This window comes from Strongylocentrotus purpuratus, unplaced genomic scaffold (genome assembly GCF_000002235.5).
Source record: "Strongylocentrotus purpuratus isolate Spur 01 unplaced genomic scaffold, Spur_5.0 spur5_scaffold_10, whole genome shotgun sequence".
Lineage (NCBI taxonomy): Eukaryota > Metazoa > Echinodermata > Echinoidea > Camarodonta > Strongylocentrotidae > Strongylocentrotus > Strongylocentrotus purpuratus.
The window spans coordinates 5159323-5221792 of NW_022145595.1; the positions used below are offsets into that span (position 1 = coordinate 5159323).

Here is a 62470-nt window from a genome sequence, read left to right on the forward strand (position 1 = left end):
TTTGATCGTAAAATGTTGTTCTGATATAAAAACACAATTTTCACCGAATGTTGTGATGTATGCAGATATTTAGGGGTGGCTCTTAAAAAGTAGTTTTAAAGGAAGTTTATGAAGTGTGCCAACCATCACAGAAAACTTATGGCCATTGTGTGTTGTGAATGGGTGTTGCAATGCACATTATGAATAGTGTCTGTTCAGAAATGTGTGAAGGCAATGGGGAACACCAGATCACCGTATTCTAATTTGAATGCATTTTATTTTAAGAAGTTGTTTCTAGGCTGTGAGTTTGATCAATGTAAAAGTCACATTGCTAGAACATTATTCTGAAAGTATTTACACATAATTTAAAGCTTATCTGCCGTAGTTTATAGGAGGGATTAGACTGCCCTGCAAGGTCACTGGATTGGTGGTTATCTCATCAACTCAGCTCTCAGTTAACATAAGAAAAAGAGGATCGTGGGGGGGGGCAATGGTCACCGATTAGGCATCGTTTGTTATATAGAGGGCGCAAGTAGCTGCAAGTAGTGCAGTGGGCCTTTAAAGCACCTTCATTGCTGTAAACAAAAAGCTATAAAAATATTTTTGGCCACATTGTTTAAAATCGTTTCAAAATTACGGTAAAAAAAGTGTTTCATCTAACTATGACAAACCCATTTTCATTCACATTGTATTTAAAATGTATTTATGTGTAACTGTCCCTTATTACCTACACATGTAGTTAATGAGAGACCTTTGGTGATGAAGTCATTAATCATTGTTATCTTTTTAATCAGTTACATAATGACCACAATGTTGTTACCAAATAAAGAGAAGAAGTTACTGAAGAGAATACAAAACTTTCTGTAAGTGTAACATTTTTCATGTTTATGTAAATAATGCAAATGTGCTTAAGGGTCTCCAATTCCCCCACACCTACCCTATATCCGATCTACGCTGAATCAGGACCTGGATCACTATGACTCAACACCAAGTCATAATTACCCATTATACGGTCAAAGCCACTGGCAATGCCACGTCTGGAAAAAGGGACACAGGTTGTAAAAATCTACAAGGACTAACTTCAAATTCCTCATTGAAATTCCACGATGATCTTCCTAAATCATTCATTTGTTTTCTTTTTAATTAGAATGTACGATATACACAGCAATGTTCAAGGTACAGGATTTAATCATAAATATTTCTCTTCCGTGTCTGTCTTTAGATTGTCCTAAGAATAACCATGGGATACGACTGGAATAAGATGTTCACTTTACTTCTGATTTTATTGTTGGGACTAACGGCATATTACATTTCCAGCATCAGCGAAGATGGTGTTCGAAGTAGAGTCCGACACTTGGGAGACAGGCCGACTCCGTTTAGAATTGAACCCGACCAGATTATAACACGAAACACAACAACAAACGCAATGGAGACAGGTAATTCAATCAGATATTCGAATAGATCATAAAATAGGTTTGTTAGTACTATTAATCAATTGTTTTTCCAGACCAGACCAGACAAACGAATAGACAAAAGTTATAACCATACAAACATTGAGATTTATAATGGGAAAAGACACAAAAGTTGAAATGTGTAAATGCTACAAGCACCCACCTAACCCACTATCATAGATACTACAGACTTGTAATAAATTCTTCTAAATAGTAAAAGAGACGCTCTTTCGTCTGTCTTGTAGAAACATGGGCGTCAATGCATGCATATCTTTCTAATACGATTGCAGTTCTAGTTTTTATCTTGATATCATTCAATATAAAAACAATACAAATATTTCTTCAAATTACATTTCTTTTTCATCATAACGTTATTCAAAATCCTTAATGCATGAATAATCCAGAAATTGCGAGCGAAATTTGATTTTGAATGAAAATCATTAAAAAAAATTAAATAAATTACAATCCCCTCCCTAATATTATCCAAACCCAAACAAAACCCATTACCATTTGCAACTCGCTCATCCTTATACGAACACATGCACACTCACATACGTGTAGCCCTCCTCACACGCGCGCGCACACACACACACACACCCACACGCACGCAAACACACACGCACACACACGCACACAAACACACAGCATGGTTACCTGCTCATATTCAAATTGATACTCACTTCTAGTTGTGTTCAATAATTCAATTTTCAATTCAATTCAAGGTTTTATTTCGAAAAAAACATAAAGTATACAATGATACACATGCTGCAGCTAAAAAGCTGAAATGTATGTGTTTACAATGATCAAGGATACATATAAATAGGAAAGAATATCCATTCACAAAATATATCTACATTATAGTACAATGAAACCATGACAGATAAAATATACTGGTCTGGTTAAAAAGACAACTGTTCATATATACAAATTAAAAAAATTGGGTTTGAAAAGAAAAACTTAAAACAATCAGCGATAATTAAGAAGATCAATAAAATATGGTATTGCACTTTGTTTAAAACGAGAGGTTCTGCATTTATATTGCCTATACTTGTGTTTATTTCGTAATAACCTGTCGCCATTATTGTTTGCCCTTCAAACAATTTAAATTCAACTGTAACTAGGTCTCTGACTCTTTTTACCTTAAACATACGACAGAAAAAGAAAAAGGCTCTTTCTCATACTTTGCAATACAACTGTACAACTTACTATCAATTTTCATTCAAACATCTCCTTCCCTACTAAGTTTTAAAACCAGTATAAATCACCACACATCTTTGGTTTGTGTTGGCCAGGAGGGATTTGACATTCCTGCCTAGTCGCTGACAGGTGGTTATCTCATCGAATCAGCTCTCAATTAACATAAGAAAAGGGGTACCATGGGGGACCGACGGGTACCGCTTAGGCATTGTGTACTATACAGAGGGTGCGAGTAGCTACAAATAGTGTAGTCCCGCTTTAAAGCTGTATTATCTTTACCATGTAGTTTTTATATTTAATATTTTATAATGTATTATTTTGTTCATAGCAGGGCTGCCTTGTTAACCAGGCCTTCTGTGGCACTGCTTTTGAAAGATAACCAAATAAATGAATAAATATATCAATATGCACATAATTGTTTTTTATGCAATGTATCGTTTCACACGGGCAGGTTTGGTTTTCTGCAATGACACACGACTGATGCCAAAAGGGACATTCCCACCTATATCGCTGGCTAGCTTTCCCGGGTCAGGTAATACGTGGGTTAGACATCTCATAGAGACTGCAACTGGTTATGCCACAGGAAGTGTGTATACGAGCCCAATACTTAGTAGCCGAGGTACGAATAACAACTACTTTTCCCTCTCCCGCCAATCAGCCCTTAGGTCTGTTGTCATCAGCTCGAGTTTGCCAAACAACCTGCCATTTTCAGACTCGGGATATTATCCCGAAGCTCGAAATTGCGTCTTTACCAGACCAATACGCTTATCACAATTAGCTCAGACGGGCGCAAATTACTAGCCCGCTATTTCCTAAATACCGGGATATTTTGGAAACAACACCAAGATTTCTCGGGATATTTTCTCTACCAAATATCCCGCTAATTGCAAGTGCGGACTGATGATGACGCAAATTAACTGGCTAATTTGCGATCGGAATAGTTCAAATGGTTATTTGGCAAACTAGAGCTGAAGAAGGCAGGCCTCATGAACTTTTCAGTCTCGTAGGCCTCTTTATTGTTTCAGAGAGTTTACGAGACCGTCGGCCCATAAGAAGAGTGGTGTGATGATCCCAAAAATTGTGAGAAATGAACTATTTAAAAACGCAATCCAATGTAAGACAGGGAGACCCATATTCAAGGCCTGATATTTTATATACAAACCAATATTGTCTTCTTTAATTTATGAGGTTTCTCAACAAATAATGGCTGACCATTTTTTTAAAAATAAAGAACGGTTCAGAATAGCGCGTTTGCCCACATTGAGATGAATTGTGATTAGGAGTTACTCTTTTTTTTTGAACGAATACATGTCAATTCGGAAGGAGACCAGGGGGTGTTTCACAAAGACTAAGATCGACTTTAAGTTTGACTTAACTATGTCAGGCCTTTCATGCCACTAGTTCCTCTAACCATGCCTGGCATTGGTTTCTCAAGGGACGTACAAATCGTGGTCACAAATCTACAGAATTTACCTGATTTGATAATTCATTATAGAAGGAAAAAATATCATCTAAATATTATAATTAAGAAACCAATGGTGTGAGCAACCAGTGGTATGAATGTCCTGCCATAGTTTAGTCCAACTTAATCAAAGGAGTCAAACCTTATGTTGATGATCCATTTTAACTAAAACTTTGGCAGAGGCAAATTTAACATGAATGTGGGAAATTACTGTTAAAAGTTTAGCTGCTCGAGCGTGGCGAGATTTCAATAACCATGGTGTCCTGCAAGCAAACATCATGTGAGGTTATAATGATAATAATTTGGTCTTATTTAATTAGCCGTTGCCACATTTGCTCTTCCTGCGGGCCCAGCAACCATTATTACCACATCAATTATCATGTACCCATCTACATCTGTGAAGAGAGCGTCAAATGTGGACTCTGTCTTGCCAAAGGACTTTTCATTAGGCGGTGTCACACAGAGCCCAAAATTCCGGATTTTAGTTATCCTCTTATTTGGCTGTCTGTCATCAATTATCCCTTAAAAATTCCCCTAAAAAATCCCTTAAAAAATCCTCTAACGAAGCAAGATAATTCTCCCTTGAAAGAATTTTTCAAGGGATTTTTAAGGGATTTTCTGTCTGACACCAATGTTGAAATAATCCCCTTTAAGGTCAGTGTAAGGTCAATGTTTGGCTTGATGATTGGCTCGCATATGGTTTTTAACGCGCTATCATAACCTGCCAAAACATGGGTCGGTTGGAAAAAAAATTCTCTCCCTCTTTGGGCTGATATTTCTCAGCCTGGAATGCTATATTTTTTTCTCTAAAAAACGGTAAAAAAAGATTTCAAGATTTTGGGGTGGGCAGGGAGGGGGTGTGATGGTAAACACATTATCGATGTCACCGACTAATTTTATTAGGGTCAAGCTCCCAACAAAAATGTCCCATCATAAAAATAATCTAACTTTACTGCAAAAAAAATCAATGAAGACCGCAGATTAATTTTTTTCTTTCTTAACCGAATCAACTAAATGTGGATGTTCAAGTCTATAAAAGTATGGCATCGGCCAAATTATTTTCAGGTAGAAAAGTGTAGTCAGCAAAGAATAATTGAGACACCTTGTCTCATTGAGGCAATAGAAGATCGAGTTCAGTATTTCAATAAATATGACTTTCAATTCCTGCAGGTCCACGCTATATTTGCCTGCCAAAAAAGCCTTCTACTGGAGGAATTTTGTAAAAGCCTAGTTCTCTTGAAATGCGATTCCGTTACTAGCTAGACTACTACTTAATGGTTTATTAAAAAATAAATGCTTTCCATTAATTTCGCACATTTTTAACCAATTCACGACAGGTTTTATAGGCGAAATGCAACCAGCCCTTTCAGGCAGGGCTCTGACAATCAAGACACACATGTTCAATGAGAATACGGTCGGTGCTATTTTACTTGTACGCAATCCATATCGAGCGATGATATCTGAGTATAACAGGCAGAAAGCTGGCAAGACGGGACATGCCCGTGAAAAAACATTCAAAACAGCAGGTAATCATATACTACTACTATAACTACTACCACTACTACTTCTTCTTACTACTGATACTACTACTATTTCTACTATACGACAAAAGTAACAACTACTTTTATACAACTCACTCCCAGATCCTTATCAAATGATTGGTCATGCGCGGTCACATGTGATTCATTTACTTAGACTATTGCACGTTTTTTCATGAAAAGGCGTGCAATAGTTTCCAGTACTATTGCACGCCTTTTTTTTTTAGTGCGTGTACATGATGCGCAGTAGTGCGCGTTTAGGTTAGGGCGCATATACTGCGTATGGGCCTATTCTTGCGCAGCACTATGCGTAAATGCGTATAGAGCTAGAGGTAAGTGCACTTATCTATGTGTGCGCACTAAATTAAGCCTATTTAACTTGAGATTTCAGAATTGAGATTTGAGATTTTATTTGTTAGCCACGAAACAATCTTGAATGAAATATTTTTACATCAAATAAAAAGGATCTAGGAGTTTCGTTGTATGAAACAAATGATGCATGTTTTCGTTCGTTCGTTCATTATACGATCTAACCGCCCTCGTTGATGATGTGTGTATACCTAACGGCTTCGTGCGATAGTAAGCAAATAATTACCGTTGGTAAAGGTGATGGGACAAACTATATCACTTCCGAGGCGATCTGGATGTAGCTATCTTTCCGAAGCGAGGCTGAGGAAAGGTAGCGTATACATTCAGATCGCCGAGGAAGTGATAGTTTGGCATCGCCTGAAACCGAAAGGTGATTTTTTGCTTTATATTCCACATCGGAAACATTGCACTTCCTCCGTCATGTTAGACGAACAAATCGTCCATTAACAAGCCAGCAAACGGTGTACGACACGTACAGTGCATGCAGTACTTACGTATAGGCCCACGAACGGATATGCAACGTATACAAAAAAGTGCGTTGCACTGTGTAGATAGTACTATTATCTACACAGTGCAACGAACTTCTGTTCTCCCATTAATGATGGGCGAACTATCTTTCATCACGTGATTTACTTTTGACCAACCGTAGCGCAAGATTCTTTGTATGTGGAATATAAATACACACAGCCTCAACTCGAGTGCGGATAGATAGTATAATGAACTCATGCGCATGTATCATTTGTATACTATTAACTGAGACATGAATGAAAGAGCTAGTGATAACGTACGTCGGGGGGTGGATGTGCTTTTCGTTTAAACAAAAAAATGAATTTTTAACGATTTTGGGGGTAAAAGTCCATAGGCTAACATGTTAGGCTGCTGACTCTGACGATAGGGGGCGTTGTCAAATGAGACTAAACGGAGCTATATGATATACGATTACATTTACTACGACTACTACTACTACTACTACTTTACTACATCGACCACCATTACTACTCCTAATATCACTTCTACTACTGCACTATACAGGGGGTTAGGTAATTCCATTCTTACCACTAATACTACTTCTAATATATACTACTTCTACTACTACTACTACTACTACTACTGTACAACTACCACTTTTCTTTCAACTACGACTGTAATGCTACTACTACTACTACGACTACTACTACTATTGCTGATACTACTAATACTAATACTACTACTACTACGTCTACTATTGTACTACTAATACTACTCTTACTGCTCCTAAAACTACTACTACTACTACTACTACTACTACTACAAACTACTACTACTGTACTACTACTCCTCAAACTACTACTTAATTACTACTACTACTGATATTGTACTACTACTACTACTGCTCCTAAAACTACTACTACTACTTCTGTAAGTTGTAATACTACTACTACGACTGCTCCTAAAACTCCTAAATTTACTACAACAGGAAGTAACACTATAATAATGCTCCTACAACAACAACAACTACTACTACTACGTACGACAACAACAACGACAGCCACAACACCAACTTCTACTCCTATGTCTACTACCACTTAAATAACGACTACGACGACTACTACTGCTACTTTTTGCTAGTTAAATTTTTGTTTGTTTATTACGGTTAATTAATAATTCCATACAAAATTACAATAATAGTTATGACTTTTCAATTCTCTTCTACTTTCTTATAGAGTGGCGTAAATATGTCAGGGGAAACTCTCGTCGTTGGCTCGGGCTATATAGAGCTTTCATCTCCAAATGTCACCATTCGGGCAACACCTGCAAGTCGACGTTGATCGTGTATTACGAGCAACTCCAACTGCATCTCAAGGACGAACTGCGACGAATCCTTGAATACTTGAATATAACCATAGATGAAGAAAGGCTTGCATGTGCAGTTACGAATGCAGAGGGTCAGTTTCATAGACCAAAGAGAAATACAACCTTTGATCCATTCTCAAAGGAAGACAGAAGTTTGGTGGACATATCTTTGAATTTGTATCGCGATTTGATTGACCTGGAAGGATTAGAGGAACCACCGTCATCGCTTAGTTCATATCCGAGTGATTTATAGAGTAACTCCCACTAATTGACTTAATTGATTTATTTATTTGTGTTTCGATACTGTAAGTATTCCTGTATAATCATTCATCATTCATCTTTTGACACGAGAAATCATGATTATCCTTTTATTCAAATTTTCTCATTTTGGTATTAGAGGAAGGGCTAAGGAGTGGTACATTGTGGAACCAGGGCATGTGAGTTCCCTGGTGGAACTATGTAACAGGTATTTAATACCTATTAGGTATTAGCATATTAGTAATATGCTTTTGTTATAGCAGCGAATCTCACATGGAAGAGATCACATGTGGCGTAACACAAGGATCACTACTAGTTCCCCTATTTTTCACTTAGTATATAAACAATGTTAAAGTATCTTCTAACATGTTATCATTCATTGCCATAATTATGAATGAGTATTGATCCTAACGAAGATAGTTTTGTTTTATTACTGATGCGTGACTAGCATCAAGGGACCGTCTATGAGACATGAAGGCTGGCCAGTGAACCAAGGGGATATTTGTATAATTGTGCATTATTTCAGCTAGATACTTGCTCTGTGCTACTGGTATCCCCTTGAGCCAGGGATGAATTTAGAAAATGCTGTAGAAACTGTTCGCCCTGTTGACCCTTGCTAGAAAGTGGTATTTTGGGCGGGAATGAAAGAATGAAGTTCTTTAGGATGATGCGCTTGTTAAGAAACTTATAATATTATCAGACTGTCTAGTAGTAGTATGGGATTGGTTGATGTAATATTGTAATTGAAGACCTGCATAATCACAGTGTGAAACTCATTATATCATTGTTTGTTAGAAATATAAAAATTAAGGCTAAATGTTATTGTGAATTATATTTTTTTTTTCTCTCTCTCTCTCCTTCTCTCTGTATTGTTTACCCCCTTCTCTTTCACTCTTAGATTACTTTGTATGTAAACATCAGATTATTAAATTTAGTAAACTATTGTCTGTTAATTCGATAGAATATGAAATCGATGTACATGTATGTTTAGATGAGATTATAGTAAGAGGAAATCATAACTGTTTGTGAGTTCACTAGTAATATACAGTAATTAGTGCAGACAAGGACTACTTGCTAGTCATGTGAATATCGTAAAAGTTTAGAAAATAAGTGTCTATATGTGTCTTTTCAAGCTCAGTAATCTCGCTGGAAAAGGAAGTATTGAATCAAAGTGATACAGATGACTATTGTATAATATATGAATAGTTTAGGAAGTGTTACGAGTTTATACAGTACAATTGTGAATACCTGAGACAAAAAAAGGCTTGTTAATTCATGGATTAGTGAAGCCTCAGTCTCGGAGCGTAAAGTATAGGAACCTCAAAAGACAATAGTATGGGGATGATTATGCTAACATTCTTGTATCATGTCTATATGATTCTTAATGGAGACGCTAAGTGGTGGGTTTTATAATTAGAAGCTATGGTAAATTGAATGATATATCAATGTTATAGACATTCCTTGGCTAAGTTATTTGTAGCCAAGTAATTATTATGAGATACAAGAAGAGTGATAATGCGCTTGTAAATAAAGCAAGGAAGTAAGGAAAGTTTCCCAGATGATGTTCGTAGTGATATATTTCAGAAAGAGAACCACAGAGAGCTAAAGCTTTGGCGTCAAAATATTGAGTTCGATTCGATTAGGGGATCATGGTCTAAAGTCCGATTTAATTTGAAGACTGCAAAAAGTTTCTACTTGTACGTGCTATCTATATATTTCTGTCATGGATAGACATTTATGAATGATATTTGATATGCATAAACTTGACGTCAAGGGTAAACTTCTGGTTACAGCCATGTTCGTGCGCGCGTCACAGGAGACTGAAATTTCTGATATGCGTGTAATATAAACGGAATGTGAGTATTTTGTATTTAAAGCCCCACTGTCCTACCTGTAGCTACTTGCTCCCTCTATATAGAAAACTTCCCCAATCGGTGCCTGTTGGTCCCCCATGATCCTCTTTTTCTTATGTTAAATGAGAGCTGAGTTAATGAGAGAGCCACCTGCCACATTGACCTCGCTGTGTGGTCTAATCCCTTCTGGCTGAAGTAGTAAAGTCTGCCTTTAAAGACCAAATCTCCCAATGCTTTTCTGCATGTGCTATGTCTCGATCAAAGCGGAAGATCACCTAATTCGCGTTTGTGATGAATTCAATGTTTAGTTTATATTGTTCCTTTTCTGTATTCATTCGAGCATATAAAAATGAATAAATTCAAATTTAAATTCAAATCTGTTTATTGTATATACATATATTTTTTGCTTCATTTGTTTTCTATGAAACAATGTACACGTACTTCTCTTAGTAATAAAACTGTACTTCTGACACGTCTGAGAGGCCCTATATGTACACATTACATATTTCAAAACAAGAAAACGTTGAAATACAAACGTAAAAGTGCACATATTTCTTTTAATAAACAAGAAAAATATTAATTGTATCATTTGTATGTCTCAACATCAGTTTTGAATTGATATGTTCTATCGTATACATGTAATCTATCATGCGCCTTTGGAGTGAGGAGTTTTGAAACGCCGGCCGAAACTCCACCGGTTTTCGCAGTGTAATTGCTCGCACTAATAAAAAAAAACAGGTGAACTATTCTTCGTCTCCGTGTAAACGAATGCAGAACAGCGACAGGTGGCGCATGCGCACAACCAGGCGCGTACGCAAGGGGGGGGGGGGGGGGGGGGGGGTTCGGGAGGTTAAACCCCCCCCTTTGGTATTTTTTATGTGTGTATTTTGGACGAAACCCCCCCCCCCCCAAGGGAGCAAAATGTCAAATTTTCTAATTACGAGACACCCCCCCCCCCCAAAAAAAGTGTCCTTTTTACCCCCCCCCCCCCCCCGCTTATTCAGCGGATGGCTGAGTCGTTGCGATTTTTTTGAGACCAAAAGAAAAATTGTTGACATTTTCATCAAGGGGGGGGGGGCTTAAGCAGGGGCGGATCCAGCCGGCGGCAAGAGGGGGGGGGCCAAATCTTGAGAAAATATTAAGCGGCGAATCAGCCAGCCGGCGAACGGCATGCGTCTTATTTTTTCGTACCACGGCGAGCCCGGAGTCCTGTTTTATCATGAATATTCATTAGGCAGGGCCGGGGAAAGTCTCGATTCTCTTGAATATTCATGTATGATCGAGGCATGCGCAGCATCAAATATCGTGTGTAACAAGTACGTTGGATTAATGGCAGGCCTATAATATGACATAGAAAAGCAATGTCATGGTCATTTAGATAATACAGTCATAAATGCTGTGTTTAATTACTAGTAAATGCCAAAATGTCAGTACCGGTAGACAAGATATATAGCATATATTTCAAGTAAGAGTCTTGATAGGCAATTTGTGAGTAGCCTAGGCCTACTTTTCTGAGATTAATGGGAGTCTAGTTCTTTTCATGAATTGGTAAATAATCAGTTCTAGGTTTGCTTTTTAAATATTACAAGCAGAGGTTGCATTATGGTATTGAATATGTGATACAGTATTATAAACTGTATAAAATAGATAACAAGAATAGGCCTACATACAGACATTTATCAAAAATAAAATACTTGTGTATTGCACTTAAATTATTTCTATGATCTATGCTCACTTAACTACATAAGGAAGAAAAGGAAGAAAGAAAAATGGGATTAGAAAGAAGAATAACAAAGTTAAAAAGTAAAATATATATAAATAATAAATGAATGGAAGAAAAAAAGAATACGGAATAGATACCAAGGAAGAAAGAAATAAATTGCAAGAAAATTGAAATGAAAAGAAGACAAAAGAAAAAGGGAAAGGAGCAAGATAATATTGATACCATATCTTCAATCTTGTTTTCTTTTATCTTGCCTCTTGTTTTTGTTTAGGCCTAGCTACCATTTTTTCCTTTCCTTTCTCTTTTTCTCTTAAAAGTTCTCTTTGGTTTCTTTCTAAAATAATGAGGGAAGGGGTAGGGGTGGGGGACTCGATGATAATTCATCATTTGAAGGTTTACAATGTGAAGTCCACGAGTTATATGCACCCACTGAAGAAAATACATGTACAGGGTTGCTGCAGGAACCCCAGCACCCACAGATCCCACGCATGATGAGACAAACTCGAGAGAAAACTACACATTCTTTCACATACATTGAAGAAAAAAAAGAAGAAAAAAAAATCCAAGATCGGTTGAACTCTTTTTGACCCCTCCCCAGGACGTCGATCAATTACATGTATGTGCCCCCCCCCCCCAAAACTCTGGCTACGGCCCTGGCGATAATTACCCACTATTCAAATCTGACAGGTGCCCCTTTTTCTTCAACAAATGCCCCTTTAACTTCATAATAAGTGCCACTGTTCCATTTTCATAAGTGCCCCTTGTGATATCTGATAAAAGCCCTTTCATTTTTTTTTACTTTGACACGCGTCCCCTTAAACTTTCTAACAAGTGCCCTTTTACCTTTTGATATGTGCCCCTTTCCCTGTTTAATAGGAGCCCCAACCCCAACCCTTTCTCATAAATGCCCCTTTGACACATGCCCCCTTTTCCTTTTTTTATAATTCCCCTTTTCTCTCTTTCTCTGTCTTTCGAAAACTATCTTCTGCAAGGTTTGTTCTCTTGACTGAGCAACCTGTTGCAATTCCTTTCTGTCTCACTTTCAGTCGTACTTGTTGCCACTCATTTGCATTCACTCGTTATCAACTACCATCAACCATTCCATATTCACTCCATTACTGTCCACATTTCAATTTCATTCTCTTCACTCTCCCTTTTTGCAGCCTTTCCAGGAGCTTTGCTAGAAGTAAAACATTTTTAATGTAAAGGCCAGAGAAACCGGAAAGTATGTTAATCATTTTATTCAAATATCTAACTTGAAAAAAAGGAAAGTGAAACATTGTTTAATTACAATATATTGACATAATTTTGTTAAAGAAAAAAATTGAATTTAACACGGGAAATTTGTAATTGGTTTGCCAGCCCCCCCCCCCCCAAAAAAAAAACACTCAAAACACAACAGTGGTACCAGGGTTTTTGTTAGGAGGCCCATGTACTGTATAATTTTTATTATTAAGAATAGTTTTCTCTTTTTTATTAATTTGACATTGGCATACCGTAAATTTCACCAGGAACCCCCCCCCCCCCCTCCCGACACTGCCATTACTTCTACCAACAGTAATGCTATAATTCAAAATTTCACTTTCTAAATCCTTCTAATATAAACATATAATCATATTTGTACAGAGGATAAGATAAGAGGATAGCAAGCCCCCCCCCCCCCCCCCCCCACTCCCTGTTTTCTTTAGTTGGGAAGCATCGAAACATGATTCTATGAAAGCTACCAGTTTGGATACGAAAGGCAATGAGGATTAGCAGTTTCCATATTTAATGCATTTAGAGTGTTGTCTTTCAAACCTTCTTACATACAATACTTGAAGTAGCAATAATTTCATAATCTACAAAACTTCCCATACAGAAGTCCATAGAGGTAAATGAATTTTAACATGTATAATTATAATCAAAATATCATTGATTAATTCAATCTTTGATATAGACTGATAGACCTTTATCAATCAAATTTGAAGGAGAATCTTTCTGCCCAGTCCTCAGTTTCATCCTATAAGATGGTAGTTGACATTGTTAGAATTTTAATGTTTATTCGTTGAGGATTAGTTATCTTTAATTATTTGAAAGTCGACAAGATGATAAACTTCATTAGCTTTATTGAATGTAGTATTCTACAAACATATAATACAAATAACAAATAAATATCATGTAAATATTCCAGTTTAAACCCATCTCTATTGTCCTCTTTCATTATATGAGGGTGGCATCTTTAAGACGTAGTCTCGTGTAGATATCTTCTGCATCCATCACTAAAGTTGTAGCCTAGTTTTCAGAAAAATATAACCCAAGTCTGTTGAATGGAAAAATGAAATAAGATATAAAAAAATCAACAATGACTAATAATATACACCCTGATACCTGCTCAGAAAAAGGAAGGACTGAAATTCACTTGGGGTTCTAGTGGGCAAACCTAAACTATTTTTTGTACAAGACTAGTTTAAATACTGACCGCATCTTAAATTATTACTGATGATCCCATTAAGACGATAGGCCTGCTGGAGCTCGGATCAGACAAGGTATGAAATAAGTAATACAATGTAATACAACTCGTGCTCATACCGGTAATTGAATAATACTCGGTTAAGTATGGGACATAAAATGACCAAACAACTTTGACCAGCGAATGTACTGGAAATAATGCTACTGAAACATACGTAATGTAGACTTATATTTCATCTATATTGACATTTAATTTTTAATCTAAATTACAATTGTGATATTAAGTCAATTATTCTTTTACAAGTCAACTGACAATGAAAAATATCTGTTTCAGATCTATAATTTTCTCCATGACATTTGTTCCACAAAAATGTATTGGGGGTACCTTCATGTATATTAGCACACTTGCTCGTATGAAGTGTAGTAGGCCCGCATCTCTAGATATGATCCCGTCAGCGTCTTATTTTTTCGTACCACGGCGAGCCCGGAGTCCTGTTTTATCATGAATATTCATTAGGCAGGGCCGGGGAAAGTCTCGATTCTCTTGAATATTCATGTATGATCGAGGCATGCGCAGCATCAAATATCGTGTGTAACAAGTACGTTGGATTAATGGCAGGCCTATAATATGACATAGAAAAGCAATGTCATGGTCATTTAGATAATACAGTCATAAATGCTGTGTTTAATTACTAGTAAATGCCAAAATGTCAGTACCGGTAGACAAGATATATAGCATATATTTCAAGTAAGAGTCTTGATAGGCAATTTGTGAGTAGCCTAGGCCTACTTTTCTGAGATTAATGGGAGTCTAGTTCTTTTCATGAATTGGTAAATAATCAGTTCTAGGTTTGCTTTTTAAATATTACAAGCAGAGGTTGCATTATGGTATTGAATATGTGATACAGTATTATAAACTGTATAAAATAGATAACAAGAATAGGCCTACATACAGACATTTATCAAAAATAAAATACTTGTGTATTGCACTTAAATTATTTCTATGATCTATGCTCACTTAACTACATAAGGAAGAAAAGGAAGAAAGAAAAATGGGATTAGAAAGAAGAATAACAAAGTTAAAAAGTAAAATATATATAAATAATAAATGAATGGAAGAAAAAAAGAATACGGAATAGATACCAAGGAAGAAAGAAATAAATTGCAAGAAAATTGAAATGAAAAGAAGACAAAAGAAAAAGGGAAAGGAGCAAGATAATATTGATACCATATCTTCAATCTTGTTTTCTTTTATCTTGCCTCTTGTTTTTGTTTAGGCCTAGCTACCATTTTTTCCTTTCCTTTCTCTTTTTCTCTTAAAAGTTCTCTTTGGTTTCTTTCTAAAATAATGAGGGAAGGGGTAGGGGTGGGGGACTCGATGATAATTCATCATTTGAAGGTTTACAATGTGAAGTCCACGAGTTATATGCACCCACTGAAGAAAATACATGTACAGGGTTGCTGCAGGAACCCCAGCACCCACAGATCCCACGCATGATGAGACAAACTCGAGAGAAAACTACACATTCTTTCACATACATTGAAGAAAAAAAAGAAGAAAAAAAAATCCAAGATCGGTTGAACTCTTTTTGACCCCTCCCCAGGACGTCGATCAATTACATGTATGTGCCCCCCCCCCCCCCAAAACTCTGGCTACGGCCCTGGCGATAATTACCCACTATTCAAATCTGACAGGTGCCCCTTTTTCTTCAACAAATGCCCCTTTAACTTCATAATAAGTGCCACTGTTCCATTTTCATAAGTGCCCCTTGTGATATCTGATAAAAGCCCTTTCATTTTTTTTTACTTTGACACGCGTCCCCTTAAACTTTCTAACAAGTGCCCTTTTACCTTTTGATATGTGCCCCTTTCCCTGTTTAATAGGAGCCCCAACCCCAACCCTTTCTCATAAATGCCCCTTTGACACATGCCCCCTTTTCCTTTTTTTATAATTCCCCTTTTCTCTCTTTCTCTGTCTTTCGAAAACTATCTTCTGCAAGGTTTGTTCTCTTGACTGAGCAACCTGTTGCAATTCCTTTCTGTCTCACTTTCAGTCGTACTTGTTGCCACTCATTTGCATTCACTCGTTATCAACTACCATCAACCATTCCATATTCACTCCATTACTGTCCACATTTCAATTTCATTCTCTTCACTCTCCCTTTTTGCAGCCTTTCCAGGAGCTTTGCTAGAAGTAAAACATTTTTAATGTAAAGGCCAGAGAAACCGGAAAGTATGTTAATCATTTTATTCAAATATCTAACTTGAAAAAAAGGAAAGTGAAACATTGTTTAATTACAATATATTGACATAATTTTGTTAAAGAAAAAAATTGAATTTAACACGGGAAATTTGTAATTGGTTTGCCAGCCCCCCCCCCCCCCCAAAAAAAAACACTCAAAACACAACAGTGGTACCAGGGTTTTTGTTAGGAGGCCCATGTACTGTATAATTTTTATTATTAAGAATAGTTTTCTCTTTTTTATTAATTTGACATTGGCATACCGTAAATTTCACCAGGAACCCCCCCCCCCCCCTCCCGACACTGCCATTACTTCTACCAACAGTAATGCTATAATTCAAAATTTCACTTTCTAAATCCTTCTAATATAAACATATAATCATATTTGTACAGAGGATAAGATAAGAGGATAGCAAGCCCCCCCCCCCCCCCCCCCCACTCCCTGTTTTCTTTAGTTGGGAAGCATCGAAACATGATTCTATGAAAGCTACCAGTTTGGATACGAAAGGCAATGAGGATTAGCAGTTTCCATATTTAATGCATTTAGAGTGTTGTCTTTCAAACCTTCTTACATACAATACTTGAAGTAGCAATAATTTCATAATCTACAAAACTTCCCATACAGAAGTCCATAGAGGTAAATGAATTTTAACATGTATAATTATAATCAAAATATCATTGATTAATTCAATCTTTGATATAGACTGATAGACCTTTATCAATCAAATTTGAAGGAGAATCTTTCTGCCCAGTCCTCAGTTTCATCCTATAAGATGGTAGTTGACATTGTTAGAATTTTAATGTTTATTCGTTGAGGATTAGTTATCTTTAATTATTTGAAAGTCGACAAGATGATAAACTTCATTAGCTTTATTGAATGTAGTATTCTACAAACATATAATACAAATAACAAATAAATATCATGTAAATATTCCAGTTTAAACCCATCTCTATTGTCCTCTTTCATTATATGAGGGTGGCATCTTTAAGACGTAGTCTCGTGTAGATATCTTCTGCATCCATCACTAAAGTTGTAGCCTAGTTTTCAGAAAAAATATAACCCAAGTCTGTTGAATGGAAAAATGAAATAAGATATAAAAAAATCAACAATGACTAATAATATACACCCTGATACCTGCTCAGAAAAAGGAAGGACTGAAATTCACTTGGGGTTCTAGTGGGCAAACCTAAACTATTTTTTGTACAAGACTAGTTTAAATACTGACCGCATCTTAAATTATTACTGATGATCCCATTAAGACGATAGGCCTGCTGGAGCTCGGATCAGACAAGGTATGAAATAAGTAATACAATGTAATACAACTCGTGCTCATACCGGTAATTGAATAATACTCGGTTAAGTATGGGACATAAAATGACCAAACAACTTTGACCAGCGAATGTACTGGAAATAATGCTACTGAAACATACGTAATGTAGACTTATATTTCATCTATATTGACATTTAATTTTTAATCTAAATTACAATTGTGATATTAAGTCAATTATTCTTTTACAAGTCAACTGACAATGAAAAATATCTGTTTCAGATCTATAATTTTCTCCATGACATTTGTTCCACAAAAATGTATTGGGGGTACCTTCATGTATATTAGCACACTTGCTCGTATGAAGTGTAGTAGGCCCGCATCTCTAGATATGATCCCGTCAACATCTGTTCTTTGTTCCTCTCCTGAGTTTGCAAACCAGAATGCCTTCATCATCCACTGTAGAGAGGCATCATCCTACATGAGAGAAAACAAAGTAGGTACATGTACTTCAATTAAAAACTGATACTGATGGATACATATCAACCATAATACATCCTATAAACAGACTTTTATCAATCTTATTTTGTGTTCTTCTTCATCTTCATTGCTCAAGAAGTGAAAGTACCCCTTACAAAAAAAAAATGAGGGGTCCTGTGTATACCCTACATGTAGTGCTTACAATGTGCTTTGATATGGCTCTTCTAAACACAGGACCTCCTGTAAATAAGGACAAATTTTCCTTTGTAAACATAGAAAGAAAAGACATCAATATTTGTATACTAGGTGCAGAACTAGAATAAAATATACCCTCCACTATATATGCTTGCAATGTCAACTTAGTTCCATTTCCTTTTGAGTGAATTAATAGGTGGTCGTTTAATATGTGTGTGCTAAATAACCTGATAACTGTACATGCATGGGACTTTCTGCTTTATCTTGCAAATATAAGAGATGTTGTAATGTCCTCCTTCCAGCTCTTCAGTTTCAATCTTTTGGAACAAAAAGAAGAAGAAAATCAATACGACAATCAAGGCATCCCTTTCTCCTTAACAAAATAAAATAGATCTAGCATAATTCAAATTAATAGATATTTTTATGTCATGGTTGGCCTTAATTTTAATATGGTGTGGAAATCAACATTCCTATTTAATGAACCACAGTACAAAGTAAAACTAAATAGAAGATTTAACTTGTGCATCAAACAGTGGTTTCTATGGCCTATGAACACGAAGCAGTACTAAGTAGAATTAGTTTATTATAACAAGAAGAGGTGGAGAGGCGGCGCTCCGAGAGGGGGGGGGCAGAGTGCCCTCCCATTTGGTCAAGTACCCTAAAAGTGCCCCTTTTTGCATACGAAAAGTGCCCCTTTTTACATAGGAAAGTGCCCCTTTTAAGTTTTTAAAGTGCCCCTTCCCCTTTTAATAACTACCCCTTTTAACTTGGATAAGCGCACCTTATATCTTCACATGTGCTCCCTTTCATTTTTAATAAGTGCCCCTTTTTCTTATAAGTGCCCCCATTTAAAAATAGGCCCTTTCCCTTCTCATAAATGCCCCTTTTCATCTATGAAAATAGTTCCTTTTCATTCTCTTAAGTGCCCCTTTTCATCTCTTGTAAATGACCCTATTCACTTCTGAGAGATACTTGTTTTACTTTGACAAGCACCCCTTCCCCTCCTAGTCAGTACTCTTTTCATCTCTTATAAATGCCCCTTTTATTTTGACACGTCCTCCTTTTCCTTCCTATATAATGCCTTTTTTCCTTATAAGCACCCTTACCCCTTATCATAATTACCGGTACCACTTTTCGTCTTTGATAAGTGCCCCGTTTATTTAAACATGTGCCACTTTTTCGTTTTAATAAGAGCCACTTCCCCTTCTCATTACCCTTTTAACAATGATATGTAACCTATTTCCTTTCTTATAAAGAACCTATCCCTTTTTCATAAATGCCCCTTTTCACTGCTTATAAATGCCCCCTATCAAAATCTGATGGGTGCCTCTTTTCCGTCGACAAATGCCCATGTTCTTATCATCCCTGGTGCATGCCTCTTTGTTTAGGTGGAAGAAGTGCCCCATTTTCACCTCTGATAATTAGCCTTTGTACTTTGACACATGCTTCTTTTCTTTTCTGATAAGTGTCTTAACCCTTTCGATAAGTGTCCCCTTTTCCTCTCATCATTAAACGTGTCCCTAATTTCAAGCGACTAAAAGCAATTTCCCACAAAGCTCGCTCGCTACGCTTGCCCATAGTTATAGACGTTATAATTATGTAACTTATCACAGATCTATTCAGTCTTCCGTTATGAGATTGTGCTTATATAACCCCATCAGGATTGGGTTTTCCTCTTTATAAGATGTAATTTTTCGCACTGCAAGCCAAAAACTGCAAAGTATGATACTTAAGCAATATCTTAAATGCTGTATTAAGAGAAACAAATATTGAAATCATCCCTGATAATGTAATCACAAAATAGGGGTATATACCAATGTCAAAAAATGGTATATTTTCCCTCTGAAGGTGCCCTTTTCTCAAGAAAGTGCCCTTTTTGTTGGTGCCCCCCCCCCCCACTTTGGAAGTTGCTCCGCCCAAAGGCTCCGCCGCCTCTGCGTATAAGTAAACATAATTGTCGACTACCCTAGGGGTCTTCTCTTATACAACGTCCAACAAAAAATAGATTTATCAAATGAACTGCACACTTTGGAGAAGAAAAAATCTTTAATATAGGTCTAGATCTAGAAAAGTTATGACAACTTGACAAGCACACTGGACACACACAACATCTGAACATTAAATAAATGAATCCTAGGTCTAATTTGTTTGTTTTTGAATATTTTTATTAATAAGTTCCAGGTTTACGTCTAAATGAAATATGGTTTGGAGCTGTTTGATTATCCATGGTCACAAACAATTTTGGTCTAAAAGTTGACACGCACCAATGATGTAACTGAGCGAACGGATAGCACTTAGTCATAGTAATAGTAGTATAGCCAACAGTCGACATCTACTAAAGATATAAACAAGAATTAACCCTCTTGGATTATTAAAGAAATCATACTTCATAGATTATTTTAAGGTGTAACGTTAAATCTAGATTTAAATTCAATGGATGATTGGTGAATTAGATTCACGATGAAGATCAAATTTGGAATAAAACCTGATCAGAAAGTTTTATCTTGATGCAGATGAGCACCGAAATTCCCCAACGTGGGCCTGCCGGAACCCCGGGGCTCTAAAAGGTGACATGAAGGCAAACCGCAGTCAAACTACTTCACGACGATGAAAATCAAAGTGTAATTTCAAGAGAAATATTTTCCTAGCCTTTTCCCCACAAATCTGTTGAGAACAGTCTCAAAATGTAAAGAAATTACAGTAGATCACGAATTACAGCTTTTTCAAATTAATGACTAAATTCTCTTAATCTACTGATATTTCAATCAATTACTCACCCATATGCATTCTCCGTGAACTAAATCTTCTCACTTTGTGCGAGTATAGCGCGCGTCGTGCATTCCCACCTCGATATGAATATTTAAGAGAATCGAGACTTTCCCCGGCCCTGCCTAATGAATATTCATGATAAAACAGGAATCCGGGCTCGCCGTGGTACGAAAAAATAAGACGCATCCCGTCAACATCTGTTCTTTGTTCCTCTCCTGAGTTTGCAAACCAGAATGCCTTCATCATCCACTGTAGAGAGGCATCATCCTACATGAGAGAAAACAAAGTAGGTACATGTACTTCAATTAAAAACTGATACTGATGGATACATATCAACCATAATACATCCTATAAACAGACTTTTATCAATCTTATTTTGTGTTCTTCTTCATCTTCATTGCTCAAGAAGTGAAAGTACCCCTTACAAAAAAAAAATGAGGGGTCCTGTGTATACCCTACATGTAGTGCTTACAATGTGCTTTGATATGGCTCTTCTAAACACAGGACCTCCTGTAAATAAGGACAAATTTTCCTTTGTAAACATAGAAAGAAAAGACATCAATATTTGTATACTAGGTGCAGAACTAGAATAAAATATACCCTCCACTATATATGCTTGCAATGTCAACTTAGTTCCATTTCCTTTTGAGTGAATTAATAGGTGGTCGTTTAATATGTGTGTGCTAAATAACCTGATAACTGTACATGCATGGGACTTTCTGCTTTATCTTGCAAATATAAGAGATGTTGTAATGTCCTCCTTCCAGCTCTTCAGTTTCAATCTTTTGGAACAAAAAGAAGAAGAAAATCAATACGACAATCAAGGCATCCCTTTCTCCTTAACAAAATAAAATAGATCTAGCATAATTCAAATTAATAGATATTTTTATGTCATGGTTGGCCTTAATTTTAATATGGTGTGGAAATCAACATTCCTATTTAATGAACCACAGTACAAAGTAAAACTAAATGGAAGATTTAACTTGTGCATCAAACAGTGGTTTCTATGGCCTATGAACACGAAGCAGTACTAAGTAGAATTAGTTTATTATAACAAGAAGAGGTGGAGAGGCGGCGCTCCGAGAGGGGGGGGGGCAGAGTGCCCTCCCATTTGGTCAAGTACCCTAAAAGTGCCCCTTTTTGCATACGAAAAGTGCCCCTTTTTACATAGGAAAGTGCCCCTTTTAAGTTTTTAAAGTGCCCCTTCCCCTTTTAATAACTACCCCTTTTAACTTGGATAAGCGCACCTTATATCTTCACATGTGCTCCCTTTCATTTTTAATAAGTGCCCCTTTTTCTTATAAGTGCCCCCATTTAAAAATAGGCCCTTTCCCTTCTCATAAATGCCCCTTTTCATCTATGAAAATAGTTCCTTTTCATTCTCTTAAGTGCCCCTTTTCATCTCTTGTAAATGACCCTATTCACTTCTGAGAGATACTTGTTTTACTTTGACAAGCACCCCTTCCCCTCCTAGTCAGTACTCTTTTCATCTCTTATAAATGCCCCTTTTATTTTGACACGTCCTCCTTTTCCTTCCTATATAATGCCTTTTTTCCTTATAAGCACCCTTACCCCTTATCATAATTACCGGTACCACTTTTCGTCTTTGATAAGTGCCCCGTTTATTTAAACATGTGCCACTTTTTCGTTTTAATAAGAGCCACTTCCCCTTCTCATTACCCTTTTAACAATGATATGTAACCTATTTCCTTTCTTATAAAGAACCTATCCCTTTTTCATAAATGCCCCTTTTCACTGCTTATAAATGCCCCCTATCAAAATCTGATGGGTGCCTCTTTTCCGTCGACAAATGCCCATGTTCTTATCATCCCTGGTGCATGCCTCTTTGTTTAGGTGGAAGAAGTGCCCCATTTTCACCTCTGATAATTAGCCTTTGTACTTTGACACATGCTTCTTTTCTTTTCTGATAAGTGTCTTAACCCTTTCGATAAGTGTCCCCTTTTCCTCTCATCATTAAACGTGTCCCTAATTTCAAGCGACTAAAAGCAATTTCCCACAAAGCTCGCTCGCTACGCTTGCCCATAGTTATAGACGTTATAATTATGTAACTTATCACAGATCTATTCAGTCTTCCGTTATGAGATTGTGCTTATATAACCCCATCAGGATTGGGTTTTCCTCTTTATAAGATGTAATTTTTCGCACTGCAAGCCAAAAACTGCAAAGTATGATACTTAAGCAATATCTTAAATGCTGTATTAAGAGAAACAAATATTGAAATCATCCCTGATAATGTAATCACAAAATAGGGGTATATACCAATGTCAAAAAATGGTATATTTTTCCCTCTGAAGGTGCCCTTTTCTCAAGAAAGTGCCCTTTTTGTTGGTGCCCCCCCCCCCCCCACTTTGGAAGTTGCTCCGCCCAAAGGCTCCGCCGCCTCTGCGTATAAGTAAACATAATTGTCGACTACCCTAGGGGTCTTCTCTTATACAACGTCCAACAAAAAATAGATTTATCAAATGAACTGCACACTTTGGAGAAGAAAAAATCTTTAATATAGGTCTAGATCTAGAAAAGTTATGACAACTTGACAAGCACACTGGACACACACAACATCTGAACATTAAATAAATGAATCCTAGGTCTAATTTGTTTGTTTTTGAATATTTTTATTAATAAGTTCCAGGTTTACGTCTAAATGAAATATGGTTTGGAGCTGTTTGATTATCCATGGTCACAAACAATTTTGGTCTAAAAGTTGACACGCACCAATGATGTAACTGAGCGAACGGATAGCACTTAGTCATAGTAATAGTAGTATAGCCAACAGTCGACATCTACTAAAGATATAAACAAGAATTAACCCTCTTGGATTATTAAAGAAATCATACTTCATAGATTATTTTAAGGTGTAACGTTAAATCTAGATTTAAATTCAATGGATGATTGGTGAATTAGATTCACGATGAAGATCAAATTTGGAATAAAACCTGATCAGAAAGTTTTATCTTGATGCAGATGAGCACCGAAATTCCCCAACGTGGGCCTGCCGGAACCCCGGGGCTCTAAAAGGTGACATGAAGGCAAACCGCAGTCAAACTACTTCACGACGATGAAAATCAAAGTGTAATTTCAAGAGAAATATTTTCCTAGCCTTTTCCCCACAAATCTGTTGAGAACAGTCTCAAAATGTAAAGAAATTACAGTAGATCACGAATTACAGCTTTTTCAAATTAATGACTAAATTCTCTTAATCTACTGATATTTCAATCAATTACTCACCCATATGCATTCTCCGTGAACTAAATCTTCTCACTTTGTGCGAGTATAGCGCGCGTCGTGCATTCCCACCTCGATATGAATATTTAAGAGAATCGAGACTTTCCCCGGCCCTGCCTAATGAATATTCATGATAAAACAGGAATCCGGGCTCGCCGTGGTACGAAAAAATAAGACGCGAACGGCATATGGGCGGGGGGGGGGGGGGGGGGAGGGTAAGAGCACATATATATATTTTGTTTTGTCCAGTTTTTGGGGGAAAATTTTGCGCCGACTCAGCCGGCCAGTGAATAAGCGGGGGGGGGGGGATGGGGGATGCTGGAGAGGAGGACCACTAATTTTTTGTTAAAGGGTGGGAGGAGGTAAAGCGCCATTTTTACATTACTTTCTTTTTAACTCTCACTTTCACCTATCCCAGATAACCATAAGTTTTTTTGTTGCTTTTTTCTATGGAGTGGATAATGCATGATTAAAATAAATAGAGAGAAAGAAAGAGAGAGAGAGAGAGAGAACCACCATCATTATGCAATTGTTCAGGGTTTGTGTAATGTACATTTGAAACCATTTCTTAGCGTCTCAACCCTAAAAAAATAGCGAAACTATTTTTGGGGAAAAGCATTATACTGAACTGAATAAAGATTAATAACTTTATATTGGCTCATACTAATACTGATACGAGCTACAAACAATGTGGTATCGGCAAAGTAAGATGGGGTACTTTTTATAAAGGTACTCCAAAATGGCATTCTGATAATCAACATTTTGTTCTGTATTCATATGTATATATATATACGCATAATACAACTGATCTTTATGATTCCTTAACGTGACATAGCTTCTTCTCCCCCTGTAAACGAAAAATAAAACAAGGTTATTTAATAAAAGGATCTTGCGACAAATAATCAGTGTGATTCAAGTTGATGAAAAGATTTTTTGAATAAGCAATGCTTTTCACCAGAATCTTCTTTGTAAAAACGACGTTTACAATTCTCAGCCATGCAATTCTGCCACTGTGCTGTAAGATCACTTTCAGATTAGGAGAAGTGTATTAATTTAATGAAACGTCTCAACTCAGTAAGCATGGCTGAGATTTGTAAAAGTTGTTTTACATAGAAGATTCTGGTGAATATAGCAGTGCTTATTCAACTAAATATTTGCATCAATTTAAATCACAATCATTATTTGTTTTCTTTCTCGTTTGCAAGGGGAGAAGAAGCTATGTCACGTTAGAGACATCATAACGATCGGTCTTTTATGGGTATACACAGCAGGCGCGGATCCAGGATTTCTTAGGGGAGTGGGCCCACTTTTTTTTTTTTTTGCTCCCGAAAATTTGAAAATCGCGCCGGCCGAAATGTCGCTCAGTGGGGGGGGGGGGGGGGGGGGGGGGTAGTGGTCCAATTTTTTTTTTTTGGTCCTCGAAAAATTTTCAATTTGCACCCCCCCCCCCCCCTTGAGCGCCAGGGGGGCCCAACCCCCTAAAAAGGTAAAAATCACGTGAATTTACATGATTTTTTTTCTCAAGGGGGGCCCGGGCCCCCCGGGCCCCCCCCCCCCTGGATCCGCCACTGATACACAGGCCCCGCGGAACGTCTATCAAAGTGGGGGGGGGCAAACAAATTTACGATCAGGTAGAGGGTAGCGAGCGAAGCGTAAATTGGTGTTGGGGGTTCAGGGTCGGGAAGCTCAGGAGTTTTAGGCATTTAATTAATTTAATTAAGCACAAATATTTTGATGCCGCATTTGTGTCACTGGCAGGTCACAATATTTTTGTTGAATGACGTAAATCATGGTCTGAAGCAATATTTAATTTAAATAAGACACTTGCTAAAGTACATTTTATAGGTGAAAATAAAATTTCTGTCTAAAATATAATACAAGCGAGTACCGTATCATCTCTTCCTCTCACATATTTCTAAAGTTTGTGGCAGATTTGCTTTTTAGAGCAATATATACATGTATAAGCAATTAGTGTCGCTGAAAGTTGCGCAGTGCGTCCTGGACTCACCAAATAACCAAATCTCACGCACGCAACAAAAATTCCCAGGTTGGTATCCGGAAGTTGGAGAAGAATCATTTTCGCATCGTATATAACTGGTTATAATTTCCATTATTTACACATTTTCCCAATCTGTCATACAGTGTAACAGTAATGAACCATCTGTGAGTAAGTATAAGGTAGGGAACAAGACGGGTGTCTGACGCCAATTCGCATCGTTAGAGGACGGGAACGCCGTCCTCGTCCACACTAACGAAAAGCCCCTAATGTGGCACATACTGTTCCTGACGGCAGGTTGTTCTAACTCCTCACAGTTCCGGGAATTAAGGACTGCTTATCTACATGCGCAGAAGATAATACAGCGCTTAAATCGTGGGAAATCGATGTGCAGTTCTGGTTTATAATCGGAAAGTGTTGTTCCGTGTACTTTATTTATTTTGAAAAAACATGTTGATATTACCAAATAAAGGTTATATTTGGATTGGTTGTGATTTAAAATCCCGTTTCCCCCAATTTCCTCATAATATTTCAAAGTTACAACGCATAGGGCTTATAAAGATCATGGCTTTCTAATTGTTTTATAAGGTCATGGGTGTGTGCGAAAGTGTGCGAATCAGTAATAATACATTTCATATCATCAAAACCGTCTGCTTTTCAACTTTGCTGCTCCCCATTGGGGATGTTTTTATTTAAGACACACTCTTACAGAGCACACCATCCAAACAAAACCCAAGAGAGGGAAACTGTTTTGTCAATGTTAGGGAAGAGCGGTAGTGAGCAAGCGAAGCGCGCTCGCTAGGGAGGGGAGGGTGAAAGGCCTCCCGCGCGAAGCGCGGAAGCTTAGACGATTCATTAAATTATTAGGAAAAGTAGACGATTCGTTGTACCGTTCGCGACTCTTAACCCTAATTGTCTGAATTTGTTTTCTACCCCTCCCTTTGCTTTGGCGTTTCATTAAATTATGAGAAAAATCAGACGATTCCTGTAACCGTTTTCGACTCTTAATAAGCCCTAATCGTCTGACTTCAGTTCAGTTCCCCCCCCCCCTCCCGCGAAAGCTTTGACGTTTCCTTAAATTATAAGGGAAAGCAGACGATTTGTTCTACTGTTCTCGACTCTTAATCCTTGTCTGAATTTTAGTTCCCCCTCCCACGCGAAATCTTAAAGTTTCCTCAAGTTATTAGAGAAAGAAGACGATTCGTTGTACCGTACTCGACTCTTAATCCTTGTCTGAATTCAGTTTCCCCCCTTTCCACGCGAGGCGCGAAAGCTGAGACGTTTCCTTAAATTATTGGAGAAAGAAGACGATTCGCTGTACCGTACTCGACTCTTAATCCTTGTCTGAATTCAGTTTCCCCCCTTTCGCCGCGCGAAGCACGAAAGCTGAGACGTTTCCTTAAATTATTGGAGAAAGAAGACGATTCGCTGTACCGTACTCGACTCTTAATCTTGTCTGAATTCAGTCCCCCCCCCCCCTCCCGCGCGATACGCGAAAGCTTAGACGTTTCCTTAAATTATTAGAGAAAGAAGACGATTCGTTGTACCGTTTTCGACTCTTAATCCTTGTCTGAATTCAGTTTTTCCCCTCCCGCGCGAAGCGCGGAAGCTTTGACGTTTCACATAATTATTATAGAAAGAAGACTATTCGTTGTACCATTCGCGACACTTAACCCTAATTGTCTGAATTCAGTTCCCCCTTCCCCCCCCCCCCTCCCTCCCGCGCAAAGCGCGGAAGCTTTGACGTTTCCTTAAATTATGAGAGAAAGCAGACGATTCGTTGTACTGTTCTCGACTTTTAATCCTTGTCTAAATGAAGTTTCCCCTACCGCGTGAAGCGCGGAAGCTGTCGCGTTTCATCCAAATATTAGAGAAAGGAAGACGATTCGTTGTACCGTTGTTGACTCTTTATCCTTGTTTAAATTTAGTTTCCCCGAAAATTTTTAAACCTCTGATTTTTTTAGCTGATATTATATGAAAGTGAAACTTCGATAAAATACAAATATTGTAGTTGTAGTAACTCTCGAATTTGTCACAGCGGAAAAAAGGTCACAGTTCGTAGGGAAAAAAAAACTTGTCGGCGAACCGACATTATACGTCTCACCGACTTCAAACTTCTGCATTGATACAGAACACGAGGATCGAGCAAGAATACCTACACAACTGACCCGACACAACAATATATTTATGCCTGTCTTTCTTGCTCCCTCGACGAGACGACTTCACCCGACTTCACCCCTCTATCTTTTACTCCCACTCCTCCTCTCTCTCTCTTAGATTCTTACTTCTCTCATCCCCGTTTCTCTTGTTTCCTTTTTCTCTTTTTTTCCTTTTCTTTCTTTCCTCTCCTCCCTCTTTTTTCACTTTCTTTCTTCTTTTCTTTTCTTCTTCCCTTTCCCTCGCTTTACCTTTTCTTTCCTTTCCCTTTCCCTCTCTTTTTCCCCTCCGTCTTTTCTCTTTTTTCCCGACGGCAGCGTAATTTTACCGACAATATCCTGACAGGTGGGGGGGTGTCGCACCTCCCCCCCCCCCCCCCAAGGTCTATGGTAATAGGTCCAGTACGGTTTAAAAGACGTTTTAAATCAATAACAAAACATTTACTTTTCAATGAGGAAAAATCATACCTGAGAAGATAGAAATTATAATTAGTGAAAAATATATAACAGGGGAACAATATTATTGTAACTAAAACATAAAAAATACTGAATTATAGCAGTTGCCGAATCTATTACATTTAAGAAAAACCTTCACCCCAGAAATGCACCAACTTATTTATGCAACTTGCGTTCTGGCAATTGTAGCACAAAAGAATAATATCAGTTGAATAAAATGCCTTATCAGTTATCACCACACACAACTGGGAAGGAAGCATCCATAAATTTGAATCATTTACTTTATATAGTACGTCACGTTATCAGGAAAATGACGATGACCATGCATTATGTGCTGATAAACTGTACATTATTCTTGCTCTTTGCACTCTGATGGGGAATATTGTAGATTAATGGGCAATAATATAATAAATCTCTTAGAATAAGTTAAGTTATTTTTTGAGGTGAGGTTTCTTTTAACACGAACATCAAGACACACACAAAGACAACCCGATATGAAATAACTACGGTTATTTTCATTTTTAATTTAAAGTACAAAATATCCCCATAAATCAAGGCATACCATCGTTTGATTTCCCCGAAACCCATAGTAGCATATATCTGGAATGAACCAGCTGGTGGGCGTTTCACAAAGCCTTTTTTTCAATGACAAATGACAAAAATCAGTGACAAATCTGACGATAACCAATCAGAAGCAATGATTTCAGTAGCTTATAACAAAAACTGTCATTAGTCACTGATGATAAGTTTTGTGAAACGCTCCCCTGGAATGAACATAGCTTACACATTTTGCCTTTCAAGAATCATTATAAGGCGAATCTCATCTGAACATGATGACAACAAGGGCCTACGGCTCCGTGACTAATCGTTTCGTTTCACAGAAATGCCTTTAAAAGGATGAAAGTAAAATAAAAATTCACCGCCATTATCTACAAAAAGTATCCCCTTTCGCCAAAATATACACATACATAATAAGCATATACACATAGTCACGTTGTAATGCAGGTAGTGCATATACACATCGGTAAAGTTTTGTGCGATTTTAAATATAAATCTATTTATCCAACTACAACATGCCTACTGCACAGGAGAACATGAATAGAGGATACATGTATTATAACACGTCATAAATTATTTGAAGTGTTGGAAGAGAGTTACATGACTTGTTTACCAAAACATAATTTTTTTAAATACATTTCAAGTGTTGACTCGTATACCCATAATCATGTTAGACGATATTTTTTTCTTATACCCATGTAATGCGCATCCCACCCCCTTCATTCAAATTCTTTTAGCCCACTATATTGCGATTATTATCTGAAACAGCCTGTAGTCCCAAAAGGGGGAAATGGAAAGTTCATTTTGAATAATGAGTTAAACAAGTACATGTAAACGGTTTGAGTTATGGTATGATGTTTGCTTGATAAAACAAAACATGCAGAAGGGGAGAGACGAAGAAAGATACACAGAGAAAAAGATTGACAAAGAGAGAAAGAGACAGATATACAGACAGAAACAGGAAGGGACGGACAGAGTGAGATAGAGGAAGGGTGGAAGGTAAGAAGGGGGAACCGATAAATTATAACACTACCAATATTACCCGGTATCTACTTTTCGTTTTACATACAATGGATCACACTTTCATTTAAATCAACTTTTACAATATGCTTGATCATCCATACCAATAAAAAAAGTGAAAGAACTGGAAGAGTATTACATAAATCATGAAATAGTTGTTTCAATATAACTATGAAAATGAGAATAAGTAAAATATCTAACAGTTTTTTAACAACAAAATGTATACGAGGTAGAGGTTATGCATATTCATGATGAACTTACAGAACATGGTTCTTTTATTGGACCTTCCTGTGTGCTTGTCCCAAAATCATTTACATAATACATTGTCTGTTCCTAAACCCTTATATACAATTTATTACCAGAAGCACACAGAATGTGATATCTTTAAGTTGTCATAAAACTTAATAAGTGCAATATCAACATGAAAAAGAAAACATGAATAAACATGCATGAATACATTCATTTCTCCATTTAGCAGCCTATGTTACATGATATTCGAGAAATGCTTTTCATAGAGTACCGAAGTGTTACATCATACTGGCCATGTTGAAAAGGTTGCTGGTTCCAATTTATTTGATGGCTAAACGATGGTGTGGGGATCACACCAGCCCAAAACACTAAATTTACCCGGCTCCAATCCGTTGCTTGAGCGATTTCGCGGGAAACATCATGCGCATGCTTAGTCGTTTGAACCAATGACCTGCATGGACGATGAGCGGTTATGATGTCAGCACTTCAATACTCTGTAGCTCGTTAGTTAATAGTACCACTCATGCATCTTTCAATGTCCCATATATTCCAAAATATATTAAACAATTAGAGTATAAGAAAACGCGTAAAGATAACAAATATTCAAATACTTTCAAAAGTACCGGTGCTTTCTTGTTCAGCCATCTAATCTAATTTTGGTTTATGTTAACGTAGCACCAAGTAATGATTTTCACTAAAAAACTAATAATAGAAACGTAAAAATGTGAAAACCTTTTGAATTTCATTGCCCTATATTCGACAGCAAAATGGATAAAGTGAATAGATTTGTCTGCCTATTGTTTACCATGGCATGGAAAGATCGTTTGATGAATAATGCAAAGCAAAATCAACAACTTATTGAGAAATCACGTAGAATTTTAGGGAGTAATGAAATTGTAATAAAATGCATGAACGAAAGGTAATAAAAGGTTTCTTTAGTAAGAAATGTTTATATCACGTGTGTTCTCTATTATTTATGCAAATATTTGTATTTTTTCGAAAAGTTTCCTTTACATGGTTGACCGTCATACTAAATGGAATGTTGATACTTTTTTGAAAGAAACGTTGACCACAAACCAGTACTGAAAGATATAGTTTGAATCTAAAGCTGCAAAGGATACAATGTATTGAACATACAAATATTTTGCCATTAAATGGTGAAAAGACATTTAAATATAATTACACATTCAACATACTTATTTTAAGGACTGCCATCTTTTCATAACATATTCCATGCATCAGTAAACAGAAATAAACACGTTTTTCTCAATAGGGTCTCACATGCCTCAAGGTCCATGTAAATCAATATATTATTACAACTGAAAGAATGTAGGAATAAAGTCACCCTCTTTTTCCTCACAATTATTATCAATTGACAAACAGAAATTCCACCTTGTGTTAATCTTACATTAATATTATAGAAGAGAAACAAACTAGTAACTTTGAATATTAGCTTGAAAGACAATCTTTAGAAGAGAGCTGCTTTAGAAAAGCACCGTTTGAACTCGTATGAATTGGGAAAGCCGTAAGAAGAAAAAAAGATCAACATTACTGAAATTAAAATTAAAGAAACTTTAAAAGATAAAGATTTGTTAAATGTTATCTCTCCTGATTCCAATCTCACCTTGGCATCCACTGATATAGTCATTGAATTTGGCCTATTAGTGTGCTGGCAATAACACGCTTCTGCTGCACTGGATTTCAATGGTGCACACGAGGTGTGATTTGCCTGACGTTAGGACTGCGTCAGCCACTGTTGCGTGATTTGCCTGACGTTAGGACTGCGTCAGCCACTGTTACGTGATTTGCCTGACGTTATGACTGCGTCAGCCGCTGTTGCGGTCTTTCCGCAACTTTAAAACGGCATCGTACCAAAACAAAATGAATGCGAAAGGAATAGTGGAAACGTTACGTTGAATTAATGGCTAATATTAGCGTATAGTAAATTAGGAAATTAGCGCGTTCGAATTAACGACTTGTGAGTAGTGGGCATTATTGTTTTCCTATATACACAATTCATCTTACATCGCATAACTCACAGTACTATTTCCACCTTCTTACTTTCCAGATTCAGTTTTACATCATTATAAATCCATCTTTGAATATATTCCATAAGGTCTTCTGTTAAAAAGAAACTCTCTCATATAAAACTAAATTGTTATCTTCAGATAATTGATATAAATGTATTCTGTTAAAAGCAGCAAAAGGTATAACACTCTGTTTAAGCCTTGTTTCACAATATATGGTAAGCCTCTACTATGGTAATGCAATAAATGAGAAAGACCGATGAATGCATATAAACTTTACTCTCTTACTTTCTAAACCTCGTAAAATGTGTGATGAAAGCACTAGTAGAAATAGTCACACCGCTTAACCAGGACATTGAACATAATACACTGATCACCCAATCGTTTTGAAACATTTAGAAAGGCGTTCTTGCATAAACCTGAAAGTAACACATTATAAAGAAATATATTTATATACTTTAATCCTCAACATTTGTCAAAAATACCTCTGGGGTGGTTTGAACCATCACATTAAATAAAAGGTCATGAATACATTATTATTTTGTGTCATCAGAAGAAAAACTGGAATTCGGACAAACCCAGAGGTTACATTCAAGGAATTAATAATATATAATCAAATACAAAATACAAAATAATTAAAATCAACAAATATTGTCTATACAGCAGCTGATCCTGCACCAAAAAACTATACAAAAGAAAATTAAAAAATGAAATAAAATGTATTACCAATAACTGAAATAAAAAATTAAAAAAGTTATAATATTTGATGCTCTATGCGATAAATGCAGACGAATTTAGAAAATAAAATCAAAAGCAAAATTATAGATAATATTGTATCACATTGGCAATACTAACAAATATATAACTATTTTCTTGCAAGAAGCAAGATGTGTTCGTTTGATGCATAGGTTTTGGAAGTGACCTTTTCAGTTTTGTCATCAGTTCTGTATTTAGTCGATGGGAGACGGGTATTATGATGACGCGGCTGTGAATTAAGGAGACAGAAGGGAGAAAGCAAGAAGAAAAAAATATTATTTTCATATTTATACTTTCCACAAGATAATCAAATGTAATGACAATGTTTGTTGTCCTTAAAAACGCGAGTGATCGAAATGGTTAAAAGATAAATTCGCCTTTTTTCAATTGATGTCATAGTAAAAATTAATGTCATAGTGAAATTAATGTCATAGTGAAATTAATGTCATAGTAAAAATTAATGTCATAGTGAAATAATGTCATAGTAAAAATTAATGTCATAGTAAAAATTAATGTCATAGTGAAATTAATGTCATAGTAAAAATTAATGTCATAGTGAAATTAATGTTAAGGAGTAACTCTTAATCAGATTGTGGTATTATTGAGTACGTTAACTAATTTGGGTTTGTAAGAGTAAATAAAGAGATGGAAGTGTGACAGAGAGGGGAGGAGAGAAGGAGAGTAAGAGGAAGAGGGGGAGGAGGAGGTGGAAGAAGAAGAGGAAAATGAGAAGAAGGAGGAGAAGAAGAAGAAAGAAGGACGATGAGATAAAAGGAAGGTTGGCCCTTTTCATAATACAAGAGAGAAAAAGAGAAACAGATGGAGCGCGAGGAAGAAATGTTGGGGGGGGGTGGAGCGAGAAAATGCTGAATGTGTGCTCCGATCACATAATTTAAGCCAGAAGCATGAACGAAGCAAAGATTGTGAAGCAATAAGCATTAGAAAAGGAGATATTAAAGGAAATTTAAAATGCAATTAATCATTAAACATGGTTAAAACTATAACTAAATGCAAGAACATCAAGCTGAAACAAAGATGCGAGTATAATAATAATAATAAAATAGTTATGCAAATGCAAGAAAGCAAGAAGTAGCACGTCAACAGATCTCTCATAGCAAGAAAAAAAAAGGGAATGGGATGGAATTTGCTGAATATTTGCTTGGCCGGCTGACAAGACACAAATAATTGTCGACAGCTTAGTGAATCATTTTGTCCATATATTTACACTTTTTTTGGCAAGGTAAAAATGTTCTAAACAAAAACTTTAAAACAAAAACGTGTATTGCACACATACGGTAAACACGTGAAATTGTCACCCATGGTACAATAATTATGGTTTTATGTTTATAATCATAATGATAAAAAGAAGAAACCGGGGCGAAGTTGAGTGAATTAAATGAAGAGGAGGATGGTGAAGAAAAAGAAAAGGAAGAAATAGAAGAAACTAAAAAAGGATATATGATAAGGATTCCCAAAAGGGAAAAGAGCAACGAACAAAACAAAAAATCATTAATATACTGGGCGTAGCAACGGTCCAGTCCCCCGCCCATGCAAAATACAAGTCATTAACACCTTTCTTGATATGAGAGCTCTGTAATGTACGTGCAAGGCAGAAAGAAGACAAAAATCATATGGAGTTGCGTGCGAAATTCACCTCAAAATGAAAAACAGTGAAACACATAATGATATCATGCAGGGTGTGAGGAGACAAGACTCGGTCGAGCGGGCCACGGGTTGTTTGGGGAAGAAATGTCGTGGGGGATTCCATCTTGCATGTGTTGACGATGCTCTTGTTGCAGCTGGAGCTGATGCTGCTCTTGCTGTTGCCGGTGGGCCAGGGCTAGACTGGCTTGTTGTAGGTGATGGATTTGGGCAGCGTAGTCTACAAAGACCAGATTGCAGGGCCGCAGTGGGTGGGGGAATGAAGGAGGAAGGAATTATGAGTAAAAGAAAATTGCACTATAAACTAAAAGCACGGCAAAAAGAATGTTAGGGATTTATCAATTAACAAACAGAGGCATGCAAACAAAAGAGTGAAATGAATAGAAAGGCTATTTGTTACTGGTTGCAAATGCTTTGTGAGACAGGCATACAGTGTTGTTGCAAAATAAAGAAAGTTGCTTTAAATGACTAGACGATTAGACAAGAGCGTATAGAAAATTTACATGACTGACATTGGAGTATTCGAAAAATGATTTCCATATCAGCATCGATTATCAGATATGTGTGGAATACATTCACTACCCTCTCTCTCAATGTTCATCATTTTGAATTGAAAACATGTTATGCATGATTAAAAAAGAATGCCTTATATACTAGAATAAATATATTCGTGAGGGAGAAATAGAGGGCGATTTACAAGGAAAATGAATTCTTATCAACGAGTGAAAAAAGGGCATACAGAAATAATAAAGCAATAAAGTGAAGAAACAAGAAATAGTGAAACCCGGTCGCAAACATGCTTGTAATATCGCTAAAAACCACATACAAAAATCAAGAGCATGCTACAATATCCCTGCAAATGTCCAACAATTTTTATTTTTTTTTTTTTTTTTGAGATTGACAAACTGGTGGTTTTAAAAATAAATCTTATTAATAAGGTGTGAACAACGAGGCGAACAATGCAATCACAATAACTGATTTGGGATTTGATACTTGCGTTTTCATCTACGAAAACGCAAAAAAACTACCATGAACATGATCGGAACTACTTTCGAAACTCAACTCAAGGGCAAGGTCCCATAGAAATCATATTCAGATTACGTAATATGTCCAGGGGCGGATCTAGGGGGGGGGGGGTTCGGCGGGTTACCCCCCCCCCCCCCTCCCCTCTTGAATTTGTATATAAATATACCGTATATAAATATAGGTATTATTTCAGTGCCCCGCGATACAATTCCTAGACAACGAGCCTCTCAAAAAGGCTACCAAAAGATGCGTTTAGCAATTCTTTGTTTCCTTAAAAAGAAATCCTCGTCTTCTACACGAACAGGGAATAACTTTTAAATTATGGAGAAGTGATTTTTTTTTACACATACACGATAGTGAATACCCTAGGATTAAAGTGTTCAAACTCAATAGAAAATCGCATTTACATCTAGCATGGAGAGGGCGTGATTTAGGTGCGGTTAGGGTGTGGTTAGGGCGGGGTCCTACCTGCTTTCACTGGAGCTGTGGTGGTGTTGGGCAAGAAGGTCGCTAATGAGGCAGTGGTGATCCCGGTGGTCTGGCCGGCTGTCGTGAGTGTGGTAGCATCTGTGAATCATCGATCATGAGCAAGATGAGAGAAATACGGGGGGATCGAAGAGAGATAGTCTAAAAAAGTCTAAAGAAGAAGAAAAGAAGGTGCACGGCAAATGGGAGGGGAGCTCCCAAGATGCGTCACAGAGTTGCCAATTTGTATTTGATTGATCACACCTTTAAAAAAATTTCATTACTCAGTTCGTCGGCCGACTGGCAGAAGGGCGTAAGCGCGCGAGCCACTTTTCGAATTATTCGCATTTAAAGATTTGTTTTATATTTAAACTGCTTTCCGTCCCGAAAATTGGTTAAAAACTTTAAAGACTAATAGAAATGTTATAATTTTCTATCAATTTTTGCTCAATTTTTCACTAACCTTTTTTATCTCATGTTTCTGCTTCTATTAAAACCAATTTAATCAGGGTGGAAGCCCCCTTTGAAAAAAAAATAAGCATTTGTACAAACTAGTCGAGTATCGATGCACTGAACAACAAATTAAATCACCCCCCCCCCCCCCTCCTTTCTAATTTCATCTGATAAAATCATACTCACTTTGAATGGGAGGTTGCGCAGTCGGGTACACTTCTTGATAACCGAGAACACTGGCGGGCTTTAGCTCCGTGAAGGTGGCATTGTCAGCTACTCCAGGGCTACCGGCGCTTAGGACAGGGGTGCCTGCTTGTCGGACTACAGGGGTCATGAAGGGTATTTAGAAATGGTGTTTGAAATATTTGTATTGTTGTTTTCTTCCCATCAGTGGAATCGATCAGAAAAAGTTGATCATGTAGCAATTGCATAAAGTATATCGGTATGTACCAGGAGCGGATCCACGGGCCGATTCTACCGCCCCCCCCCCCCCTCCCCTCTAGCCCCCCAAAATGGTTAAAAATAAAGGATGGTAACGAAAATTTTACCTTTTTTAAAACAAAAAACAAAGCGCCCCCTGACCCCCCAAAAAGAAGGGGAAAAAATTATTTCAGCACCCCCCCCCCCCCACCTATTCACCAGCTTGATGAATCATTGCTTAATATTTTTTTCTCACGAATTGGGCCCCCTCCTCCCCCCCCCCCCCCCCCCCCAAAAAAAAAAAAAGAAGATGCTTAAACGTTTTATGACGCTGAGCTGGTTCTTTTTATCAAACGCAATAAATTTGTTGTAGTACTAGAGAAATAGAGACATGTGCAACTGATGTAACAATGTTGTTTTACCGAAATGTTACAACATGTACTTTGCTCAAATCTATTGTTTTGTTCTTGCTCAAGAATGATTGAATATCAAATTTCTTTGAAAAAAAAAAAACAAGAACATTTTTTGTCTCATGTTCTTCCACACTTGTATAATAACAATGAAAACACTCACAAATTAGTTTTCACCTCCCCAGAACTCAACCTACTCTCGCCTGGTACGTCACATTATCAAGGAAATTGCTGGGTTCATGTCATGCTAAAAGGCATTACATGAATTCAGGCGGGATCCAGGATTTCTTAGGGGAGGGGGCCCAACTTTTTTTTGCTCCCGAGGGGGGGGGGGGGGGGGGGGGGGGGTAGTGAGTACATTTTTTTTTTTTTTGATCCTCAAAAAAAATTCAATTTGCACCCCCCCCCCTTGAGCGCCAGGGGGGGGGGGGGGCCACCCAACCCCAAAAAAGGTAAAAAACGTGATTTTACATGATTTTTTTTTTCAAGGGGGGGGGGCCGGGCCCCCCCCCCCCCCTGGATCCGCCACTGCATGAATTTACATTATGCCAAGAATATCTTCATTTTTATGTCTCTCTGAACACTCATTGGTAAGGAACAGTGTAGGCCTACATAAAAGGCAGATTTTCAGGAAACCTACACTTATTCTAGGGCATTTTCTAGTTTTGCTTTATCTAAACTGTCCCTTCAACACAAGCTGAAACATACATAACACACTTCTCCTCCACACACAAGCAAGAGCCAACGGTAGCGTTTCAAGAAGGGGAGGGGGCTCAAACCATTCCTATCCAAAATGATGTGCCCCTCCCGAGTTTCTTAAAATTTTAATTTAGGCACGGCACATGAAAAAATGAGAGAAAGAACCCTTAACCCCCCCCCCCCCTCCCCAATCATGTTTCTGGAACCGCATCTGCAATCCAGACGTGTCAACCCAACACGACAGGTGGCACGTGCGCCTCCCCCCCCCCCCCCCCCCCCCCCCCCCCCCCCCCCCCCCCCCCCCCCCCCTCCAGCGATTTAAATCGCCTTGTATAGAGGATTTCATTTCAATAATTTGAATTTGAAGTTAATTTTTAGCAATATTATAAGTAAATGTAGACCGTCAAACCCCCCCCCCCCCGCCCCTATAAACATGATGACCTCTAGTTTCTACCCAGTCCCCACAGGAAAAAATATATCCCGACCATGCAGCTAAGATCAACCATACCATAGGGTCCCGTCTCTGTATACCTCATATCAACAAACATTCACATTACCATTCTTTATCAAACACCACTTTCAAAACGGCAACCAACAAACGTTCACAAGAAAAATCCGTGACTGCCCATAAGAAGTCAATGTTTCACTAACGTTTCGTATATCATAATTATTTCGTCGGCCCCAGCTTCAGTCCTACTGCTCCTACAATGCCTTGCACGGGATGTGAATCTAGCAGAGTTAATTTTCATGCATTTTAAGATCAAACTCAGAGGCAGACACATGATTAGTTGTCCGGGAGTTGGGGATGGGGCATAATAACAACATATATGTCTAAAATCTTCGATATTAACCCCCCCCCCCCCCCCCCCCAAAAAAAAAAAAAAAAAAAAAAAAAAATGAGTTTGGAAATTTGATAGAGCACACATGTGTGCATGAAGTACATGAGATTTCTTTTTAGGCGGCAATCGCTACCATGCACACATTTGGCCCGCTACAGTAGCGATCCTAATTCGTAACTCTGAACGCATCCTGTACAACTCGTCATAATCACCCCTCTTTTATTATCAAAATAAGTGTACACACGAGAGAAGAAAGTTATAAATACATATATAGTGCTAAATCTCGATGTGCAATGTTCAATCAGAAAAAAATAACTGTCGGTTTCTTCGGAATCACAATTACAGGCAAGAACATATCACATTTCATAGAAATTTGAAAAGGAGGAAAAGTTGAAAATGACGACAACCGTCATTAACTGGTTCTATACTATATGACACAATACATGATATCACCATAGACTTATTACTCACTACTTCCGACTTTTGTAGTAAATCTATGATTTCACTTTAAACGATTTTTTGGTCAATTAGCCGATGCTATAATAAGTGTTATATACATGTATAATAATAAGTCACCTGTTGACAACAAAGTTGGAGTTCCTTTCTTTCCTCCAAAAAGGGAAAAATTAAGATTTTAGAGAACATTTATCTAATTTACACTAAAACAGTTCCCTTTCTTCATATGCTTTTTAATAGATCAAAACTACATTATCAAGTCATTTTCATTTATTCAGTTTCTTAAACATTAATAAATTCCATTTGAAACAAATTGATGAATTTGTTGTAGGTTTACACCTTAACATTGCAATTCGCATACACCGGCAATGGTGTTATAGTTGAAGACTGATCCCGGACTGCCAAAAAGGGAGATGTGGTATTCTATATCAAGAGGGCATTGGCAGATTTTTCTCCCATACGCGAATCGTCCTCGGTATAGTATCCAAACCAATTTTTACATATCCTGGGCCATGTGTCATTAAACTTTTTTTCAATAACAAGCGTCACATTCAATAATAAGTTTGCTCACAGCCAATGAAATACAACGATATCAGTAGGCCATATCCGTGATTGTACTTAGTTATTGAAAAGAAGCTTTATGAATTGGGGCCCCAAGTTCAACGCTCAAAAATCCCCTCAACCACCTCTAACCCAAAGAATACAAGTCACAATAAAACGACACCATGGTATAAACTAAAAACAGAAATGTTCATATTCACCTCGTGCTAATCTCAATTCTTCCGCTTTGGGACTTTCAACCACTCGCGTATAAGCGCCCCTTACGTTCGTATCACTCTGCACAGGTGTCAATGTGTGCAACCCTGCCGACTCGGATAAAGGAATCTGACGAAAAATGGAAGCACAAAAGTGGGGAGAGTTTCATGAGTTTTGGGTATTTTGAAGGCCTCTCCGTCCAAAGAATATCAAATGTGGTTAATAAAAAACCCAACTCCTGAAGTTTGTTAGAGAATTTGGTAAATGATCACAAAGTGCAGAGAAAAAGAGGACACTTTTGTCATTTTTTTTAGACAAATGATGGAGTGCCGATTAAAGAATGTATCTTGGAGTGAGCAGGAAAGTATCTACAGTTTGGTTAGGAATTAATCGATGTGCTATGAAAAATGATACCAAAAATCCGGAAATTACCAGAGTATATCAAATTAGTGTTTTCCTGAGAAAACATGAAAAGAGACTGGAAAGTTGGATGAATATGCGATTTGAGAAAGATATTTCAAGGAGAAATAAAGTGCTAAGAATATCCGAGAAGGAAAGATACACAACCATTGACAACCCAGTGTGTTAGTACACCCAAGAAGAAACACGAGTACAGACTACGATGTTGTTAGATACTTATCCTTCACATTGCACAAAGAAATTGTAGAGAGATATACGAGCAAACATTTCATTTTCAACATACGCCTGCGTTAAGAAATATTATCAGACCGCAGTTCTAAGAAGCAGATTGGCAAGGCTTTAACTACCTTCCAATACTAACCACTCGTGAAACAGATGAAGTTAAAATAAAATGTTTGTCGTTATATTCCAGTGTTTGGTGAACATAAGTAACACAAAGCAATACATCTGAAAGAAACTACATATAAGTACATGTATACTACAAAGATGGTACTTTCTGGTGACACAATTTGTAACACATACTCCCACATGGAAGGAAATTAAAATGGTATCATGTCCACATAGCATCTGATCACAGTATTTCCTTGAGATAAACATATTTGGAAAATTTTATATGGAAATATTTATTTATTTATTTATTTCGTTTTATTTCAACAGGGTATTCCCATCAGTGGTTAAAATACTGTTATACTTGGGGGCCAATATGCACAAAAAGAATTAGATAAAAAGAATCACCACTTATAGTGGATCACAATTTCTTATAATGGCAACTTTATTGTTGGTCTAGGATTAGGTTTATAGCTCAGTTGACCACAGACGGCCCACGAGATGCAAACTATGACTCGTTAGCCTCCTGAAGAAAAAAATCTGAGGGCTCACGAAAGCAACTAACTATAAGACTAACAGGAAGCGGACCAACATGTGGACCTTCTGAAAGTATTTCTGGGGCCGTCTGCCTCGTTGAACGTCACTCTTGTTTGCTGTCAGTCAAACAAAATTTCCCCTCATTAAATTGACAGACATACATTCAAATGGTTAATGGAATGTTAAATAGATTGTGCATCTTCACCAACTACTTGAGATTACATTAGATGAGAAGTATTACGATATACTACATATATTGGGTTAGTGTGCCTCAACCATGAGTATTAAACAAGATTATAAGATACAACAAGTATGACCATAAAAATTGAGAGAATATGATTGCATGGAAATATGTGATAGTGTCATCATTCGGAAGGAAAGATATAAAAATATTATATGATAACATATAAAATTTGCGTTATTTAAGAAATAAAATTGAATTATTATTTCAATTAGCATCCATATGATTAAATCATTAGACAGAAACATATGTTCACGTCGGAAATCAAAATAACGGATAATAAAAGTATAAAAAAGAAGAAAATAAAAGCGCAAGCATTCATTATTTCAGTTTAAAAAAAACATACTATCTTACATATGCGTGAAATTAAAAGGATTCACAAAATCTGTGCATAACAACGCCACTACCTTTGGCATTGACCCGATATTGCACTCATCAATAGTTATGGCAGAAAAGAGAAATGTGAATTAATGCATGCATTTAAGGCATTATACATACAACCAATGTTTTCGAGGGAAAATTTCCATTGCGAAGATGTGAAAAATCAAATGTGATAGTGAATTTGGTCAACTATCCTATCTTTCAAACTGGCCCTGACTAACCCTTATTTGGAACCATCATAAATAAACATAACATGCGACTGTATATTCAAATTGATATCGAATTGATTATCATTACGATGATTTAATTTCATGATGACATGTGTTTTCTTTTGAGTTGTTATCAAGATCATCATTATTTTCATTCGACTTGCTCTCTTTTCTATCTATCTTGTCAATCGATTTCAAAGAATAGTCTCTAATGACATCATCTGGATCTAACACAACAACGTCTTGTGATAAAATTTGCCCATGTAATGAGTTTGCAGAGCTTGCTTTGGTTGGAGCTACCCCAACAGAAATTTCATTTACTTTGACAGTAGTTGCTAGATCAGTATTATTAAGTCCCTTTGGAATGTTTTTCCTTTTGGATACTGTCAAGTCTTTTGCTACCATCGATGAGCTTTTTGGTCTTGTCGACAAATCTGTTGGCATGATCGTAGTGACCTTTACTTTAGTTGATAGATCTGTAGGCTGGACAGAAGCGACGGTCACTTTTGTGGACAGATCGGTCGGGATCACAGACGCATTTGTGACCTTTGGCGCAAGGCATCTTGCTTTTGGGGCTCTAATTTTCATAAAAGGTTGATCGATCCGTTTATTTTTCAAAGGTAAATTAGAGGTAATCTTTAATACCACGAGTCGCTGCTCCTGGGACGGAATGGCTCCGGCACTCATGGCTAGCTCCCTGGCGAAGCTCTCGTAGTAACCTTTCAAGCTGCTGGCCCGGGCGTTGGCATTGGCATCGGTGTCAGGTTGCTCTGTCTTGATGGCGACGCCGGTGAAGGCAGTCATCTGCGCGGGAGTGATGGCTGTAGGGGATTGGTTGGCGGTGACGGCTGTTCTGACCGGGTTCGGCTGGTTTGGTCTAGTGGGAACTGCCAATTGGACGGTGCGGACGTGGGCCATAGGTTCAGCCATCTGCACACCCTCTACTCCTTTGGCCGGGGACAGCTGGGCCATCGTCGGCCTGGTCTGAGGACTGACGCCGTTACGTTGGGCAAATGCTTGCGCATCTGTAGAGCAGTGAAAAATATCGGGGAATTAAAACATGAACAGATTATTCGAGTCCCTTCAGCGATTTCAGTCATTTAAATCATTTAAATTTTGCCAATTTACTGACTTCTTCACATGACATTGTTTGATGACAGAAGTGACTTTTTTAAAATCTTACTTGTATATTAAGAACTTCATTTCTACACCAGTTTATTTCATACAGATACGTTTCTGATATACCGGTATTGATTAACAGCAATTTCTTTTTGACATTTCAACATTTTTGTCATCATACAACTAATCACTAAAATTGTGAATGAAATAATTTTCAAAAAATAATAGGCAAGGCAAGTGAAAACAATCACAAGAATAGTTATCACATGAAAATAAATATGAAGATGAGAGATGTATGAAGAATACAAAAAAATTATAAAATCAGTACATGCAGCTTCATTCACATACACACAAAGTTAGTCTTGTATAAGATAGTTGCATGGATGGCAATTTTAGTTTAAATTTTTAGATAAAATCGTTGCACAGATGAACGATTTTGATTCATCTTTAACGCCGTAACGCCATGTTTCACGCAATTTCTGAAAACATCTGCCGAAGCTTCTCAGCAAGAAACAACCATTGGCGAGTTCTATCCACCTGACTCTGATGTATAATGTTTTGTGAAATATGTTTACATATTTTTCAAAAAATGTCTTGAATATACGTCCATCAAATCAGCAGTAGAAATCATTGTAAAATATGTCCACATATTTCTCAAAAATTGTCTAAATGCGTTGATTAAATGGTAAAATGGTATTTAGGTGTAGATGAAAAATACAACGGAACAACAATAGCACACACATACTATTTACTAAGAAATGAAGTAAAATTAATGAAGTATAAATATAGAACAGATATTATAACATGCACACTTGTGCAATGTCTTCTATATGTAAGGGCGAAAAAATGGCTTTCTTATTCTACATTTCAGTATCTAGTGGATCGCCAGCAATTAAACTTGATTTTTGAAGGCAAAAATATCCCAAAAAGCCCACTAGAATCCAGTGACCAAATGAATACTTAAAACACATGGCAAAAATATGAAGGGGCAATTGGTTGAAAATCGTGCTATATCTGATATTTATATGTGATTTTGTGGTTACGTTTCATCACAACTTTTCAAGAAACAGTGCCCTGTCTTACAAAAAGTGGTGCTCGATCTGATTCGATCACATCTAACTTCAAATAAAATAATACCTAGTGCAAGTCTGTAGATTATATTCTAAACCAGGTATAATAATCCGTTTTTTTATACAGCGCTCAATACACTGATCCAACGATGTGCCCAAGCACTTTACAGATATATTATTACCCCGGTCATCGGATTCAGGCTTACCCGCACACAATGTGTGCACATTTTCCACTCCCTGGGGAGCATTCCAGCCAGTCGCCATGTATGCCAACCTTTACATTTACAGGCCTTAAATTTCAATACTTTCAGGGCAAGGCCACTTTTCTGTGGGGCACATTCCTATATTACAGCATAAATAGGAAGAATTAGAAAGGGCACAAAAAATCTCCAAGGAAATGAGAGGGGCATTGAGGCCAAACAAAAGGGCTTCCACGGCCATGGCCTTGGTGGCCTTGGATTAATTTAAGCCCTGCATTTAGCTTTTAGGCAGGATTCATTCAGAAATCAGGGAGGTTTTATCAATTGCATACAGCATTATAGGAATAATCTTTCAAAAAATCAGGATTAAAATCAGGCATTAAAACTTTCAGGGAGCCTCCCTGAAAATCAGAGAGGGTTGGCATCTTTTTTAAGAATGGGTGCCATTTTCACAATTAATATATAGATATCCAATTTATGCCCGATATAATTAGAGTGAAGGCAGATGCTTTTAATGACCTTGGATGCAAAACATGGATATAGCTAATGTGCTTCGATTAGCAAGTGCGCACTTGTAAAAATGACGCCTGGCTGGAATGCTCCCCAGGGAGTGGAGAATGTGCATACATCGTGTGGGGGGGGGGGGGGAAGCCTGAATCTGATGACCGGGGTAATAATATATATATCTGTAAAGCGCTTTGAGAGGGCCTTCGATCCTGAAAAGTGCTATATAAGAACTAGCTATTATTATTATTATAAACAAATCTGGCCAACATGACAAATACAAGAAAATAAGATTGGGCATGCGAATGAGTTGAAGAGGTGGGAAATACCTTCTTCTACATTTTTCTCCTTCTTAATGAGCTGAGGGTTGAAGTGAGCCTGCACCACCACCACCTGCTTACCCAAGAGTTCCTTTATGGTGTAGGCCGGCGGGAGCCTGACGGTGGCACCACTAGGGGCTACCGTGGCCGCCGCCGCTGCTTGGGGGGACGTCGTTGGGACGTGAATGGGATACCCGCCAGCCTGCGGACTCTGCTGCTGGAGGCTGCTGTAGTATTGCGCGAACTGGGCAGGAGTGATGGTCGTGGGTTGCTGCGAGTTGTGAGCCATAAGCTGCTGCGGGGTCGGGCGCTGGATGGTGACTTGAGTTGGAAGAGCTTCATCGGGAAGATCTAGTTCGGCGATCTGCTGTTTCTTTCTGGTCAGTGTCGCTTCTTCCATAACATAACCGTTCACAATCTTATTCCGCAATATCCTATGAATAAAATATTAAAAATACATGGAAAGAAGACATTATCTAATGGCCAACTTTAACTAATATAATCTTTTTTACCATGTATAATTGTAATGTAAGCATAATTGTATCAAAGTATATTATGTAGCTCACTGTAAGCGCCTTGAGCACCCTTTGGGGGATATGTTGCGCATTATAAATGTCTTAATTATTATTATTATTCAATGTTGGATTTGGAATAACAAAAGTGTGATATCTGTGCTGATGAAAGTTACAAATAGAAATGAAAATGTTTAGTATGTGACCTCTAATCAATATCTAATTCCACAAAGATGTAAGGGTTATTTCTGAAGTTTTACAACCCATGGTGGTCATGTAACTATGTGTAAGCTCCGGCTCACAGGGGAGGGGGGGGGGGGGAGGGGGAGGTCTTTTAACAGTTGGTGTGACCAAAGGTGCACAGGGTGGACATAGAAAGTTTATAACAAGAACGACAATAATGAAAAATTGGAAACGACTGATATTGCGTAAGACAGAATTGACTACAATAAACATTACCTGTTGATGGAGCTGACGCTTGGAACTGTCTCCTTGCCGCAAATGCTTTCCGACAGTAACCTGTCGCGGATTTCCCAGGCAAAGATGGTTGGGTATCGCGCTTGTAGTCTGCGATCTTGTCAACGACGTCTCTGGTGGCCACCTTTGGTTTACTGCCACCAATGACGCCTGGCTTGATGGACCCTGTCTCGTAGAATCTGATAGAAGGAAAAGTCGTGTCCATCATGGTAAAGAGGTTATTCTAGGATAGAGGCCTACTTGTATTTTCCTGATCATTTGTCCCCTCCCAAATTGATACACCATTAGAACATATGAATACGTAAATCAAGCATGCAATATGTATCGTGTTGAATAATTCTTTTTAAACCATTGATGATTATATCCCTTTTTGTGTTTAGACTGAACTATGTAGCCTTTTTCTTTTGGATCATTAGAGATGAACTTGGAAGGAACAGCAGATTCTTTTATGTTCTTGCTCTTTTCTGTTGCTTAAAGATGAAGTTGAGTTCTGGTCATGCGATTGCATTGTGAAAGAAACGGGTGTGGAATCGACCAGAAAAGGTTGATCCTCTAGCATATAAGAATTTGTGTGTATTGCAAGGTTCTGGAATCATCAAAATGATAAGAAATTTGGCCAAGTCTTGGTAAAGTTACAAACACTGTACACAGAAAGATGTTTATGGGACTACACGAACACATGGGGCAATGTTACATGACATATTTAGAATATGAAGGCATTTGAAGAGCCATGCTTTTCAGGGAACATGTCTTATCTGATGTTCTTCCACACTTGCATAATAAGAATGATCACGCTCACAAATTATTTTTCACCTCTTCCCAGAACTCAACCATCTCTTTAACTTGTAAGACGATTCTGTTATGACATGTAACTTTTCCTGAGCTCCACACTTCGCACCATCTCTTTGCCAAGCAGTGAGCAGATCATAATGTTATTGTATATAATGATGTGAACATAGCATCTAGCCATCTATCATACCAGGGGAGTGTTTCACAAAGACTAAGATCAACTTTAAGTTGGACTTAACTATGGAAGGCTGTTCATGCCACTGTTTGCTCTCACCACTTACTTGCATAGTTCTCTCAAGGGACGTACAAATCAAGTCACAAATCCACAGAATTTACAATTTTTGATAACTCATTATTGAAGGAAAAAATATTATTTGAAAAATTATTAAGATCACAATGGTAAGAGCAAACAGTGGCATGAACAGCCTGCCATAGTTAAGTCCAACTTAAAGTCAATCTTAGTCTTTGTGAAACACCCCCAAGGGCCTTGTCATATGAAGACATACACGTATGCATAAAATGAAAGCTTATTCTTTTAAAGCTTATCTGTACTAGTTTATAGGACCACTCTGCAAGGTCACTGGACAGGTGGGTATCTCATCAACTCAGCTTTAAAGGTAAAGACCAGTATTGGAAACGCCCCAATTTCAAAAAATGAAATGGAAGCTCTCATTACCAATCATGTGAAAGAATATGTTTTGACTAATACATGATGATAAAAAATTTGCCGGGAAACCGCCTACTATTTCATATATTGGTAAATTTGTTTCTCTCATGGTCTGTGAGAGAAATAGGGTAGTCCCATATACATCTTTCTGTGTATAGTGCTTGTAACTTTACGAAGAATGGGCCAAATTTCTTATCATTTTGATGATCCCAGAACCTTGCAGATGCTAGATGCTAGATGATCAACCTTTTCTGATCGATTCCACAACGTTTCTTTCACAATGCAATCGCATGACCATAACTGGTCTTTACCTTTAAATTAACATAAGAAAAAGAGGATCAGAGGGGGACCAATGGTCACCGATTAGGCATTGTTTTCTATATAGAGGGAGCAAGTAGCTACAAGTAGGACAGTGTGACTTTGACTTGTTTCAGACGTACCTGACAAGGATCTTGCTGACACACCCATGGGACACTTTGAGCTGTCGGGAGATGTCACATGGTCGTACTCCTTCCCGTGCCAACTCCACGATCTGTGTGCGAATCTGTGTAGGGAGAGGGCGGCCATTGGCGAAGCATCCTCCTAACTGGTTTACTCCCTCGGCATCTAATAAAATGTAAAAACATGAAATATAGTTAATAATAATAATATTCTGTGTCTATATACCAGTAGTGCTCCATACATCGATCCAATGATGTGCCTAAGCGCTTTACAGATATATTATTCCCCGGTCATCGGATTCAGGCTTACCCGCACACAATGTATGCACATTTTCCACTCCCTGGGGAGCATTCCAGCCAGTCGCCATTTTACAAGCGCACACTTGCTCGTCCAACCATATGAACTTTCGCATCCTACCTGGTACCCATTTAACACCTGGGTGGAGAGTAGCAAGTGCAGGTATATATCTTGCCAAAGGATATTAGTGTTGTGTCGGGATTCGAACCCTCGACCTTCGCACCTCCAGTCAAGCACCTTAAACCACTCGACCACTCGGTAAAGGCATGTGGTTTATACTGACTGAATACCCTTGTATGTTCCAGTAAGAGAGTTTATACTGAAAGAACAAGGTGATCAATATTAAAGAAAACCTCACCACAAGAAATCACTTATTCTGAGAGAGTAATTATACTCTTGCCCATTAATCTACAAGATTCCCCACCAAAGTGTGTGAGAGAGAGGTATAAAGCAAGATCTTCTTAGCATAATGTACAGTTTCTTGGCACGACATGGGCATAGCCATTTCTTGATAACTATGTGTGCCATGCGTAGTCAGAAAGGCAAAACCAGACCTAAACACTGTAGCAATGTGCCTGATGTGTTTTTTTTAAAGGGTATGGATTTCATGATCTTAAATATGAAGTCCTGTTTTTTGTGATTTCAGTATATATATTAAAATGTCAGTTCAATTAATAATTATTTTACATAGAGAATAACAAACATACTTTGGAATGCTTCATTATTATATAAAACATATACTTATCATGTATAAGAATGTCTTTATAAATAATAAGATATTTTTTTTAAAGATACTCATGTAATATGATTGTTTTTTTTATGGCACATGTCCTTTCTGTACTCAAGACAGTGTATAAATTTCAAAAGAAAGTTGAAATGTGTAGAAAAGGAGATCTATAAGAAAGCTAAATCATTTTTGTTCGAGGGAGAAAATATGTGTATGTTTAAGAAGAAGAGAGAGAGAACGAGAGAGAGAGAGAGAGAGAGAGAGATAGGGTAAGGAAAAAAAGGAGGGTAAGGAAAAAAAGGAGGGTAAAGAGAACGAGATAAAAAATGTGACTGGTCATATTGCATTATTCGTACGTACGGTCATACCAAGGAGGGTTTACCAGCACCTTGGGCATACTACGCATGATCCGTGTATACAGCTAAATTGGCAACGTAAATCACAATTCTGCTTGCTATATTTAGTTTGACAAACGCGCTGTATTTTTTCAATCTTGGGTATATTCTGGAATATTCATTATTAATTATCACAACTAATTTCGGAAAGTGCATGACTCACACGAGTACTGTATTTCATTGAAGCAGTACTGATAATCTATGTACATGTATTGTTGTCCCAAACCAAGGGTGTCGCGCTCTTTCACTTCGGCGCTGATACGTTGTGCGTGTATCTCGCATAAATCCCCTCACAAATCACATTGCGTGGCTGCGATGCGGCGCATATACAATCGTTCAAAGGCATGGGGAAATTTCGTTCTAAATTACCATAGAAGCAATTTATTTTCGAATCTTTACTATTAAGCAGTTTTTGAAAGTATGGAAACAAAATCGAACTGTAAACGAAAACTGAACGAAAATGAGGCTCGGCCCGCAGTCTAAATTCTCTGGATCTGCGCCCTGTGTCATAAAAAATTGTTAGCAAGACAAGTGACAGTTATACTGTTGGAAGCTACTGAAATAGCATTTGATTGGCAGAGAGGCTGGGGGGAGATTTGTCATAGAAATTTAGCATTTGATAGCAAGTTTGATAGCAAGTTTCATTAAAAACAGGGCCCAGAAAGAAGAAAAACGCAAAATAGCGGGCTAAATGCAAACTTGGCATGGGTTGACGAAAACGGGAATAATAAGTTGTTGCTTGGTACAGGGGCGGATCCAGCCGGCGGCAGGGGAGGGGGCCAAAGAGGGGGCCCAATTCGTGAGAAAATATTTAGCGGCGAAACAGCCAGCCGGTGAAAAAAAAGGGGGGGGGGTAGTGAGTAACCTGGCCCCGAAGGATCGCTTGACTATTTTTATCGAATAATGCCCTAACTTTCACTAATTTGTTTCTCTCATTTTCTGCCTTTAATAAAACCGAGATAATAATCAGGGTGGACTTCCCCTTTAAATACGATTAATGCGTTTGCAACCCCTCCTAAAGCAAGATGAACGCGCCTATTCCATGGTTGTTTTCGCAATAAGCCAAAACAGTTTCAAGAAGCTAAGGTAGGTATACCCAATTAAATCTATTCATAACAGCTTTTAATATGGTCCTGCGTGACCCGTAATCCTTCGTATAACTTTCATTAATCGCAAGATTATCTTGATTCCGAGTATAACTGGGGAGTATAAAGGAAGTGTTTCTTAAAGGATACAACAGACGGTCACAAAATCACTACCTGAAAGAACTATATACTGAATGTATTGTCAGGCGCCATAGTATAGTCCCTTATCCTTTAACTTATCCATACCCTACTTAAGATTCTAAATACTATCACCGTCGCTTTCTTACCAAAATCTATACGACCCCACCCCACACTATGTCTGGTAGCTTCTTTTTTTTTTTAATTCGAACCATAAAAGGCTTTGACCGGGCGTCGATTTCACGTCTTTGTATAAAGCCTACACACTCGACTCAAAATGAAAGGTTACAAACTGGATCCAGATCTCTGGAAGGTATTGTGAGGTCCAATAATACCATTCTATAGCATCGAACAATCGGCTTTTCGGATCGGCGCCTGCGGGACCCTCCGCCCCCTTCAACCTTACCGAAGATAGTCTACTTAACGATAGACCTTCCCGTACTGTTTCATTATACGTAGAACATACAATACAGGGAAAAAATTAATTTTTATTTTTCGGGGGCTACTTTTCAAACTTGCCTGCATGAAATTAATACTCTAAAATTTGTTTTGCATTGAACTCTATGCAAATTTACAGAGGCTCTTTTCTGATTTTGGGGGGCTCTTTGGGGCATTTCAGGGGCTATTTCGCCCCGTGCTCCCGTGTATTTTGTGTATCCAAAAAGGATTGTGCATGAATCTTTCTACTGCTTGAAAAAACATTGTTGGGAAAGGGTTAGCTAAAACTAAATAGGTCACTCAGCAGGTCAGAAGATAACACTTCTTCTGTTCCCTTGGTTGAAAATACCAAATCGGAAATATATAAAGATGGGGGGAAAATAACAATCCTGATACGATAACCCCTGAGTGCAAAATAGTATTAGTTGCGGAAACCAAATGGGTAATAACTAAATGAAAAATATAAAATAAGCTTCGAAATTGCGTAATTTCTCAGAATTCCCCACCCTGAGACGCTTTGCACAGATTTGTAAGCATAATAATTTAGAGCCAGGCCTTAAATGGAGGAGGGGGCAAGAGGGCTTCGTTTTGTCGGGGTGTTTGGCTAAGGGTGCGTTCAGTCGACACTTTTTCACCCTAGCATCACGGTTTTCAAAGACGTTTAGTTTAAAACACGGTTGCGTTCAAGCGATTTTTCGTTGGTCGTAAAACTTATAAGGCCAAGATTAAATCCACTTAATCCCCACACGTTGGTTGTTCATAATGGTACAGGCTTCGTGGTTTCAACGCATTGATGGATTCACGTGGAGTTCTTCTTACAATGGTCTTTCAAAGTTTCAATAACGATATTCAATCAAGAGAAAAGGGTTCAGTAGCAGGTCAAGGAGAGGTTATCTCAATCTTTTATATTTGAGAATGTGTGATCATTACCGTTCGCATATACAATTGAATGTTTAAAATTATATCACACATACTTATCACGGGAATTCTATAAGTTCCACTCGGGGCAGACATTTACATATATAGAGCTAATGTTGAAGTGGAGTAAGCAAATTTTATCAGCAAAAACCTCACTTTCAACTAAGGCTTCCCCGACAGATATTAAGAATGGCAAAAATAAATGAGGATTCGTGAAAACCATGGATTTACTAACTCAATTGTAAAAGGATCAAATAGCCAAGAATCGCTCCATTTCACGCTCATAAAGGATATCATAACACGGAATCTTCCCACAAACAAATTCCTTTCATCTATTGTACCCTAAAATATTCCCTTGAGCATGTAATATTTGCAATGACTATAGAGGAAATGAAGGAGAATATGGACAATTTCGAATCTGCTTTGAATTACTGCAATAAAAGGAAACTTTAGCACGCGATTGAGCTGCAAAGGGGCATCAAAAATAGTACATATAGCATGTTGCAAAAGTACGAAAATATTTTCATAAACATTTCAGAAAAAAATTATAGCCTAGTATGGAATTAGTGTACGCGGAACCTTGATTTCTGAGCGAGTTCGCAGCACTTCTTTCTATTCACTCGCCTTTTTGTTCCCCAGTGGTGTCACAAAAAAGCAGGCGATATCGTCTACTGAGTGACAAATCATGTGTCGCATCCGAACAATACCTACATCTTAAGGCATTCATAAACTGTAGTCTATAATCTCTGCCATTTTATCTACCTTGGAAACGTTATAAAACTAAATAGAAACATCGTCAATGCAACATGATGAACATGAATCGAATGAACGTTTTGTAAATGTTTTCTTATTATGTTGGTGGCGCTATAACAACGCTCAAGCTCGAAATACTATAATGCGCGGAGGCCGAGGCCAAGTTGCCCCCCTGCTCTTCAAAAGTAGACCGAAAGGGCGGTTTTAAAAGGTGACACCATTAAAAGAAAGTTCTTCCAAAAGGGGGGTAAAAAAAACATTTTCGAGCAGCAGCTTCTATTAAAATTGTCCTCCGTATATATTTCAATTCCATTTTACAAAAATCCATAAGCTGGAATCAAATGAGGCATAGGTTAGTAGACTAGGCAGAAATAGGAAAGAAGTCATTCCCATGAAAAGAGTCAAAAGAGTACGACGAATAAAGGTTGTTTACGTAAAAATCAAAAGGTAGAAGTGAGGATAACTATCTTGACCAAATAATAAGTAGCCTCCTTTCAATAAGCTTACATTTTCTAAGAAAAAGAAAAAAGAAAATAGAATCAAAAGGACATTCTTGCTTAAATCGGCATTGGATAATAATTCTGCGCGACTTGATGTTTTCTGTTCACTAGCATTTTTACGTCCAATAAATTGACAATGAATTGGAAATGTCCCATTTTATCGTTGGCTTAACATTATTAAAATTAAAAGAGAAAGAAAAACACGAGCGAGGCTTACGCACCACTATGTAAATCCAAGATTATGTAAGTTAGTATAAAATTCTCGTTGATTCTCATATTCAAATGCACAGATTAAAAACCGTTTAATACAAACTACTCGAAAGAAGGCTAGATGTGGTGGAGCTGGAGAGAATGGTAGTTGGTGATTATCACGCTTTACTAACCCCCAGTCAAGCGATGAAATGGTTTTGGGGCTGGTTGAAAACAACCGCTGAGGTTCAATTCCTCCTCTCGCCAGGATTCATCAAAACGACTCCACGATGAATAGACTTGTTTGCTCAGTTTGGCTGAGGAGATTTTTTTCTTCTGTTGTATAGCATTGATTTTACGACCCATTCTCCCGCAAAATGTAAATCGGTAATGGGAGAGTAGATAGAGAAGGTTGATTATAAAGCTAATACTGTACAGAACATGGGAAGATGTATTGAGAATTGAGATAAAATGGAGAATGTACATGTATCTATTGAGTATTGAGTGAATATTTCGCCCTTATATTGGTATAACTCGATTTTATCACAGAACAAATTAGAGAATACTGCTTTGGGTGATTTTCCCTCATAACAACAGATACACCTACATTATCCCACAAGCCCCAAATGTGTATACATCTAGTATATTTAGTATAGCTTACTGATGTCTTTTGGTTGGCGAGTATACTATGCGAATAATACTGTATATTCGTTATCTCACCAATGGCGACATTTACTTTGGACTGTACGTGAACACTTGGCCTACAGGTTGGGGTTAAAATATCATCAGACTGAGCATGGGTTTAACCTGATTCAACTCAAGGTGGAGCATCAAACTACCTTCACAAATACTTTCTTAAATCGTACTGATGAAATTCGGGGGAAAATGACAACAAATGACAAATTCTGATGATTAAATTAATCAATTTCGTAAGAAAAAGGACTGCAATTGTGTAAGAGGGAGAGGTTGACACTTGGCGCTCCAAAGAATTATCAGTAGGTTAAATGTAGGTCGGGGGCGGCTGACATTAAAGCCCTAATAAAGTAGTTGTATGATGATAGTGTCATATTTGCTACTGCCTTTCAGTGCAGCTTATCATACTGAATCAACGTCGTTTGCTGATCATTTCATGTCTCCGCGGAGGTGACTTATGTGTTACACACCCGAGCATTAAACTGACATAAGAATGGAGTAAGCCTTTAATAAGCATGCCAATGCTTTTAAAGGTCCAACTTCTTTTAGATTGCAAGGTCATACTATTGTATAATTGAGAGACATAAGTATGTAGGCCCTACGTTTTCCCGTCACTTTATATAGATATCTGAACTGCTATCAATCATTCACGTTGTGTTCGGGGTAGCTTCTTGTCATGAGATTATTTTCTACCCAAGTCATTTATAGTAACCTAGAATAGGCTCCAAAATATAGATTGATCTGATAATTGTACTCGAAAATCAATGGGGGTATTATCCTGCGACAAGCATTGGCTCTCCGCGCCTGTTTCCACGCCGACCACGATAATATCAGTTTTAATCATGAATATTGTTCGCCAAATACCTCCCGCCGCGATTTATTTTAAATATATATATAAACAACGCTTTAGACGGAAAACATTCGAAAGCAAATATGGTACAAAATTACACAAAATGTATGTAAAACAGATTGAATATTATTCGAAAATAAAGCTGGTAGCCTTTTCTATGTTAACATTTTCATTCAATTAAGAACATTTTGTCATGCATTAACGTTGTCACGCAGACCATTTTTTCCCCAAAATTATCAATTAAATTGATGTACATGTACATGTATCTCATCCATACACGGAGTAGGGAATACGTGCTCTCTCTGTCTCTCTGTGTCTGTCTGTCTCTCTCTCTCTCTTTACTTTGGTCCAGTGGTAATCGGACTTCCTTTCACCTTGAAATCTTACAAGCGCACTTCTGATTCGTGCAGTGAATTGGAAAGGTAAAAGTCGCTGCACTCTCGGGAGATTATATATGGATCCAGAAATTATAACTCCTCGTGAATGTGATCTGTAACAGTTGAATTCTTTGGGCAGGGGGTTGGGTGATGTTACATAATCATTGTATTAATGTGTGTCGATCCCCGAAAAACTGTTCTGGCCTCCAGAGTTTGTGTCAACCACACATCTTGCGATTTCAAGTCGGACCAAAAATGTTTCACCTATCACAAAACCCTTTTTTTTTTTAATAATTAGAGAGATGAATGAAACATATTGATATTCGCTTGCTTGACATCATAATTGGATTCGCAGTACATTGTCATTAATATACTTGCACACGTGTTGTACGCAAATTGGTGGCAGAAAAAGAACATGAAAGTTGTGTCTCGTAATTATATCTAAGCATAATAACACACTTTTATTTTTGGAAAAACGGGCCGATACCAACAGACAATTTTCGTTATGTAATAAAATGTTATCAATTTTATGATACATGTATAGTACATATTTGTTAAGTGCCATGTTACAAATTATTTCATTCACCTGTTACAACTTACAACCAATTGTATTAAATAGTCAGAGTACGAGTTGTATATATTACTTTTTGCCAGGTAGGACAAACATTGGCTTGTTACTAGGAAACAACATGGAATGAAATAATTTGAAACAGGCACAAACAAAGATTTGGGCATTAAATTTGATGAGATTACATAAATGGCCAAGTGGTATTACAAAATATACAACCACCAGAGTAAATTAACTCTTTTAGAGATAATCTAGATTAATGAACGCTTGAATTAACATAAAGGAGATCAATGCAGGAGTGGATTATTTTAATTCCAAACGAGGATTAACAAGTTAACCTTAAGTTTTTACTTTCTCTGTTTCAATCCTTTGTTTAGAAACAGGATGTCCCGAATTCCTCTTAGCTTGCTTCATCCTGCAACTTAGCTGGAAGGCTGTATTTAAATATTGAAACCATAAAACTCATTCATCAGAAGGTGAACTCTCTGCCTAAACAAAACCACTTGCAGCCGAGAGGCTAAAAGCAATCAACCTCTATTGTGATGCAAGCTGAAAGGCTCATTATAGACAGGATGGGGTCATATACTTAAGTGAATACATAAATGGCCTCTTTTTGAAAGAGTGCTACAAAGGAGGGCTGGTCAACACACATGCATTTTGTTTGCCAAGGCAATGATGGCATGTAAAACGATGACATTATAAATGTGCTTGCTAGTCAATGTTGATACTATTATCAACATTTAAAAAAAAACTCTAACAATCATTTATTTCAATTAAAAAATAACATATATATTTCCTTCTCTAAAAAGAAGACCTGTTTAACATGGGTTTTTTTTCATAGGAATTATGAGCATACCTCTTCAAGATTACCCAACAAGACACTAATAGTCCTAAAATTAAAACAAACAAACATAATGGAAAACACACATACACAATAACAAAATGAAATAATGAAATGTGATTGCTCATGAACGTATGAAAGCTGAAACACTTTGAGCTAAATATTATGTACTAACTAACTAACTTAACTTAACTTTAAAACACGATGTTGTAGGTCTAAATCTCAACCAAACAAATAAACCAGCAACCAAACCATACTGTGAAGTGTGAACATACAAATTGTCAAAATATTGGGCTACTTTCAAACACACAACATGCACTGGAAGTGACTGCATATGAACTAGGATATTCTGATTATTTAAACTACACATCCATATAACATATCTGTAATAATAAGTTAATAATAAGTGCACACACTGACCTGATAGTCTTCTCCTCTTAGCTTTTGGTGTTTCCCCTTCTGGACTACTTTCTTCATGAACATGCATCATTGTTTCCCCTTGAACTTGCAACACTGGTGGTCCTTGATGGATATGCAATGATGCCTCTTGGTGTACAATATGCGCTTCTTCTATCATTTTGGGTTGGGATTAGTAATACTTTTACAGCACTGATTGTTTTGAGTTTCCTGGATGTAATAGAATGAAGGATTGCAGAGAGGATGATCAACCTGCAACAAAGGGAAATGAAAAATGGTTGAAATTCAAAATACATCTTGAAATCTTGAGGATACCCTTTATCCGTTCACATACAAATTGATACAAAACTCAATTGTTGGTAAGCTACATGTATGAGTGACGTAAAGATTTGTCAGATACCTCAGATGAATTATTTTCCATCAGTTCTCTTTCTAAGAATACTAAGTTTTCAGATGATCTACAAATTATACATCATTGGGCGCGGCGGAGAATAATGTAATTTATACTTTCGGCGGCCGCGGAACATCCAAGCATGAGAGAGTTAGGGAATTACCCAAGGCAGGCTCCGGTGCACTCAAATCGTGCCCGTATCTTGGCAAAGTTTACCCAGACTGTATCTAAAATTCCTTGAGTTTAGTCAGCCTCCGAAATCAAAAGAAGTATCACTGCTCCAGGGGTTCAAAGTTAAGAAACTATCCCGACGGAATTGTGTGCACTTGCCACAGGTGAGCGCATAGCGTGTGACTAGATAGATACGGGGGCAATGTTGATATGAAGTCTACTGAAGCATATACGGACTGGGCAAAGGTTCTGCTTACAAACACGCTGCTCAAGATTCTTGGATCGTGATTCTGCAGTCAAGCAAGCAAAAACTGTTCACTATCGCCGCGATCGTGGAGCAAGAAGGTTCATCCCCAAGTTGGAGGACATTTCCGACACGGGCAACCACAGAAAGAGTGCAGAGATGGACAATTCAAGGCAAAAAAATTGGGTGGTTTCAGCCAGAGCCAGGTTAGGAAATCTCGTCGTAAATGCGAAACGCGCGTTTGACCGTAATCGTACACACTCAACAATTCAATCATGTTACTCTCATTTTTGGGAACATCAAACGAGCAATTTGCAGATAGACACTCATTTTAAACAAAACATATACATTTAATCAAATTCAAAGACTCATACATTATTTCAACAAGCAATTGTAGGCATAATGTGTTTAAAATTAATGCAGATCTTCCTATGCATGTACTCACGTATGATGGCGGCCGAGAGAGCACTTGCTTCAGCGCCGTGTTTAGCCGTTCAGCTTGAATGCCACTGCTGTACTAAATCAAACTGCTAGGCTCACTGCACCCAACAACCAGCGCACACAGTATACTAGTCTAGTCGAGTACAGTACACACATCTTTTACACACACACAGAATCGTCAATACACACATAATACAACAGACACACACATTAGCTATCATCTCCGAGCGAGGCGATGGCCCCCATTTTCGGGTGTGTATGGACGATAAAATAGTGTTCTCCCATCAAACAATAGAAGCCCACGCATTCTTTTACACCATGGGTCCCTGTTGAATATTCAAAGCGTTCTTGGCGGTCGAAACACAATAGAACTCGGGAGGCTAGCTTCTCTGGCCCCAACTCACAACGTACGACAATTACTAGTATTATGCGAGCGAAAAAAGGGGAATAACAATTCGTGTACGCATATCATTGCAGTGCAGAAAGTGCATGCAAAGCTATAGTTTGCGAATATTACAGGAACACATTTGTGCGTAACAAGCTTGTCTGAACTGAGAGACTACTAGTATGCAGCCCACTGATCTCTACGGAAAAATGCTCGTCGGATCTGCTCAAAGCTAGCTAGCTTGGCTCAAGACATTATGTAATTGTCAAATTAGAGTTTATGGTGTAACGAAAGTTGCTACAACAGTGTATTTTATCATAAAAATTATTGGAGAAATACATGCAATAACAAGAGTAGTCTGTGTGTCTGTAGATCTAGACAGTGGCGGATCCAAGGGGCCCGGGCCCCCTCCCCCTGGCAAAAAACAGGTAAAAACACGTTAATTTTACCTTTTTTTTTAAAGACGGGTCCCCTTCCCTGGTGCTCAAGGGGTAGAGGGTGCGATTTTCAATTTGGGGGGGGGGGGAAACAAAATATTAGTGCTCCTTACCCCCCCCCCCCCCCACCCTTATTCACCGGTTGGCTATTTCGCCGCTAAATATTTTCTCACGAATTGGGCCCCCTCTTTGGCCCCCTCCCCTGCCGCCGGCCCTGGATGTAGAGCGCAGAATAGCCTATTCTCAACAACCGCGAATAAGGTAGCGAAGGGGGCGGGGTGGTGGCTGGGCGGGAGAGTAGATGATCATGTGGATTTGATTTGATTTGATCATTCATTACCAAAATTCATTTGACATAAATACAACTTATTAATGTATACAATTTAGGTAAAATGAATTACAAACTAGCTTAAAAAAGTAATCGAGTTCCAAAAAGTTCCACATAAATAGTTATTTGATAATTAAAATGATTTACAGTTGAGAATTTACAATGTTCTGACTTCGATAATCGGGACTTATCAGATGTTTAGTACGTGACGTAGCCGTACTGTGTCCGACACTCGATAGGCCGGGCACTGGTCTTAAAATACAAAGGGAAAAGGGCTTTTAGAAGGATGAGGTGTAAACATTTCCCTCTCCTCTTCCTTTCGTTCTCTCTCTTTATTTCGTCATTCGTTTTAAGGGCAAGTGCCCCGCGGCCACCGCGCCCCTAACATAGAAATACGCCACGCCAAAGCATTCCTTTAAAAATCTTTCTCGAAATAGCCGCTTTACATTAATTTATAAGCCTTATTCCTGTAGGCCTATTTCTTAAGAATGGAAAACTTGACAAAAGTAGGCCTATAGGCCTATTTACACAATCAGACCCGTAGCCGAAAATTTATAAATATATAATTATAATATATATATATATATATATATATATATATATATATATATATATATATAAATTATATATATATACATTTTGGGGGGTTGCTTCTTGTAATAATACTGTATAATACTACTACTACTACTAATAATAATAAGATAATAATGATAACAATAACGAAGCGCCCGTCTCCTCGATCCCCTCAGTTTACCTAATTTATGCTTGCAATGGCGGGTGTCGACATTATTTTGTTCAAGGGTTATCGAATGTAGAAATTTAGTCATTCCAAATTTGTATACATCAGTAATCAATACAATCGATGCTATCTACAGTTTTGGCGATACTCAAAACTAAATTGAAACAATCATGATTTGTTTGGTTTAGATATCAGAGACTTTTATGGTATTTATGTCATGACTTTTTTTTACCCTTTTCAGGCAATCCTGTCCCGCACCTATAGATAGACCCTACGCATTTGCGCCCCATTTTAGGTAGTCAGCACCCCCCCCCCCCCCCGGCAAGGCCGTAGCCAGAGTTTGACGTTTGGAGGGGGCACATACATGTAATTGATCGACGCCCTAGGGAGGGGTCTAAAAAACCGGAGATAGGGGGGGGGGGAGGGGGTGCTTTCAAAAAGAGGGAACATGCATACGCGTACCTTAATACATGTATATAGCTATTGTTATCCTTTTAATTCATTTACCAGACCTAAAGGCATAGCGAGCGCGACAATTATCATGCTGAGAGACTGACAAGATGATAAATTTGCAGGCCAAAAGTTAATGACGAAAGCCAATATTACTTTGATGAGTTTGGTATCGTAATGTGTTTCGAAGAGAATTGATTGTTATGATTTTTTCGAAACTATTTCTGGGGGCTTTGTTGGCTTTGTCCATGCAGGTTTTGGAGAGGAAACCCTCAATCAAAATAAAATGAAATCTAGAAGAAGAAAAAAGTATTTACGGGAGAAAATGTGATTTTGAATATGATGTACCGCTTAGGCATCGTTGGCAATGTACGAAAGGAGCTATAAGAAGTGCAATGAGAAATAAATTGTAATGCTAATGAGTGCTGCGACCGAGTGAAAATTGTTTTGTATAAGCTCCCCGACCCTACATCTGATTTCCTTTTTTGTAATAAGGGGGAGGGGGTAGTGTGAGCACTAACTAAAACAATTATGTCAAACATTTTTTTTTTTTTAAAGGCCATGGAGCCGGGCCCGTCGCCCCCCCCCCCCCCCCCCCGCGAGGATTCGCGCCTGGTACTATCTACTAGAAGGAGAAGAAGAAGAATGGATAAGAGTAGGGGTCTTTGAAAGGGCCCCTATCAGGGTAAGAAATGTAATAACTTGATGATTTAAGGCTTATCAATAGGAGACCACCGCCGATTCCCTTATCAGAAAACTGTAAATGGTATAC

General features: G+C 37.8%; 2 protein-coding genes across 4 annotated transcripts in view; one reads left to right on the plus strand and one right to left on the minus strand.

The window, feature by feature from the left end:
* Positions 1 to 9637, plus strand: part of LOC762754 (WSC domain-containing protein 1) — a 16418-nt gene extending 6781 nt beyond the window's left edge. For 2 of the 3 annotated variants that reach the window (XM_030979277.1, XM_030979275.1), the window contains exons 2-5: positions 1202 to 1415; positions 3079 to 3246; positions 5427 to 5615; positions 7700 to 9637. In XM_030979277.1, the coding sequence (XP_030835137.1) occupies positions 1202 to 1415; positions 3079 to 3246; positions 5427 to 5615; positions 7700 to 8082 (954 nt within the window). In that variant the 3' untranslated portion in view covers positions 8083 to 9637. The remainder of the gene's footprint in view (positions 1 to 1201; positions 1416 to 3078; positions 3247 to 5426; positions 5616 to 7699) is intronic. The other variant, XM_030979276.1, reaches the window with a different exon arrangement.
* A 22054-nt stretch (positions 9638 to 31691) lies between these two features.
* suPaxB (paired box protein) lies at positions 31692 to 59415 on the minus strand. Its single transcript, NM_214594.1, is given in 12 exon segments — positions 31692 to 33755; positions 35181 to 35408; positions 36683 to 36781; positions 37319 to 37453; positions 40718 to 40841; positions 43473 to 43852; positions 46122 to 46474; positions 47012 to 47104; positions 47107 to 47208; positions 48926 to 49091; positions 58116 to 58364; positions 59364 to 59415. Coding segments are annotated over 10 exon segments (1803 nt in total). The 5' UTR covers positions 58273 to 58364; positions 59364 to 59415; the 3' UTR covers positions 31692 to 33755; positions 35181 to 35214.
* Between the last annotated feature and the right edge of the window lie 3055 nt (positions 59416 to 62470).